This window comes from Phalangium opilio, unplaced genomic scaffold (assembly GCF_054372755.1).
Source record: "Phalangium opilio isolate 3A_F unplaced genomic scaffold, DU_Popi_V2 ptg000037l_1, whole genome shotgun sequence".
NCBI lineage: Eukaryota > Metazoa > Arthropoda > Arachnida > Opiliones > Phalangiidae > Phalangium > Phalangium opilio.
In genome coordinates, this window is record NW_028324160.1 from 4,423,124 (window position 1) to 4,495,212 (window position 72,089).

General features: G+C 37.4%; 2 protein-coding genes, 1 long non-coding RNA gene and 3 other non-coding genes across 7 annotated transcripts; 1 reads left to right on the plus strand and 5 right to left on the minus strand.

Moving 5' to 3' along the window:
• Positions 1 to 1,889: 1,889 nt before the first annotated feature.
• On the minus strand, positions 1,890 to 1,961 carry TRNAP-CGG (transfer RNA proline (anticodon CGG)). The gene has a single exon. It is a non-coding gene; the product is annotated as a tRNA-Pro (tRNA).
• An 89-nt stretch (positions 1,962 to 2,050) lies between these two features.
• On the minus strand, positions 2,051 to 2,122 carry TRNAP-CGG (transfer RNA proline (anticodon CGG)). Its single transcript has one exon. It is a non-coding gene; the product is annotated as a tRNA-Pro (tRNA).
• Positions 2,123 to 2,371: 249 nt separating this feature from the next.
• On the minus strand, positions 2,372 to 2,443 carry TRNAP-AGG (transfer RNA proline (anticodon AGG)). Its single transcript has one exon. It is a non-coding gene; the product is annotated as a tRNA-Pro (tRNA).
• A 5,590-nt stretch (positions 2,444 to 8,033) lies between these two features.
• On the minus strand, positions 8,034 to 9,045 carry LOC149683444 (uncharacterized). Its single transcript, XM_089871331.1, has 4 exons — positions 8,880 to 9,045; positions 8,532 to 8,700; positions 8,383 to 8,471; positions 8,034 to 8,248 (listed from the first exon to the last, which is right to left on the minus strand). Exons 1-4 carry the CDS (start codon positions 8,976 to 8,978, stop codon positions 8,045 to 8,047), a joined length of 561 nt encoding a protein of 186 aa, XP_089727457.1. The 5' UTR covers positions 8,979 to 9,045; the 3' UTR covers positions 8,034 to 8,044.
• A 14,792-nt stretch (positions 9,046 to 23,837) lies between these two features.
• LOC149683445 (uncharacterized) lies at positions 23,838 to 26,305 on the minus strand. Of its 2 annotated transcripts, none has more exons than XM_089871243.1 (4): positions 26,147 to 26,305; positions 25,725 to 26,078; positions 25,405 to 25,626; positions 23,838 to 24,491 (listed from the first exon to the last, which is right to left on the minus strand). In XM_089871243.1, exons 2-4 carry the CDS (start codon positions 25,878 to 25,880, stop codon positions 23,898 to 23,900), a joined length of 972 nt encoding a protein of 323 aa, XP_089727369.1. In that variant the 5' UTR covers positions 25,881 to 26,078; positions 26,147 to 26,305; the 3' UTR covers positions 23,838 to 23,897. The 2 variants fall into 2 exon arrangements, with proteins under 2 accessions (XP_089727369.1, XP_089727370.1); XM_089871244.1 differs by having other exon boundaries at positions 25,725 to 26,081.
• Positions 26,306 to 58,933: 32,628 nt separating this feature from the next.
• Positions 58,934 to 60,491, plus strand: LOC149683446 (uncharacterized). The gene is made up of 2 exons (XR_016384162.1): positions 58,934 to 59,945; positions 60,415 to 60,491. It is a non-coding gene; the product is annotated as an uncharacterized LOC149683446 (long non-coding RNA).
• The last annotated feature ends 11,598 nt before the right edge of the window (positions 60,492 to 72,089 follow it).

Consider the following 72,089-nt stretch of genomic DNA (forward strand, 5'->3'; position numbering starts at 1 on the left):
AAATTCGCAAGGCGCGGTAGCCGGCTCCCCGAAGGTATCCCATCCAGCGCCCCTAGAATCGCCTTCTGGATTGGGCCCACGTCTTCCTCCGTGATGACCGCCTTCGGATAGCCTTTTTTAACAATGGCCATCTTTTCTGCGCTGGCGGCGTCACTATAGGACTTAGCCTTTTTTGCCGCCGCCTGCGAGGTGCTGGGTGAAGGAGTCGAGTCCTCCGTTCTAGGCCTCTTCAATTGGGTGCCACGTGCCACCGAACCCCCAGCGGGGGTGGAGGCCGTTTCAGACCCCGATTTGGCCTTTTCCCGAGCAATCTGTCGTTTACGGCGACGACGCTCGGTACGTTTCGAAGCCTTACCAGTCGCACGCACCGATAAATCGGCACGAGTATCGTTGGATACAGGCCCTAGCGTAGTGGTATCAGTGTGGGTTCTGCTCTGAGCAGACCCCTGCACCGTAGGTTTTGTAGTTTTAGAGTTGTTTTTTGATGTGTTATCCATGAGAATCCCACGAGTAAGAGGGCAAGTAAACGGTCACCACCCGGTAGTCCCCCACCCGGGTGGAAGGCTAGATACAACGGGGTGTCGCCTGGTGCCCCGAGGGGATCGTTAGCGATACCGTAGTTTTACTTCCCCAGTACCATGCAGCCCTCGGCACGATGCCTCAACACCTTGGCTTGAGAAGGACGCGTATCCGCTTAGCCCACACAACGTATTGGTTACCAGCTCTCACCACCGAGGAGGTGTGATACTTCGCATTGATGAGGACCCAAGCTAGCGTGTGTAAAGTTAAGAACGCGAGCGGGAATATAGGCCAAACATTCAGCCTACAGTAGAAACTGAAACTGAAACAAATACCAATAATTGGATAACGAAACTATAACTTACTACGCTCAATTTTCACATAATTTAGTCGAAATTAAGCGCAGCTATGGCATTGGCTTTAAACTATAGTATCTTATTCAAGGATTACTACAAGTGAGCGACCTATCTCTCTGAGAGCGGCGTTCGAAAATTGTATCGCTCCGCATCGGCGTGATGCGCACGTGGGTATGAAGCTTTGCCGGGAAGAATGGCAACTGGCGCTTGAGGGTCGCGGAAGGTCAGAGACGGCGTCAAAGCTCATTCGTTTCCATCTTCGTTAAAGGACTTCTTACGCTTCTCTTAAGCCAGAGCCTCTTTTTTTATTTCCCCCTGATCCCCGTTGCTGCAGCCTCTCTCAATCTGCGCTATCTCCCTTACGTCCCCTAGAGATGTAGGGGCGCCTAAAAATGAGACGTCTATACTCGTTATCCGCCGTACGAGTTTGCTCACTCTTTAGATAGGCGCCAAAAACGGGGGGCGAATTGAAACGACCAAGTCGGTAATGATTAAAAAAAGCTACTATCTTGGGATTTTTGCTTTTACTTTTATCTCAAATATTTTATACTTTGCGGAAAAAATGGTAAAAACTTTGACAAACGTTCAAATGTTTTATTAATATTTTCATATGAAATTGTGTTATGATAGAACAGAGTCGGTAAACTACCGTTGTAAATTACTGTTTCCAAATAAAACAGTTTTGGGCAGAACTGTACTAGACTGCTAGAGACTTGAAAAACTGGCCTATTTTACTTCGTAGTTCTCTTTTTCCTCAATTTCTAATTAGTTTACGCAGAAGTAGGATAAGGGACTAGAAGTATTGAGGTAACCAAATTCTTCACTTGGCGAAAGTGAATATTCTTGATAACACACCAACGGTAGCGATTTCTGAGTTTTCCCTCCAAAACTAGATTCAAGCACCCGCGTCCGTGCTCCGCGGACCATGTATGTAACTGAAACATGGTCAACTCATAGTCCAACCCTGTAATCAGTTGCATTTAAATAGTCACTAGATTATTTCTGCAAAAAGTTGGGTCCGTCCGGGATTTGAACCCGGGACCACTCGCACCCGAAGCGAGTACCATACCCCTAGACCAGCGGACCATGTATGCAACTGAAACATGGTCAACTCATAGTCCAACCCTGTAATCAGTTGAATTTAAATAGTCACTAAAATATTTCTGCAAAAATTTGGGTCCGTCCGGGATTTGAACCCGGGACCACTCGCACCCGAAGCGAGTATCATACCCCTAGACCAACGGACTATGTATGCAACTGAAACATGGTCAACTCATAGTTCAACCCTGTAATCAGTTGAATTTAAATAGTCACTAGATTATTTCTGCAAAACGTTGGGTCCGTCCTGGATTTAACCCGGGACCAGTCGCACCCGAAGCGAGTATCATACCCCTAGACCAACGGACCATGTATGTAACTGAAACATGGTCAACTCATAGTCCAACCCTGTAATCAGTTGCATTTAAATAATAACTAGATTATTTCTGCAAAAATTTGGGTCCGTCCGGGATTTGAACCCGGGACCACTCGCACCCTAAGCGAGAATCATACCACTAGACCAACGGACCATGTATGTAACTGAAACATGGTCAACTCATAGTCCAACCCTGTAATCAGTTGCGTTTAAATAGTCACTAGATTATTTCTGCAAAAATATATCAATTTCATTATTTTATTAATGATGTTAATAGGAAATGTTAAATAAAAAAACAAGAACGCATAATTTACATCTAATATAATTTCCAAAATTTACAGCTATTTAATTTCATTTGTGTATTCAAGTAACTTAAACCAATTTAACGTAAGTGATTCTAACTTGTCTGTGACTTATAATTGAATGCATTTTTTCCTTATTTATGTGTTAAGGCTAGTTTCTAGTGTGACCACGCTAATTTTATAGTTAATAATAACGTTTTACTTAAATGGGAACTAGCATTGAATGGTTTAAAAATTAAGGGCATGACAAGAGTTAAAACATTAATTTGCAATGTGCTACTCTGATCATCTTAGTATTAAATTCCAGTTTTTTTGGTGTATTGTTACTAGTCAACGATTAATTTAAATTCTATTATTATATATGCCTTTCATACGAAATAAATAAACATTCGAATTTAAAATTTAAAGAATTGTAAATTAAAAATATAGACCATAATGGGTTTACAATAAGAACTTTTAGGGTTTATAATAAAACCCCATAAAATACATGATATATTATATAATATTCCAGGATTTTAGTTTTTGTCAAAAATGACCTACTCAGTAAGTGTTTCGTGTCAAACCATTATTTTATACAGTGTAATGCTGCAAAGGGGCGGAAAAGATTTGTAATCGGGGTGCAATTGGGCAGGAGAGAACAGTAAGTGGGATGCTGTGGGGCAGGAAAGACCTGTAAGCGCGGTACAAAAGAGCTGGAGCGAACTACAACTGGAGTGCAATGGGGCTGCACTGTAAAATTTAGGGGTCTACAAATGGTCTCTACATGGTTTAAACTACAACATCATACGAGTAATTTAAACCATATCTCGTTAATTTTCCTTCTTTAAACCATATTCTGTTAATGTTCTAATAATAGAGTTTAAATGTTCTGGAATTAGAATGAAATACTTTACTATTCTGATATCAGAAGTAAAGTTTAAATGTTCTAGTATTAGAGCTTAATATTTTACTGTTCTGATATTAGAAGTTAAAACTCCACTGTTCTGATATTAGAAGTTAAAACTCCACTGTTCTGATATTAGAAGTTAAAACTCCACGGTTCTGATGTTAGAAGTTGAATGAAAACAATTTCATTTTAGACACAAACCCTATGATGTTGTAATTTTAGTCCACTTAGCCTCAATGTTCTGATTTTAGATCAAATCCATTGTGTGCTGCTGTTACAAGTAACACCTAATATTTTGTCATATGAACATGAAAACGATTTTTTTTTGGTTTTAGATCATGAAAGTAAATCTTCTGAATTTAGCTCAGCTCTTTTATTGGTATTACTTTAATCCGAATATTTTAAGAATACAAACACCGGCGTTGTGGTTTTAAAACCCAGAGTCATAATAGACCAATTTATTATTGCCATAAGAGAAGCAAAAACCACAGCCGGCATTGGAGGTGTTTTCCCTCGCACCAAGAAACTCTGTTAGAGGCAGTGTGAGTTGGCTAGCCTCCCGCGTGTAGTGAACGCGGTCTCCGTGTATAGTGTTGCCTCTTACCAGTATTAATGAACTAAGTCAGTATATATTCAAAACCAAGGAAATTAATACAAAAATATTCATCAAAATTCAAACTAAATATAGATGGCGCAACAAACAAGGTTAATTTAACGTTAAGTGCACACGACGCCCACACTCTTCCCAAAAGGTCCAAAGTGATAGGTTCCGGTTGAATTAAAGATTTAGAAAGCCCAAATAATAAAATTTATTCTGAACTAAAATTGCTCGATTCTGCTGATGTAAATTTGAAATGCAAACGAAACTTTCATTAATATCTCAAAAATTTACTGTAAAATATTTACCCTTATTTAAATATAAGTTTATCTTTTTAAGCATCATTTTACAATAATATCAAAGGATATGTTTTTGGTTATGGGTTATTTCACCTTTCTTTTATATTTAAATAAGCCTTCAAATAGTTTAAAATAAATCTTCTTGCTATTTCGTATCGGAGAAAAATTAGCAACAAACACTTCCACCAAGTGCCATCTTTTAACGCTATTTGCTGCTTTTGGAAAGCCGACCTTGGTGCGGGAGTCGAATGGGAATTCGGTCCAAAAACATGACCATTTGAAGATACATTTTCAACATTGGCAACTTTCTACCGTTTCATGACCAGAAACTTAATCTTTTAACTTAAAAATAATACATTACTATCAATAACGCAATAATAGTTTGTATTTAATATTTATAATAATAATCAGGAAGCTTGAGACCATTATGTTACTTTTAACAGCGAAGAACTGGTTTTCAAGGAAAACGATAATAGTTTAAATTTGTGATTATACGAAAAGGGTTTACGTTCGTACTATTGCGATTCTTAAACAGTACTGTAATTGTTTAAGCTAGAAAAACTAATGGTTTAAACTTAAACTATTGAAATTCAAACCAAAATTATCTAAAATGTAAATGTTCAACAGTTAATCCATTAGATTTCAAAATTAATGCTTTCAATTTAAACCTTCCAGGATTTGAATTTCAGACAAAAAGTAAATTCACATTTATGGTTTAAATTGAAACCTGTATTTTTTACAGTGAATGATGCAAATCAAGACTTTCAAGGTCAAATCATTTTAGAAAAGCCACAAACGAAGAACAAGCCGTGGCAAGATATTTCCATTGCGAGTCTAGAGAGAAAATCTACAGTTTGAAAGAGAAATCTTAAAAAGGCTCCACAATCGACAGTTGAGTTTAAGATGATGAAGACACGAAGGAAATGTACATTGAAAGTTCCTGAAAAGCCTCAGTCGAAAAATGGCTCTGAAATAGTCAAGCCAAGTAAGAAGGGAGGTTTGAAGATTTTTGAAAAGTCCACGTTGAAGGATGATAATTCTAAGGTTCCCAAAAGACCGCCATCTAAATATAGCGCCAAAGTTCCAAAAAAAAAACATTAAATGCAAAACCGGATAAAAAATGAGTAAGTGGCCATGGTATCTCAAAAAATCAGAGCGAAAAATGACTTCAAATAAGCTTTAAAAAACTAAAAGAAAATTAATATGTTAATTTAAAAACCGTTTATAGCAATTAAGTCAATCCTTAACCTTGCAACTTTTATTATCGGTTCAGATGTGTTTTGTTGAAAAATTGGGGAGATAATACCTCTGTTTCCTGTACATAGATTACAGATTAAGCGTAATTGATTTCCTTAAAGCGTGTACATCGAGTGACTAGACCCTCGATAAAAATAAATAGCAAGAAATGATAAGACAACTGAAAATACTATGGCGCCAGGACGATCGAACGCACCTTCCCCTTTCAATGAAAATAACCTGCTGGTTTTACAACACATAAAGGAGAAGCTCTAATCCCTGCTTGGGGCGGTAGTTTTCCATGCGCTTTTGCATGATATTGATAAACAATAGTATATCAATAAATTGGATATACTTTACGAGTTGTGGTATCCCAGGGCCGGGCAATTTATATCGCTAAACAACTAAATATGCTCATAAAAATATAGTATGTTCATAAATCGTTAAGGGGGAGGAGTACCGACCTAAAACTCGAATAGTTTTTGTTGTGTTTGCACGTCATTAGATGAAGCAATCTCTTTTAATTATATAAACGTTTTTAATGGGACTCTTATTACAATCTCTTACAGTAGGAAGCTAGGCGCGAACTCCCTCTCTCCGGGCCACACCCCTCGAGCCAAGCTGCCCATCCAAGTATTGATACGGTAGCGTCTTTTCCTCCAAGAATATATTTGTTGTGATGGTTGACCAAAGGGTTATTTCGTAGGACTGCTATTAGGGTTCTTGGTTGGCGGGATATTTGATTATTTGGTAGGATTGTTTTATAACATTATTATAGATAACATAACATGATTATACATAACATAATACCCTCACGAAAACAAAAAAGTATATTAGGGAATCGAAATTAGATCTGGGTGATCCAACGAATAGGTGGGCGATGAGTACGTTCGGAGCGCCGTGTTTATGCAGGTGCTGAAGGGATCACGATGCGAGCTGGTGCTATAGGCATGAGTGGTGGCGTCTGCACCAGAGGAACAGTTACTGGGGGAGAAACGGGTAACAGCCACGGGTAAATGGTAATTTTCAAAAACAGTGCTTAAACCTATAAAATCATGTGAATTACGTACTACAGTGCCTTAATGAAAAAGACAATATTCTCTACTCTTCAACTTAGACGTCTTGAAGATTTTAACGAACCAATCGGTAACTTTTAGTAAATGGCATTTATTTCACGAAACCTGGTAAAGTCTGTTACCATTTTTGCAGCAAAAAGAACAAAGTTTAAAACGCAAACACGTTTTATACACTAAGAACACTCAAAATACACGTAATTTACATGGTGAAATGCTACACTCTCAAAAATTGAAGTGTATTTTAACACTTTTTTTCAATTTTTACGTGGTGCCAAATACGACACCCCTGGATGTGTCATTCCACACCTTCACAACACACAATCTAAATATTTGAGACTTTCATCTAACGTAAATGGTGTAGTATGACATATTTTTAAAGTGTGAATTTACACCTTTCTTATTCGTGTTAGACACGTAAAGGTGTTCATTATGGTTTTTTCAACACGTTTTTCTTCGAAGTGTTCAATACATGAAGGTGCTCTTAGTGGATCTTTATACACCTTTTTCTGCAAAGTGTTATTACACCTTTTCTAGTAGAGTGTAGTGCATAAAGGTGTTCATAGTTTGTCTTTTGACCCATATTTGTGTAACGTTTCAGTGTGATATCACACCATTTCCAGTGGAGTATAGTGTATAAAGGTGTTCGTAGTAGATCTTGGTAATCCTTTTTTTCAAGGTTTAAGTGTGATTTCACACCTTTCTTTAATAGTGTTTGCTACAAATAGGTGTTTATGATGGATCTTTTGACATATTTTCTGCAACATTTCAGTGTGATATAACACATTTTTAATATAGCATAGTTCATAGAGGTGTTCGTAGTGGATCTTTCAACCTCTTTTTCTTCGAGGGTTGAGCGTGATTTCACATCTTTTTTATTGTGTAGGATATAGGAAGATGGTGAAAGTGAACCTTTTATACCTTTTTCTGCAGCAATTCACTCTGATATCACACATTTTCCAATAGAGTATAGTTCATAAAGGTGTTGGTTAGGGGATCTTTAAGAAGTGGGTTTGTGTGTAATTTCACTACTTTTAGATCAATATTTCACACTCTTAAATATGTATTTAATAGCTCACACGCGCATGATTTGACACTATGTCAGGCATAAAAATGTTCTAAAATAAGTACATGTTTTATCAATGAAATCAGATTATTTTTATTTCCTCGACTAACTCGAATTGCATTTCAAAGAACTTTAAATGGTATACAAAATTAAAAAAAGGTTCAGTTATTAACGATTGAAAAATTATTAGAATAATTGAAAATCAAATTCCAGCCGAAATCCAAAACTATCTTCAATTCACTCTACTTAAAATTATTAACAACTTTGAGCATTATTTTTCTATAAATGTAAGGGTTTAGGAAACAATTGGAGTGTAAGAATAATGAAAAACCCAGAAACTTGCAAAATAACATCCTATAGCGCATAGAATGTCAAAACATTCCACTATAAGTACTTGATCTACATAAAGTTCAAACGCTTCGCTGTCCATCACAGTCTCTCCTTGGTAGACAATAATTGGTCCTACTTCCTTTGTGGTGCTGAATAGCATATGCTTGTCCTGTCAAATATTATATTTTAAATGAAACAATGATCAATTTTATAATAAATAATAGTGTAAGAAAATATGAGGTAGTTGTTTTCAAGAAGTTCATTTTTTGAGGTGGGAGATATTATATTGGAATTTGAAATTACCTGTTTAGAACAAAACGTTCTCATGGAATTTTCATTGACCAGAGTTGAAATCAAAAGGATAGATAGTGATCTTTTCACCCCGATGTGATCTAAGCAATTCAATTATTAGAAATCAAATGCATTTAAAAAAATTCAAACAGTTGTGCTACCTTTCTTGGTTTCTTTGGCCTTTTGTGCTCTTTGAATGATTGCGCTCTTTAAGTCATTACACTTTTTTATTGGTGCCAAATCCCAAATCTTATCACTAAATTTCTTAACACCACCAAGAATTGTTTTATCTAGTGGCAACTTCGTTATTCTGATGAATTCCTGATCCAACTGAAATTATCGGTAATTAGTTTATTTTGCGAATTCTACCACTTGACAAAGGACAGTCACCAGAAAAGCTTACAGCAATGCCTGACGCCACAATTGCCAATTTTACTCTACAATGTGACCTTTCACACATCTGATGTGTGTCCCATATTGAAAAAAAAACATAGAAAACGTGAACCTGCCTGTCTAGTATCTTTTAACGCAGGATATTCGTCCACAATATCTAGAATATTAGCTCCATTTTGAATTAACGTAGCTCTTGCACTGAATGTTCGCGTCATTTTTCAATTAATGGCTTCAAAATCTATCGATCGCTTAGATAGTTCATCTTTCATGAATTTAACGTGACTTTTAAGGCTCATCTCATCTTCAAAATCGTAAGGAATCTAATCGGGATATTGAAAACTTTTTATTTTAATATTATACCACAAAGCGCTTATCCACTTTTTTCTTCGTGCTCTTCGTTTTAATTGAGAGATTTCGTTCTGTTTCACGATGAACATTCCTCACCTTAATTTCATCCGAATTTGCTCGCTTATCAGTATTGCCACGTTTTCTGGGACGTGAAGTGATATCATCTGATTTTACATCATCAGTTGGAGACAAATGTCCCTGACCAGAACTATTGGCATCTTGACTAGGTCCCTCGACAACCTGCTCTCGACTAGGTCTCTCGACTAGGTCCCTCGACTAGGTCCCTCGACTAGGTCCCTCGACAACCTGCTCTCGACTAGGTCTCTCGACTAGGTCCCTCAACTAGGTCCCTCGACAACCTGCTCTCGACTAGGTCCCTCGACAACCTGCTCTCGACTAGGTCCCTCGACAACCTGCTCTCGACTAGGTCCCTCGACAAGCTGCTCTCGACTAGGTCCCTCGACAAGCTGCTCTCGACTAGGTCCCTCGACAAGCTGCTCTCGACTAGGTCCCTCGACAACCTGCTCTCGACTAGGTCCCTCGACAAGCTGCTCTCGACTAGGTCCCTCGACAACCTGCTCTCGACTAGGTCCCTCGACAACCTGCTCTCGACTAGGTCCCTCGACAACCTGCTCTCGACTAGGTCCCTCGACAACCTGCTCTCGACTAGGTCCCTCGACAACCTGCTCTCGACTAGGTCCCTCGACAACCTGCTCTCGACTAGGTCCCTCGACAACCTGCTCTCGACTAGGTCCTTCGACAACCTGCTCTCGACTAGGTCCCTCGACAACCTGCTCTCGACTAGGTCCCTCGACAACCTGCTCTCGACTAGGTCCCTCGACAACCTGCTCTCGACTAGGTCCCTCGACAACCTGCTCTCGACTAGGTCCCTCGACAACCTGCTCTCGACTAGGTCCCTCGACAACCTGCTCTCGACTAGGTCCCTCGACAACCTGCTCGCGACTAGGTCCCTCGACAACTTGCACTCGACTAGGTCCCTCGACAACTTGCACTCGACTAGGTCCCTCGACAACTTGCACTCGACTAGGTCCCTCGACAACTTGCACTCGACTAGGTCCCTCGACAGCTTGCTCTCGACTAGGTCCCTCGACAGCTTGCTCTCGACTAGGTCCCTCGACAGCTTGCTCTCGACTAGGTCCTTTGACAATATGTGCTCGACTAGGTCCTTCGACATCTTGCGGTCGTTCATAATTAACCATATCATTGATTTCCATCGTTCGTGATTCATGCTGGTGAGCAGGTATTTCCTGGTAAAAATTACCACCTTGTACGGGCGATTGCTGCTAAAGATTGCTACATTCTGGGAACACTTCTTGTCTCGATTACCACTTTTTGCTCGAGTTTGCTGCTCGAGACTACCATCTTCTGCAGGTGTTTCCTGTTCGAGAATTACAACTTGTGCCAACGATTCATTGTCAAGATGTCGTTTTCGTGCGTATTGAAATTTCTATTCTTTCACTTTTTCATCATTTTTCAGCGGCCTTCTGAAGTTTTTATACTTGTTGCACAGGCGAGAGGCCCATATTTTCTTATGAAAGAAAAAATATGTATCTGATATGGTAAAATATGCCTAGCTAATCATGGAAAGGAACAAATAACGCTAATTTCCTTCTTCCTACTAATTTGTCTTAGCACGCTAGAACTCTTCAGCGTGCTCAACCCAACATACCAATATGATTTAACTTACAAAGTCACATCCTTGATTTTCTTTTAAATGAGGATATTTTCTTACTTATAACTTCGCAATGACCACATGTGACGGGGGATATCTTAAAAAATGTTTGAACTTTAACATTGGCATATGATGAAAGTGGAAACATAAATACTGACAAAGAGCTATATTTCTCGTAGAAATCATTAAAAATTAGTGAGACCACTTCTTTATCTGCTTGGTATTTTCTCTTTCGGTAGCGATTTATACGTTGCAGAATTTGTGATGTAAACAGGTAAAGCTGCTAATTCGTACTCAAGCGCAAAATTGGCTCTTGAACCAGATGTTTTGGGTACTTCTTTTTGACACAATTGTACAGACCTTCATTAAAGGAAACCTTACTTTGAATATATCATTCTTGAAATCTATTGAGGTGTCTGACACTAGCCTCTTCTCATTCAAGATTTTAAGAGGTGTCGCGAAACTCGTTAATTTTTATTTTTTAAAATTACCAAGGTTGTGTTGTGTCGCTGTTTTCTAAAGGTGTGGTAGTACTAAAGTTATCTAAATTTTCAGGCAGACCAGCAGTTTGCACTTGGGTTTCCAGGCGCCCAGTAGTTAAATTTTCTTCATCGTTGACTAATAACGTCTAAATATATTTGGAATTATTCCCATAAATAAGACCTACATGATTGCTAGACCTATATTTGGCGACCAACCTTTTTTACAACTCTTATTTTCATGTGATGTTGGAAGACAGAAAATTTATCAAGATCAACAAGTTCCTTGTAAGTCTCGTCAAAGGTCTATTAAAGCAAAAAATGAGCAATTTGTAATTGTAAAATACCTTATCATAATCGGAACAACGAAAAGTGACAGGCCGTTTGTTGTCAAAATAAAGTTACGATGAGAATAATTATTTATAGCGTGCTAATGTTTAATATTTTAAGGGCGAATGAACTCTTAAAAGTATAGACTTTGAACCCCCAATATGACCATTAAACACAGATGGACTAGAATGATAAGCTAAAACCCCTATCTTCAAACTTCAGCGCGTATCGTCGCCCCTAGCGGGAGACTCCCGAAACTTTTCAAGGCATCTTGTGACCTTTATTGTGTCGTCTGCTCTGTTGAATTTTTATGATTGTAAGGTCTAGGCACGGTTAGGTTTTTCCTCTCCGCTTTTTCGGCATTTATGTTCGTTTTCATATATGAGTAATTTAAAGGATTAGTGGGGGTATTTAAGATGCCAAGCAAAAGGTGCGTTTTCGGAGTTTGTAAAAATGATCAACGTTATTCTGATAAATCCCATATGAAAGGCATTACTTTCTACAAAATACCGAACCCCAAATATCAACTTTCTAAAAGTGAACTATAGGTTAAGGCTAGTATAGTAATTCTTATACCTTTTTAAATCTGAAATATAATTGAAAGTAACTTACATTCAATTAAACACTTTCTCTAACTTAGGTTACGTTCTAACCTAACATAGACTTTGAAGCTTTAACGGGCCTGATGTCGTCTGCTATTTCACGCGCCTGTTTGTTTGATTGGAAATAGTTTCAATATTGCTCGCGGCGTAGCGCTAGAGAGGTGCTAGAGAGACGCTTCCCACTAGGAACCACCCGCCCTATCTCCATTCCAGTCCATCTGTGTTTAATGGTCTTAGACTCTACACACTTTTCTAAAAATAGCAAAACCTATTGAAAATGAAAGGTCATACCTTTACCATTAATTTCCTCATCATCCGGATACATTAAATATGGTTAATTATTATCATACTAAAGGAGGAGCCCATGACCAACCCCGTGTTTTTTGTTTTTTCGTTTGAATTCTGCGCCTTTCCAAATAGTTTTTATATATATATGGCTTTACTACCACAATAGTTTACCTTGCCCTTCTCTCTTTGGGGAAAAAAATGGAAAGCTGGTCCATGGAAATTCCCAAAAATCTTTTGTTAATTTAAATAGAAATTTAAATTACGAAAATAGAGCCTTTTCCCGAATTTTTCAGTTGGCATGCACATGAAAAAAATTAGGCTCAAATAAGGAGAAAAACCTCTCAATCCGCTTTCCCCTCCCGTACCTTCCAATACCTCTTCAGTGTAATTTCAATATAAAAGTTCAGTAAAGAAGAACTTGTTCAAGCCTTAAGATGTGAGGTAAGCGGAAGATTATATTGAACCAGGAGGGTCTGGTGTATATACTTAGTTTTCAGACTAGGAGGATTCATACCTTTTACACATGGAGGCCAGGCTTCAGCAGTTACACGAGGAGGCCTGAATACCTGGTGGAGTCAAAAGCCAGGTCTGCTCGTGTAAATGGTATGAATCCTCCTAGTCTGAAAAGTATAAAAAGAATTTATATATTCCTTTACTGGAATGGTGAGAAGCGTATGAAAAAATTATAGTTTGGGTCACTATCTATATTATTAGTGGTTACTTCTATGGAATATTATACTTTTGCTAATACTTAAGGGAAATTTAAACTCATTTTGAAAACATTTTGGCTCTCAGTCACTCACATAGTCAACGCTTAATATGATAAAAGTTTACCTGATATATTATGTTGTCTCCTACATCGTCTTGAAATTGCTCGCGTTCTTTAGTTAAAGTTAAAATTAAGCATGACAAATCTGTCCCATTAATTTTAACTTTCCTTCGACTTTCACCATTACACAGAAAAAAATGTGTTTAGAAACTAAACACTTGCCTAAACACGAAAATGCAACAGATATTTTATCATGTTTAAAAACACTCATGTTTAAAAAAGAATGGTGTTTAGGTTTGCAACACCTTACGTTTAGGTTCAAAATGTGTTGATCGCTTGTCATATCTAGTATTTAAACATGTTTAAGGTGGTATATGTCATGTTATTGTGCTATAATGCTTAGTAACAAAACGTGTTTACACGATTACATGCCTAGTTGTATAACATGTTTTCAGGATTATATGGTTAGGTTTTAAACATGACTAAAGGATTAGCTTAGCTTCCTATCATGTTTAAGGGTTTATAAGCTTAGTTTTAAAGATATTTGCAGGTTTATCTTGAAATATTTGAATGGTGTTATGACGTGCGTCGCTTTAAATACATAGGTTGAAATAATTGCTGCGAAAAAAGATAAATTGTTTTCAGATAAACCGGTGCCGCTCCTCGTGGGAAAACACAATTTCCGTTGCACTTCAACTTAGCTTAATTTAAACACTTTAGTAACATTGTGCCGAGTCCCATTCAACCGAACCAACCCCATTCGACTGAAAAACTCTCACTTCGGAGGATTTAAGATGCTGTAAAATGGGACAATCCGATTGCACCGAAAAACCCTCACTTCGGGTTTTCCCGATGGAATTTAAATTAAATTAACTTAAAACAATTTACGGCCTACGTAAAATGAACACTAGATCCAAACATTTTCTAAATTATTATTTAGAACTAAGGATTATAAGAACGAAATAGTAATAAATCAGCAATATACGAAATAATAAAATCAGTTGCTAATATTGCTTTATTTTTTTATGTTATATTCATTATGAAAATATTTTAAGCCAGCCGTTTCACTGTACTTGAAGTGTATAACCAACCCAAAGAGGAAGAGACGTCCTAACCAAACCAAACCTAACCGAACAGTAACTTTTGAAAAAGGCATATTATTTGAGAAGTTAATGAAGATAAACATCAATATTTTGGAAAAGGCTTAACAATGTTAAATGATTTATAAAATATTACGAATCTAACCTAGTTTTGAACAAGAACGTTTTATTGTACGAAAGTACTTTTGTGTAATGCTTAACCCAAGTCCAATTTTCACTTTTTCTGTATACTATTGCATTATATTTAGAACACACGGTGTTGTAAACTTCCCGAGGTCGTTTTTATTATCATCTTGTTGCATAGTCGTCCAATATTGGCGTTTCCAAGGCAGCACGAATGTATTGAAAGCGCGAGCACTTTTTAGGTCGCTTAATTCGACAAATAGCGTCGTTTGAATTGTAAATACCAACACCCGCGGTTGGGCTAAATTCATTAGAAACTTTGGCGGGATTCGGTCTAAATGGAATTCTGCGCAATGGGAATATACCTATTTAAACAAATCTAGCCGACCTGTTGGAAATGTTGTTCTATTATTAAAGCCAAGAAAGCTTATTTATTCTTCATGTCGAACCATCACTTTAAACATATATTTTGCTCAAAATTTGAGTAAAGGAAGTCCTTTTCTCAATATAAAATGAAAGTCATTGTGGCTTACGTTATTAATATAGCCACAAGGTGTTAGATTATTCACCTTGTGGTAAAATATACCTCCACTTTTTAGTTGTTTTTCTAAAATATTATAATTCTTCTTAAAATAAAGATTTAAAAAACTTTAAGCTATATACCAACGTACTAAAAACATGTTACGTTAAATAACACCTGGTAAGTGTTGATGTTTAGCTTAGTGTTAAGATTATTCTGTGTTTACCTCTTAAACGTGATAAAAAAGAAGTGTTTCTATTTGCAACACATTTTAAGGATCCTTATAGAAAAACAGAGATGTAATTAGACATCAACATTGAAGCAATAAACATTACCTCACACCAATGTTTAACTTTATAACATGTTCAGATGTTGCAAACCTGAACACTTTTTTCTGTGCACTTCTCTATAATTCTCTTGTGGGGGTCATCACACGCTAATGATAATTTTGATAACACATTCTGCGATCTTTTAAGATATGCTGTTTTCGCGTCTTCTGAAGCTGATGCATCTGGTTCTTTTTCTTTTCCATCCAGGAATCCCCATAAACCATAGTCTAATAATGCCATTCGCATATCGCGCTTCCAGGTCTCATAATTGCAATAATTTAATTTTCGAAATGATAGAGCATTGCCCTCGTTGTTAGTCTCTACGTAATCGGCCATTGTAATTATAAATATTCTCTACTTTACTTAATTTTCCAGCTTATCATGTCATATAATACTCTAATAATAGTCTTTAAATGCTTATTTACTCCCTTCTTGTTTAACTTCCTTGTACTCCTTAACTTCTCAAATGGTTTTATGATTGGCTTATTTCTGTTTACAAGCTATGATTCTTACTTAATGGTCTTACTATTATTATTAAATTATGGTTAAAATGTTCCATTAAATGTTCATCAGTTCATACTGAGATCACCATTACTATTATACTTAAATTATAATTATTATCGCGTACTGTCCAGTCTTAGGTTTCTTCTTATTATGTGTAACTCACCGCCGTTGTTTGTACTGTTCTTGTCCTCTGTTCTATGGCTTCTTGTTTCTTAACTTTCTCTACCTTGGTTGCTTGTTGTGAGCATGTTTTAACTTGTCCAAGACCGTTCCATTCCTCGATTAGCTGACACACTTGGTCTGGGTTTTCAAACCCTAACTTCCGCGTTGTACCGGATTGGCGCACTGATTTTGACTGCCCCGTTCGTCGCTAAGCCTCGGCTATATACGTTGACTCCGTCCGCGTAAACTGTTTATTACCGCGTCATTACCATAAATCACGTTAAATACTTGTTGAATACCGTTAAATACCGCGAACCACGCTCTGCTACCATGTTAAATTAACATTCAAGTAATGACGCCGGATTATATAAAAGCACATTAGTTTATTATTATTCAGTTTAAATTAAGTTAGTTATAGTTTCTTCATTTCGGTAAAGCACTCTTACTGTTATTACATACTGGTTATAATTACAAATAGTTGAATACGTCCTACTACAATACTAGGTCTACCTAGCGTTACACACGAGAGGCACATAATAATAAGGGAGAGTCACTGGTAGAGAACCGATAGAGGAGTAAGTACATTCAGTCTAAGTAATTCAGTCTAATCCTAAACTCGGGTTAGGTGAAAAGGTTCTTTATCTATATCATGTGATTATAGCGAAGATAACTGTTCAGTTCAGTTCAGTTCCAACAATTAGTTTAGCAGAGCGTGGTTTCGATCCACGGACGTCTGGTTATGGGCACAGCGCGCTTCCACTGCGCCACTCTGCTTACATCACCGTTGTATGAAAAATCTAACTGATATCAAAATAGCAAGTTCTTTTAAGCATTAGTTTAGCAGAGCGTGGTTTTGATCCTCGGACCTCTGGGTTATGGGCCCATCACTATTCCACTGCGCTACTCTGCTTACATCACTGCTGTATGAAAAAACTACACATTCGGATCACATCATATCTGCGATAAAAACGAGATTTTAGACATTTGAATCAGAACTTATCGTGCGAGAGGTTGTCTATGATTTATCAAAACACAGTAACTAGCCTCGACCAGGGATCCGTGTAATTTTATTAGCAGGAATGGAAAATGGTTAGTCTAAACATGATCCTTCAATCTAGAAAGGCCAGAAACTGGGGGGTGTTTCTGCTTACAACGTCTGTGCGCAGTTGCCCGCCAATTTCGCAGGGTACACGCACCGCGGTGACACGTAAACAAACGTAACGCTTTTGGGAAGAGTACAAAACTTATGTTTTAACATTTTAATTTCTTTGCATCACTCTCACAATTGCCAAACGCACAAATCTTTAATTTTCCTATTTTTAATTATTTTATTAAACTCTACTTTTAAATTGATGGAAAAAAAATTACATTTGTCCAAAGTCTTAGCGAAGTGAGACCAAGCGGCAATTTTACTAGTTTACATTGTACCGTCTTTCTCCAAGACCTTGTCGTCTGCTAGCTTTTTTTTCTTTATTATTTTGGGACACTTTAGCTAGAACACTTTAACATGGGATCCGCCATTAAGATTTTGGTCCATTATATAGAAGGTTCATGGTGTAAATTTCAGCCCAGTATAAATCCAATCCCTTCAACTCGTATTGAAAATTTTAAATTATCTAATTGGCTCACTTAAACTACGTTTTAATGACGTTGCTGACGGAGACGGCCAAAAATAGAGCGTTGCTTTTTATCTCTGTCTTAATGACCAGCCTCTTCTTTCATACCCCCCCCCCGGCCCCGACTCGAGGAAAGGTGTTTGACGTGCGCAAAAAGTCCCCTGTACTCTATTCCTGCTTGTAAAATTACATGAATCTCTGTATCTCAGTCTTGGCTAAATAATTGAGGGTTTTAATGTGTACTGGAATGGTTGTACATGTAATCAGTGTATAAAGTTAAACACGGATATCTGTAAAATTAAAAAGATATCCGAACAGATATAAGATTAGAAATCGTTCAGATAGCGCTAGGTCGGATGAAAATTATCACCTTATCGGATCAGATTTAATAAAGGAAAGTAAATACGACGTTCAATGAACTGTTGACGATTTCGCGGGAAAGATATCGCAATCAGATGTCATAAAAGAAGAAACAGTTCATAATTTTAAGCACTAGGCTTATGTAATGCCCCTGCCGTGTTTCCAGCGCATGATGAACGCTGTCTTGGGACCACTAAGACTTACGATTGCTTTAGCCTACATGGATGATGTGTTGGTACCTTCCGCCACGATCGAAGAAGGATTTGACCACCTAAGGCAAATTTTGGAAGTTTTCCGGAAGGCGAATTTGACACTCAATCTTAAGAAATGGTTCTTCTTCCATGGCGAGATTGATTACTTGGGCTATGAAATCAGCGAACGAGGAATCAGGCCGGGCCAAAGGAAGATATCTTGCGTGAAAAATTACCCGAACCCCGGTGACATCCATGAGCTACGACGGTTTCTGGGTCTTTGCAGTTACTTCCGTAGGTTCATAAAGGATTTTGCTGTCAAAGCGTCACCACTGTCATATCTCCTACGTAAGGGAGCGACATGGGCATGGACTGAAAGTCAAGAACACTCATTTAACACGTTGAAGGACGAGCTCACGAGGAGACCCGTGTTGGGTCTTTTCAGTCATGAAGCCCGAACAGAGGTCCATACGGATGCCAGCAAGATCGGAATAGGAGGGATCTTGCTACAGGAGGGGACTGACGGGATTTACCACCCTATTTATTATGCCAGCCGGGCAACTACCAAAGACGAGCAACATTACCACTCCTATGAACTAGAAACACTGGCGATTGTATGGACGCTGGAAAGATTCCGAACCTTTTTGATAGGGAGGGAATTCTAAGTCATCACGGACTGTAACTCCGTCAGATGTACAAGGGCGAAGAAGGACCTGGTCCCAAGAATCGGAAGGTGGTGGCTAAAATTTCAAGATTATACATTTTAAGCACTCCATCGGCCAGGAAGTAAGATGAACCACGTCGACGCTTTTAGTTTCCCAAAAAGACCGGGTCTCAAATGTGAGATATTCCCAGTTTCCCACAAAGACCGGGTTTCAATCTTTCATATTCCCAGTCTCCCAAAAAGACCGGGTTTCAAATCTTTCATATTCGTAGTCTCCCAAAAAGACCTGGTTTCAAATCTTTCATATTCCATGTCTCCAAAAAAGCCCGGTTTCAAATCTTTCATATTCCCAGTCTCCCTAAAAGACCACAAATCTTTCATATTCCCAATCTCCCAAAAAGACCGGGTTTCAAATCTTTCATAAATCCAGTCTCACAAAAAGACCAGGTTTCAAATCTTTCATATTCCCAGTCTCCCAAAAAGATCCGGTTTCAAATCTTTCATATTCTCAGCCTCCCAAAAAGACCCGGTTTCAAATCTTTCAAATTCCCAGTCTCCCAAAAAGACCGGTTTTCAAATCCTTCATATTCCCAATCTCCCAAAAAGACCGGGTTTCAAATCTTTCATATTACCAGTCTCCCGAAAAGACCAGGTTTCAAATCTTTCATATTCCCAGTCTCCCAAAAAGACCGGGTTTCAAATCTTTCATATTCCATGTCTCCCAAAAAGGCCCGGTTTCAAATCTTTCATATTCCATGTCTCCCAAAAAGACGCGGTTTCAAATCTTTCATATTCCATGTCTCCCAAAAAGACGCGGTTTCAAATCTTTCATATTCCTAGTCTCCCAAAAAGACCGGGTTGCAAATCTTACATATTCCATGTCTCCCAAAAAGACCGGGTTGCAAATCTTACATATTCCATGTCTCCCAAAAATACCGGGTTTCTAATCTTTCATATTCCATGTCCCCCAAAATGACCGGGTTTCAAATCTTTCATATTCCCAGTCTCCCAAAAAGACCGGGTTTCAAATCTTTCATATTCCCAATCTCCCAAAAGACCGGGTTTCAAATCTTTCATATTCCCAGTCTCCCAAAAAGACCGGGTTTCATTTCCCAGTCTCCCAAAAAGACCGGGTTTCAATTCTTTCATATTCCCAGTCTCACAAAAAGACCCGGTTTCAAATCTTTCATATTCCCAGTCTCCCAAAAAGACCCGGTTTCAAATCTTTCATATTCCATATATCCCAAAATTACCGGGTTTCAAATCCTGATATCTCACATCGCAGCTAGACGCGCATTGTTGGAACAAAGCACTTCACAAAGTGAATTAGCCGCGCATTTTAGCCAGTTGCGCCTCACTGACCCTATTGTTTCGAGCATCTCACCAACAACAATGTCCACTACGCCCGTTTCTGTAACTCAAACTGGTTATCCGTTTTCTAATATTAATTCTAGAGCCCCGCAAATTAGGTTTAACCCCTATTCTCTTGCGCCTTCACAACCAAGGCTTACCACTAATACGCATGCCAATGTTAGTGTGCCTAGCTCTTATGTGAACGTTAGTACTACGCCTATAACCAGTACTACTTAAGTGGTAGGACAACAACCTGTGGTTACCACAAGTATTTATCCTTCCACAATTCGATTTGGTAAAATATCACCAATTTGGAACATTTCCTCAGTGTAAGGCCACCAACAACTTCTGGTCCTTCACATTTTCTTCCTCAAGGAACTTTACCAGTAATAAGTCGGGGTTCTGTAGCTTTGTTAAACGCTAAGGTTACTGAATTAACAGAGCTAGTGTCTACTAATGTAGCTTCCAGTATCACGAACAAATTGAATGCTACTATTGCTTTAAACATGTCACAAGGTGCTAAGGTATTAAATCCGGATTTTCGATTTAGTGGTAATTTTGCAGAAGCGGCCAATTTCCTGTATCAATTAGACGGGTTTCAATTGCTACATTCCTTCCAGAAGTGATAATTCTCGAAGTATGACCGCAACTACTCAGGATACCCAAGCCACGTCTAGTTCTAGTAGCTCTACTAAGCTAGTTTGCCATCCTGTAAGTGTTTCATTTATTTGGTACGGACATTCCCTAGTGACGCTTCCCATAATTTATTTCACTCTACATATGTAAATAGTCATTATCATAAATTATTATTACTAACACCAAAATTATTATTTTGTATAAAAACCACTACCCTAACAAACCTGGATAATAAAGAGATCACTATATGCATATGGAACCTAAATTTTGGTCTCCATTATTTCTTGACTTTGTAACCACAGCTTTTTAAGCCAATCAGTTATAGGGGATAAATAATTGGCAAGCTTGCCAGGAACCGAATATTTCGAGTGTTAGGTTAGATTAAATTAATTTAATATATTGCATAGCCTAGGCTTAGAGCCGAGGTCTTTAGGATCGGACTTTTAGGCTTATCGGTTAGTGCTGACTTTTTCCCCTCCGATAAACCAGTTTGAACCAGTTTTACATAGTGGCGCAATCGAAACAATGCACCCCTTGAGACGGACAGCGACTCGGACGCTTCCCCCGTGTTGGCTGCGGGAGCTTGTCGCTCAAATAGATTATCCAATTAGAGAGCTGCTAGCGCTGGATCACGTTCAAACGGTAAATCTTTGCAGCCTGCGTCCGCGAGTCGCGTGATCCAGGGGGCTATCCTTCCGGCGAAAAGGAATAAGGTGGATTCGAAATTTTTGAGAGAGGGGACTCGCTCTGTAGACTGTCTCTTTAAACTCTAAGCCTTGGCTAATTTGGCGGGTGCCGCGGGTCTTAAGTTAAAAATAATCACTTACTGGGTCAACTTGAACTTCAACCTTCAAATTTGAAAATATATTTTAGTTGTGCCTTCTCAGTAAGTTGGGGAGATTATAAATATTTACAATATACATTGATTGAATTATTCTTTGCTAAATTGTAGACATCCATGGAGCAAAAATATGCCAATGAATTTGACCGTCCGAGGAAGCCAAGAGATCAGGCAATTGCTGAATTCTTTTGCGGCGGGGGCTCGGGCTTCATAAACATTGCCGTAACTTTCCCTATCTACAAAATAATGTTGAGGAAAATGTTACACGGCATAGACTTGAAATACGCTTTTAACCAGATACGTAAAGAAGGTATACAAAACCTTTACAGAGGGTGTCTACCACCCTTAGTCCAAAAAATTGTTTCAATGTCTGTCATGTTTGGGACTTATTACAAATATGGGCGGTTTCTAAAACACTATTTTCCCAATATACCACCTCCGGTTTCATTAACTGCGGCAGCTTTATTAGCAGGATCAACAGAAGCCATCTTAAGTCCTTCAGAACGAGTTCAAGCCCTTTTACAAGACCAAAAATATCACAGTCGATTCAAGAACACGTTTCACGCATTCCAGGAACCTAGAGTTTATGGTTTTAAAGAATACTATCGATGGTTGACTCCAATTTTATTGCGAAATGGGCCGAGCAACGTCATGTTCCTCGGTTTAAAATCGTCAATAAAAGATGTCTTTCCTGAAAGAGAAACGTGGCTAGCTAACTTAGTTGAACATTTTATTAGTGGGGCGCTAATTGGGGCCTTCATTAGCACAATGTTTTACCCTATCAACGTTATTAAAATCAAAATTGAAGTGTCCTGCGGAACGGAATTCATTTCATTCCGACAAGCGTGCAAATTGACTTACATAGAGAGGGATAGGAGTATTACCAAAAGTGAATAGACTACGTCAGAAAGTCAAGAATTCCAGCGCTCGTATTAAACGTGTTAGTTCCCTCGCTCTCTTAAACGGGCCCGCCTAAGCGCAACGCCACCGTAATGCGACGGCGAATCACTTGTACCAGCTTGTAGAGTTGTATCCCTACCTCTCGAAAACTTAGTTCCACGGGAACGCTTGCATAGGCTAGCAGACGATTTATTTGTTCTGATGGTGTTTGTTGTTCAAAGCATGAAAACATTGAACTAAATCGGAGTAAAGGCCCGTTCACACGATAGCGATTTGCCTTAACGGTACAGATTGTGCAGAAACACGGAACACACCTCCAACGTCCAAACGATAGTAATAAAGCTTGTGCAAACGGCATAAAAACATGTGCAAATCGACGGAGCACACGGCTTGGCCCCCGTCTACAGACACCAGCTTTGTTGTACACAAAGAGATTGCACGTGCTAACCCTTCGGAAGTGCGTTGCTTACGCATGCGCGAGTGCTAGTTTGCACGCTCTACTCTCGTCTTGGTCACACGCTCATTTTTAACCGCAAACGTCCTTGAACAAACCTAGTTGTGTCGGGAAACCCGAGCGTGTGGACGGAATGACGTTGGCTTGTGCAAATCGATTAGCGCGATTTGCGTAAACATTGCACTGCTGAAGAATTTGTTCGTGCAAACTCGGTTTGCACCGCGGCCAAACGACAGCGACCCTGACATATGTATAATTTGCGCAATACAACTGAAACACCCTTCTTGCGTCCACACGATGCTAATGTTTGTGCAAACGTCATTATTGGCTTTTCTGTTGCAGAGGTGCCATAACGTCCATGATCGCAAAATGTGCCCTAGTGATATGTTCTTATTATATGGTTTTCTCTATTCTTTATTATTGAAACGCAAGAGCCAGAAACGCCCACGAAGTAAATGGTGTAAAACATGGCTGCTACGTCGAAAAAGACATTCACATATACATTTAATGAACGATTTAAGAGAAGATCCTGATGACTGGCGTAGTTATCTCAGAATGGATGTCAACGCATATACTAAATTACTTCGTTTGGTGACACCTAAAATACAACGCCAAGATACTGTGATGCGCGAAGCCATATCTCCGCATGAAAGATTGAGCAGTACTTTACGCTTTCTAGCTACTGGAAGATCATACCGAGATCTACGATTTTCTACCGCGATTTCCCATCAGTCGTTATCTGCTATTATCCCGGACACATGTCGAGCCATCTTTATGGTTTTGCGAAAGCAATACATGAAGGTAAAACAACGTTTTAAGTTTGTTAAATCTTTATTTATTACATAGGCCTTGTGTGCAACATAGTAATCCAATTATTGTTCTGGGTGGTAATTAGTCACATAATCACCAATAGTTGCATGAGCAGCAACATAAGTTTCAATGCTATTCATAGTAGTCGCGGTTGTGGTATGGGTGTCTTGGGAGGGTGTTGCATGGATATCCATGTTCGACGGTATAGCGTTCACGAAGATTGGCTGAGTAGGGATTTGTAATGGCGTAGTATTGGTAGTTGGAATGTGAATGCAACAATTCCGCGACAGGGTTCCTAGGTCTCCTTCGAACAAAGCGTCGTTAATTAACTTTTCAGCAAATATACGTTGTTCCTTGGGCATGTTTCGAAGCTTATGTGCCACATTGCGTCCAAACACGTCATGCTGGTCCTCGGTTCTTGCTTCTGACAGCTTTTTACCAACCGTAGCTATAACATTGTCAATCTCTCGACCCCTTTTGTTATTATTTACGCGTCTGGGTGGTGCTGATGCACATTCGCTACTTGGAGTAGGGGGTAACAAGTCCAGGTCTTGCGGTGACGGATCCGTTGTGCAACTGCTGTTATTAGAGGATTGTGATGGCGGCCGATATTCCTGGTCTTGAGGCGATACCACTGACTCAATGGAGTTCTCATCCTGAAACATTTTAATTTCATTTTAGGTACCAACATCACAGGAAGAATGGAAGCAAATAGCGCACGACTTTGAAAGAAAGTGGAATTTTCCCCATTGCCTGGGTGCCGTAGATGGCAAACACGTTAAAATTATACCACCACCGCAAAGCGGTTCATACTTTTATAACTATAAAGGGTTCCATAGTATGGTGTTGATGGCAGTGGTTAATGCAAACTACGAGTTCATCATAGCAGAATTTGGTGTAAATGGCAGAATCTCGGATGGAGGTGTAATTGAGCAGACAATATTCCACAGAAAATTGAAAGCGAACTCGTTACACATTCCGGACCCAGAACAGCTAAATAACTCGAATAAAATACTCAATTATGTGTTCATAGGCGACGAAGCATTTGCTTTAACCCCTAACTTTTTGAAACCCTATAATCAAAGAGAGATTACAAATGAACGTACAATATATAACTATCGCCTATCAAGAGCAAGGCGTGTCGTCGAAAATGCTTTTGGTATATTAGCTGCTCGATTTCGTCTGTTTCATACTAGCATTAAATTACAACTTGAAAATATAGACGTTGCTGTTATGGCATGTTGTGTGCTTCATAACTTTCTAATAAGACATAATTCAACAAGCTACATGCCGGCTGGGAGCACAGATAAGGAAGACACTATTCGAGGGTCACTATCATTAGGTTTACGGACCACTGATGACAATCTTACTGACCTTCAGAGAGGACACTATAGAGCGATTGCTAATGATGCCAAGCAGAACAGAGAACAGTTCTTATTGTATGTTAACAATGAAGGAAGTGTTCCCTGGCAAAATTCGATTTGTAACATAACCAATTAAACAATGTAACAATGACATTACGAAAATAAATACTGGGTGCAAACAACACAACCCTGTTCCTTCTCTTACATGTGAAAGGGATTCTTCAAAGTTTGACACTGAAGGTCGAGCTATTTCTTGGTCGTCCAAAAAGTTGAATAACGAGTAATACCACAGCGTGGGTACATGTACTTCATCCGCGCCAGCTCCTGACTTTTGCGACTCCAAAACCTTCTTCTTTTCTTTGCGGTAAGAACTACGCAGTGAATTTATTTTCCTGATTACTGCGTCCCTGTCAGCGTCAGCCTCCACCTTTCATAAGTGCATTCAATCATAGTCACCGTTTTGAACAACATAATGCCATAATCATTATTTGAAACCACAATTCCCATTACTTATGTATTACGTACCTCCTTTAATTTGTTGACCATTGTAAGGTATGCTGCATGTTTCTTATTGCGGTCCGAATATTCTTTTGATTTTATTTTCCAAAGACATGGCAATGATTGGTATAATTCTATAAAGTCTGCTATAAATTGTTTTGATAAATTGCGTATATCAGACATATTTGAGCATTTGCGCAATAGTCCTCCACTTCGGCAAAAGGAAAAACCGACGATAATATTGCTACAACACTGCTACGGTGATACAAATCTGCCACCATGGAGCAATATTAACGAAAGCTATTTTCACTCCCACTCCAGTAATATTATTCGATGCGAAAATTAATGGCAATTGATCACTGTGTTTGCTTATTTCCGTTCCTGCTGAACATACAACTTGTACAGTGTAACAAAGTACAGTTGATACTGTCCATATGCACACTCTTTACCGTGCAAGCCCATGTGCAAGCCGAGTTTGCACGTACTAATTCTTTGGTTACTCAAGCCGAGCTTGGCGGTTTGCACGACTATCCGTCGTCCCGTCTACACGCTTGGGCCTCCCGATACAAACCGGTTTGCACGACGAAGCGCGCGTTGAAGTGTGAGTGTGTGACCAGGCCTTTAGGTTTCAACTTTTCGTAATTTAAAATAATGCCCACAAAATTTATTAATGACACAAATCATGTCTTAGCGAACGTATCAATATGAAGGTGAAAAATGCCAAAAATACCAAGAGAAATGAAAGTAAAAACGTTGCCAAAGCTTAGCTCCCCTGCCCGGGGAAGACGATTTCAATGTGAATGCTCTGCTAGATAACTACAATGAGGAATTTTTTGTCATAGATTCAACTGGGGAAAGAAAGGGTATTTTAGCGTATCAAGGGAAATTGGAAATGTTATTTAATGAAATGAAAGAGACTTATAAAAACTTGGTAAAAAACTGAAAGATTTTCATGGAGCTTACTCGATCTTTCTGTACGAATGGGCCGAATATGTTCGTCAAAGCATTATGAGGCTTTTAGAATATAAGTGCTTGAATGCATTTACTGAAAACGAGGTTTTTATTACCCTCCAGTGGATGGGAATGAGATTTGAAGACGTTGTTTCTACTATTCGACGAGGAAACTTACCACACCCTAAAGAAAATAACTCGCCTGGAGTAATTAAAAAGAGTAAACATAAGCCTGTAAGGCATGAAAAGTCAGACAGGCTATATACATTAAATAGGTTAGGGGGTGGCTGTTTGGGAGAGATTTGGAAGTTAAGCAAATCCCGAATGCAGGTTAGGTATAGAATTTTGAAAGGATTAAAGCCTCTCACAAAAAGACAAAGGGAAGCAGCCCACACACTGGACAAAATAAGCCTCTCCCTACGAAATATGGACCAGTATCCTGACATAACGCTGCCTGAAATCACGATGATTAATAAAGGAGGGTTGCTTTTCCCTGATGTTACTCTAATCCCATACATATCTAAAGTTAGTGATCTCGTCGTGCAGGAATACACAAAATGGTCCAGAAGTAAACTCGCAGGACACTCTCTCTGTATGTACTAAAGTATTATCTCAATCCAAAGGGTTAATTAATATTTAATTATATCATTACCTAGAACAAGCAATGAATCACCTAGTCCAAGGTAAAGAATGCAAATTTCTTTTTCACAAAACTGTACCTGATATTCCTAACATTAAGGCCCAGGGTTTCACCAAAGAGGAACTAGAAGTTTTCCGCAAGGAATACCAAAGGAAGCTTGGCTGCAGATCTTGTAAGAAGTGCCGTTTTGCAACGAAATGAAAGGAAGGGAAAAAGATCAAAAGGAGGGCAAAATCTCAGATGCAGTCTCTGGTTTAAGCAAGAGATCAAAGAAAATCGGAAAAATATCGAATCATAAAAATAAACAGAATAAGTTGGCTGAAAGTGTAAATAAAGATGTTCACAACAAAAAAAATGGTGAAGATGCCCACAACAAAAAGAATGATGGTGAAGATGCCCAAAAGACCAAAGCTATCCGAAAGAAGAAAGATTGCCCAAAAAAACTAAACCCAAAAACTAAGCTACCTAAAACGTCCACACCAAAGAAACGTTGGTCTCGTGAAAAGGATAACGACCCTAGTCAACCATGTACTTCCAAAGATTTTAACAGTCCAACGAGGCGATCGAGATGTGGTAGGGTGATCAAGAAAAGAATTATTTAAAATTTTAAATCCTAGACTTAGTGATATTTTTATGGCAAAATTAACAATCCAAAAATGTGATATTTGAAACTCAATAAAATATGTGATAATATTTTAGGTCGGTAGTAAATGCTTTACGTTACAAAAAAGAGCAAGGTATAGTTCATGATAAATCACATGTCACAATCTAAAATATCAAGGCCAACCTTCCTATAAGAAGCCTCAGCATTTTGAGATGTTCTAGTACAGTTTTTAATTACTAAGGCTCTCATGCCACTTTGGTAGTTTAAGCTAGTTAGTTTTCCTCCGGTAATGTATTTCATTTGACTAAAAACTGTTTCAACAGCGGAACCATTGACTTTGACAGGATAAATATATTGGGTTGGATGTCTTTAAAGGAAGTCTTCAATGAAACCAATAAATCCATAAACGGTGATTCGTAACAATTTCCACGTTTGCCATGCAAGAAACCGTCCATCAGTGAGAGTATTCCCATTTTCAAGCCTTTCCGTTGCCCAATTCTCAAAATAGTTGAGCCCTTCTAACATAGACTTTATTGGTTCAGAATCCAAAGAAGAAGCCTTCTTGTGCGAAAGTAATCCTTCTTCAAATAATTTGTGACAGGCAAACAAATAGTCGTACGCAGCCATGACTTCCTTCTCATCTTTAGGTTTTTTTCGTAAAGAGGGTTAGCGTAGTTATACTACTCTCCCAATACAGGCATTCTTTGCATAATCAGAGCTGGAGATACATTTAATTTGGTCCAAGGGTCCCTGTCGATATGTGCTTGGGTTAGTCCTTTCACTTGTGTTAACTCATGGTTCTCCATACGATCGTCTTCTCGCTTCTTCATGTCTTCAATTTGTTTCCATCCAAATTCAACCCCTTTAACAGTGAAATTTTTGGAGTCAGACTTTGAATGGTGGATGGCATTTATCATATTTTTTAACTGGTGCGTTGGGCAAGTGACCCAGTGAATCCAGCGATCACGTAAACATGGGTTTCGGAATTTCGGCCTTATTGAAAAGTCATAGGTGCCGTCTGGATTGACAACATGTGTTGGCGCTTTTTTAAAGCCTAAACTGTGTCTGAAGGAAGCGATGCTGTTACTCCCTCCGTCGTAAATTAAGGCATTTGTTTCAAGGCCAACACTCTGAAATGCCCAAATCACTCTTGTTATAACATTCGTTATAAATGAATGACACGCTGGCCTTGCAAGCATAAAATATGGACCAAAGATGTCAAAGTTGGTTGGGACCGACCGCCAAAGGAATTGAATAATATATTCAGCTTCTAGAGTTTCTTTCATCGTGTTTTCTTTGAATAAATCTTCCATTGAAGGAAAATCCTCTGGTGTAAGAGCGCGACCAACGAATTCGATATTTTTGGAATTCCACATTAATTTCCCGATAGTTTTGACTTCATCGAATATCATTAAACTTTCTTTAGGTGGCTAGTTTTTAGTGATTAGTTTTTCCACATGGTCGTCAAATATTTTAGACCAACTTTTCAAATAGTTTAGATCTATTCCTTGCTGGCATGGAATTTTTCTAGCTTTATCTTGAACGCTGTAGACACTAGGGAGGTTTAAAATGTCAAAAGAGGCTAATGCTTCATAGGCAGCTTTCGAACGGCTATATACCGCTAGAGCCACTCTATATGTAAGGGGAATCCACCGGTTGCCAGTTGAACCTTTTTTGTTGCGCTCTTGATCCATAGTGAAGTCATTTTCTTCGGACTTGGTTCTCCAAGCCTTTCGAAGAGCTAATCCCAACATTTTATTCTTAGAACTTGCAATTTTAAATATTTCTTCAAGATCTCCTTTTCCATTACTATTAACTTCAGTAACAACCTGCCTCATTTCATTATCTTGTTTTTCACTTAACGATATCATGTTTTCCAAAACTTTTCCATCTAATTGTTTAATCTTCTTATTTAACGAAAACCGCAAGCTCCTATTGTTGTATATCCTCTTGGATCGGGATCGAGACTATAAAAAACCTATACGGCATGTGGACCGTACCGACCGTTTGCGCTGGCGTTTGCGGGGTGGTACTTCCTCGCACTTTCTTTTCCTACGCATAATATACCTTTGAAGATAGCGGCATTTCCCACACTGGTAGCTTTTATCTTTCAGACTGTCTTTAGAAGCATTAGACGGCGGTTCAAACCACACCAAACAGCCAAGAGCCTGAAATCTTGTTGATGGATAGCTTATCTTTTCCAAATTTTTGGTGGGCATATTTTGGCAAAGCTTCTATTTAATAACAATAAAATAAACTTATTAGTTAAAATATAAACCATGATTAGAATTCAATACCATACATACCGCTAAAATTCCTGGGCAAAAAAGAAGATCGTCATTTAGCTTATTTGGAGCATCTATCACAACATTTTCATCTATTTTGTTTAGCTGTTGTGATTAAAGTTAAAGTATCAGTAAAATATATTATATGATCTATAATAATACGATTTCGAAGTTCATACAAAAGTAACAAGACTTATGAAACCAATTATTCTGAAGATTTAGAATTTCAAAATTCCCAGAATTGTATGAATTGTTAATTAGGGAGCAATCCGCTCAAACATAATTACCGATGTTAGATAGGTGAATTTTTCTGATGCTTTAAATATCTTAGAATTAAAACTTGGCCTTTAGATGAAAATAGCAGTCTAATTGGAACTTCATAATGATCATCTGATATAGGTATTAAACCATTGGCTTTAGTAACTTCCATTTGCTCCACCGTCTCATATTGGGTTTTGTAATTGTTATGGGTTATAATGATATTATCTTAACGAAAAAAAGTCAATAGTTATAATAATATCTATCTGTATTCTGTTATATAATATCCCCGGTATCGTTATGTCTTACTTTTATTTAGGTTATTAGTAAAATCAAAAAGCATTGAAAGTGCCGTGTTAAACGTTAATTTTACGCGTTTAGCCATTGGTTCAGGCTCATCATGGATATTATCCTGCTCATTGCGCCTTAACTTTCGTTTCAAAACACCAAGATCCAAAGGAGGCTGCGTGGAAGCTTCATTGTCATTATCACTTGAAATTTGAAGTATTTCCCCAGGCACACTTAGATTTAATATGTTTTTGTCAGAACACGATAAATCGGTCTGGCTCTCTGCATCTTTTAAAGCCACAATAGCCACTGTTTCTTTAAGAATATCACTATTTCTTCTTGTATCTTCAAGGGCAAGGTGTGGGTTTATTTGTGAAGTTTGCGTTTGAAGCACAAATGTACAAGGCTTAGCTGTTAACAGACCCAAATCTTCACTTTTAACTTGAGTGGATTTGAAAGAAGTCTCTTTTAACGTAAAATCACATTACGTGAACTGATTTTTCGCGCCTACTAATTTTTTCGGTGGCATTTATAATTAAAATTGTTTTTTTCGCGCCTACTAATTTTTTCCGTGGCATTTCTTATTAAAATTGTTTAACTATTCCGATTTCTAGTTAAGGGAAAAGTACGGCGGTGGGTCGGCGGCCATGTTACAAACACTCGATAGGGGAGAAGAAAACTACTTTCAGTGATGTAGTTTTATTTATGTTTCATTGGCTGCACGGAAAGAGGGAAATCTAAATACAACCAATAACGGTTTACTTTCTCATATAAGCATCGTCTGCTTCAGAATTTTCTTTAAAACCACGGGTAAAGGCAACAAAAACTTCTATTTCTTGATTTCTGACGTACTCTATTCACATTTGGTATTACGAACGCCTCTTATGAACTATTTAAGAAAGCCTTACTCGATGCACCTAGCCAAAATTATTAGTTTTAAATAATCTTAATGTGGTACTTTAAATTTATAATAGACCATTTTAAAACAAATAGTTTATAAAATATTATTAATTTCTGAAAAGTTCAGTAGTAAACTTTGAGAACAATGTACTTTCGTCTTATCAAGTTTAAATTTGACATATCAAGCTATTTTATAGTTGATTGTGAAAGTTTCAAAAATGTGTAAGTGGACTCCATTTTAGGATTGTGATCTTATGCCCAGGAGTCGTAGAATTTCCTAAGTTAGTATAAAAACTACTTAGGGGCACCCTAAAATTTCCATTGCGACATTCAATCATTAGACATTTCAACTAAAAGGGTTTTAGAAAGGCTTTGTTCATGTTCTTAGGTGGAGTTATTAAAGGTATAGTGAAATGGCCAGACAACAATATTTTAATGAATTATGATAAAAATAGATTAAAATAATGAAATTAACTTGCCAAAAACTTTCCGTTAATTTTATACATAGTTAACAGACTAGGAGGATTCATACCATTCACACAGGGAGGCCAGGCTTCATGTGTTACACAATGAGGCCTGACTCACTGGGGGAGTCAAAAGCCAGGCCTTCTTTTGTAAATAGTATGAATCTTCTTATTCTGTAAACTATGTATATATATAATTTTCTAAGCATCAAAATTGACGGAATGTATTTGGTGAACTTGTTAACGGGTTAAGTGTTATTTTATCAATCTAAAACCATCGAAAAATGGTTGTCAAACCAATTCATTCTCTCTTTAATAATAAGTTTACTTACTATTAATAACATTCAAATATAGTTATAGAGTAAAATCAATTGTTCTCATTGTTTACTATCAATTTAAGTCTTCAAAATCTGTTTTGCTCAACTTTTGCTTCAATTCTGTGAAACGAAATTTAGGCTCGGAATGCCATTAAAATATATAAAAAGTCATAAATTTCTTGAGAGAGAGAAAAAGAGAGTAAATGATTGAATAATTAAGAAGATTGAGAATATTTAAAATGGTCTACTCTTCTAAATTACTCGGAAATAAAATAATTCAAAATATGAAATTGAAACTGTAACAATATTAAAGCTATAGATTGGTAGTTTATATTTGTGTCATATAGTTATCCTCCATTCATACTACTAAGAGAAAACGTATATGATTAATTTAACCTGACCCTATTTGATTAGTTAATTACCGTAATGACTTGTCGTCAAACTGCAAACTTTCGCGAATGTGGGAAAAATTTTAAACGTCATTAAATTTATATAAATTCAACTTTAAAAAGTTTAGTGTGTATGACCAAAAGTTTATTTTGGTACGACTATTTACTGTGAAATTGTTGAAAATTGTGATATCTGTAGTCTTAATACTTAAGCCAAAAAGAAAAAGTTTATAAAGTGAAACTGGCAGTGTTCTAAGCTAAAATGTATATATTGAATGGTAATAACGATAATATTTAAATACAATTTGTGAGATATGTATTTTAGTTGAATTTTTATTATTTTATTACTGTCGATGTACATCTTTCTTCTGGGCGCGACGGAGAATACCAAAATGGTGGTCCCATCTTTGTGTTGGTTTCATTGTATGTAAATTCCGAAATTGTCTCCTCAGAAGATGGTTTGGTTCCGTTTGATTGTTAAAGAGTGTTGTAATATAGTTTTATTCTTGTTTAAATATCGCGCCTAGCGCCACAGCCTACTTTATATTCTAATATCATTTTATTGGCACCGCTATAAAAAATAACGATAAGATAAGATAAGGTCACGTTATGTTAACCATAGTAATAAATACTGGAAGCAGGAGTAAGAGAGGGGAGTTCTTGTGTGATTAACAGCGCGGAGTAGTACCTAAAGTTGTGAACCTATTTTTAAAAAATTATACCAGTTTGTTTTAACCCACGTCTCGGTTATTTCATTCAACCCAACGGGCACGAATTATAAGTCGGGTAGCGTTAATACTTCAGAAGTGGGATAAGCCAACAAAGTTACTACGAAACTCACAACGATCACGTGTTTCTGCCGCCAACGCAACAATTGGAATTACATGGACGGCCGCGCTTAACTTCAACGTACACTATCCGAAGTCATCGAATTCAACGAAAGACCAACGTATCATCTAGCACACTCAACGGAAAGCGGGTAGCTATGAGGAGGGTTACAAGTTGAAAACGTTAATTTAATGAAACCGGAATCAAATATCCAATGAAGGAGCGATATGATTTCAAAGCTGCACGAAGCAGGCATCTGTCCAAAGTATTACGAAACTAGAGTCAGAACTGGTTCTCAAGGCAGACGCACCACGAAGACCAATCTTTCACCCTCACGAGCAATGGATGGGAAAACGGATCCAGTGAACGATGACCTTAGAGAAGATGCGAGTAAATACCTTTTCTCGCAGGACGAGTCACGTAGAAAGGAATTAGCTCACAGTAACTACCTGTTGGGGTTTGCAAATAACCCTATATATCGACCTGGAGACAGGGAGGTCATCGACCAGGGGGACAGCGATAGGGACGATGAACGTGGCCGGGAAGGATCGGTGTCCATATCTGACTTCGAGCGTTTAACGAAATCGGCTATCTCGGCGGCAGTGCAGCAAGCTGTCGCAGTAACAAGGGATATGACGGTCAACGCACAACCGGCCCAAACTGGACCTACACAGTCTGTTCCAAGCGACCAACGCCATTGGGGAGAGGACAGCAAGTTAATACCTGCCTTTGATCCAGAGAACTCGACACATCAGACCATCAAAACATGGATCCAGAAGGTTGATGACGTAGCAGCTGCCTATGGATGGTCGGATAGGGTAATCGTGTTCCATGCCTTACCGAAGTTAGAAGGGTCAGCCAAAGTCTGGTACGAGGGTCAGTTGACAATCAATTACAACTGGCAAGAGTGGAAGGATCTCCTGAGACAATGGTTTCCGGCTCCTAAGGGCTCTAAGCGACTGTACCGCGAGATGGAGCAACGGAAAAGGAAGGCTGGCGAATCCATAGAAAGCTACTATCACGACATGGTCTCGAAAGCTCGGAGGTGTGGATTGACCGAGGACGCAATGGTGGAATATCTCATCACGGGACTAAATGACAAGCCCCTAATAATAGCCTTGAGCACGAGGGAGTACAGTAACCCCCAGGAGCTGTTGAAATATCTCACATAATTGGAGGAGAGGCTAAAGATGACGAATAAAACGCAAAGGAACCATACAGTACGGGACCCGGGGAGGGATGAGAGACAACAACGGAGGGTTTTGCCGCATCAAGTGGATCGGGGCAAGCAATTTCATGATACCAGTTCGAAGAAGAAACACCGCAAGCCATGGTTTAATGTTAAGGGTGAGATATTATGTTTTAACTGCTCCAAGTACGGGCACGTAGGAAAGAGCTGTCCGGAGCCGCAGAGAAAACCACGTTGTGGTAATTGTCAACGGCCAGGTTAAGAAGCCCAAGATTGCCGAGCAAGATCAAGCACAAACAAGGAAAACCTTCATCTGGATGATACCAGCGTTACCCGTTCAATGCAGCCCACGAACGAAAAATATATCAAGAATGCCACGATCAATGACGAGAAAATAAGAGCGTATGTGGATCAGGGTAGCAAATGCGTCGCAATCCGGAGAAGCGAAGCTGAAAAGCTGAAATTTAAGTACGAAGATCCGCCACCTGGAAGTCTTATCAGAGGCTATGGAGCGGGTTCAACTGTACCTGTTGGGGTATTTAAGGCTCAGCTAAAAGTTGACGAGGCCGACGCTACGGTTCAAATTCAGGTTCAAAGTTGGGCAAGAACACTGCATCCCGAGAAGTGTGGTGTCCGTTACCAAAGGCTGCACAACTCGGATACCAATTGCAAACGTGTCGATGAAGAAGCTGGTCATTGAAGCTGATAAGAGAGTTGGGAAAGCCGAAGTATGTTACGAAGAACAAGAAAGCGAGTAGACAAACACGGATATCTTCACGGTGGAGCCACTCTATAGCCCAATAGATCCTAGTCGAGTTAACGTAGGACCAGAAGTAACGCAGCAAAAGAAGAGCCAACTGGTCAACCTGCATAACGAGTTTCGAGACTGCTTTGCGGAAGGTTTGAAGGAACTGGGACGGACATCCGCAGCATCCATGAAGATTGAATTGGAGTCAACAAAACCGATCACCTACTGGGCGTACAGGCTGTCGCATGCCGAACGAGCTAGGGTGCGAGAGAAGATTTCTGAGCTTAAAGCATCGGGGATTATAGTCGACTCTATTTCACCATACGCAAGTCCAATCCTCATTGTCAAAAAGAAGAATGGAGAGGAGCGTATCTGCATCGACTACAGAGGGCTGACTAGGATCAACAAGAAGGAAGTATTTCCTATGCCTCTAATTGATGACCAGTTAGAACGATTGAGAGGAAACAAGTTCTTCACGAGCCTTGATATCGCGTCAGGATACTACCAAGTTCCAATGGATGTCTCTTCACAAGAAAAGACGACCTTCATAACGCCAAATGGCCACTATCAATTTACCACGATGCCATTCGGCTTATGTAACGCCCCTGCCGTGTTCCAGCGCATCATGAACGCTGTCTTGGGACCGCTAAGATTTACGATTACATTAGCCTACATGGATGATGTGTTGGTACCTTCCGCCACCATCGAAAACGGATTTGACCACCTAAGGCAAATTTTGGAAGTTTTCCGGAAGGTGAATTTGACACTCAATCTTAAAGGAATGGTTGACCCATAAACTTTTTTGGTCTCTTAGCGTCAATAGTACTTTTAAAAGATAGTGGTACTACTGAAATTAAATTATTAGCGATAGTTTTCATTTTATAATTAAAATAAAATTTTATATGGACAAAACCCTTAACCCCTATCTCTAAACTTCACTGTCGTGTTTTTCCAGACCTGCCAGATGACTGGGTGGTTTAAATAGCGTTTAGCCAATGAGATTTTAGCACTCCAAGCAGAAGAATTTCGGTCGGGTTTTTTTTTGTGTCTGACAATTTCGTCTTCAAGTATGTTTAGCTCTCGTCGTTAGTCGTTTCGTTGATCAATTTGAATCAAAATTAATTGCCAAAATGCCAAGTTGTATTATAAAAGACTGTCAGTGTTAACTCTAGGTGTGCGATTAGTTTTTATACTGTTCCCGATCACTGTAAGTACCCTACGATATGCCACGATTCACTAGGCCTTGGTTACGGCGATCTACGGGCTTGACTACGGCTCTAACATAGTATCTCTACTGGCGCTGCCAACGTACCTTGTCGCCGGTCTAGCGCTCAACCGCGTAATAGTAGAGTTTACTTTTTAGTAGAACCTTGTCCTATAGATACCTCGGCCGGGTGGTTTGATATGCTCATGGTTTCACAAGAAATATAACGTTCATTATTTAGACACTAACAACTTCATTTAGCCGAGGCTCGAGGCTTAATGTTTAGGCTAAAACACGGAGCGAAATTAATGCGACTGGTCTTCGCATTAGATATTAGAAATAAAGGGGTAGTGATAGTCATCTCCACTCGGAGAGGTAATATTTAGGTTTTCCCAACTTGTTTACTCCACAATCCTTCTCTAATTCGAATGCTATAGTCTTAGACGATAGCCAGCGGCTGCTTGAAAGCCAAGATTATGTCGTCATATCACCCTGATGTTACCTATCATGGATTATTAATGATTGCTCGTGAAGGATGCAAATTGTGAATGTAAAGCGTCGGCTATGGGCCGCTGTAATCATATTGCGGCAATGTTATTCGCCCTTGAGGACTATACAACCGTTTTTGGCTACGAGCCTACTACCTGCACTAGTAAACTATGTGATTGGAACTGGGGAAGACGATCTAAAAGAATCCCAACAGAAGCAAGCCAATCAGACTACAAAAAAGAAGTAGGAGTAAGGGAAACAGTTTGAACCAGGCTTGGAAACAAGGTTTATTTCTGAACTAGTCCTCCGGACCAGTGACCCCTGATGTCTTAAATATGAAACTGGTCCCGGGACCAGTAACCCTTCCCCTATTTATTTTTCTACTGGTCCCAGGACTTGTGGTCGTTCTCTTTTCTAAAAAAATCTCTCTCGGTTTAGGGTTGTATACACAACTGGACTCATGGAGTCGAAATTTATGTTAAAATGAAAATAATTAAAGAGGTCCCCATATCAATTTTTAATAAAAGTGGGAATTAGTAAACTAGTCATTGGGACCAGTGACCCTCACGTTTTGAAAAAAAAAAGTGGTCCAAGCTATTAATAAACTGGTTTTTGACCTGTAAACCTGTCTTATTTCCTAGCCGGGTTTGAACCACGTCCTGAAGAATTAATTTCGGTCGCTGCAGATTGTAGCGGACAACTACATTTGGGCCTTCACAACAAGATCATAACACTTATAGACTTACCTGTTCAGGCTCCAAATCATATAAACTTAACCTTAGGCCTATATCCATTCTAATAAAATGGAGCCTCTATCTAGAGGGTGCCATAGCGCACTACTTTAGCGCCCCCTTGTTTAGATAGGCGGAACTAGAGATAAGGTAACAGTATATATATATAGCCTGACCAGCCTAAGGACAAGCACAGTCCGTCAATCATGCAGTTCGAGTAATTTTAAGTAAGAAGCTAGTCAGTAGCCCGAGTGGCTAACACCTGTCATCGGAGAGATCGAAGGTCGACATTCTGATCCTCTAACGGTTTCAGTTTTAATAGTGAATTCCCGCGCTTATTATAGTACTCAAGTCGCGTACCGTTGTAGTTAGGGCACAAAACACACTTGTTCACATGGCTCTCAACATCTCAGTAAGTGTTTATTATTATTAGTACGGACATCCCTACTGGCGCTTCCCATATTTAGTTCCATTCTCATGTAAATAGGCCATAATCATCAATTTTCTACACTTTAACCAACCCCTTAAGATTATTTATTACTTCATATGCAAATCTAACCTAACAGAACCTGAATTTACAAATAAAGAGATTAAATTTATAACAACTAATTTGGTCTGAATTATTTCTTGACCTGCTAACCACGGCTTATTAAGCAAATCGGTTACAAGTTTTACTTCGATCGGTTCCCAATATGCATGGCAGTTATATTGTAAGAGATCAGTGGACAAGGTTAAACGCAAAACCGAGCAAAATATGCAACAAGAGGCAGTACTTGAGCCTCTACGCTTTCGGTAACAGCAAAGAAACTGACCTGCCACAGCGTCGAGGAGGAGCTAGGGAATGCTACAAATATTTAAGTGCGTGCAATAAAATATTTGAAATGGGAATACTGTCCCATGAAAAAATACAAACTATAAAAATAAAGCCATTGAGTCAATTAAGAAAGGATATGCTTATTTTGTTGAATGGCCTCGAGAAGTTAAAAATAATGACCCAGAAATAAACCTAAAAGTCCACTATCAAACTTCATTCCTTTCCTGGCAAACATGGGATATTTTAAGGATTTTCATTTTTGGGTTTCACATATTTAGTGAAGACTTCTTATCCCGCTATCCTGAACATTTTATTGCACCAATTCGATATCAATGGTAGTGCAATCGAGTCGTTATTCTCCCAGCTAAAGTACACCACAGGGAGTAAATTAAGTGGATTGAATTACACTCCAGCCATGGAGGAAGAATACGAGCTATGGGCTCTATAGAAAAGGCCAACTAAAAGGCGCGCCAAAAAGGGATACGGTCGCGCCGCCAGACGGAGAGTAAAGTAACTAAAGTTCAAAAAATATTATTGCGCAATAACGTGCAATAAACCGGGCTTTTTTATTTTCGTAAGTTTTTTTTATTGTAAATAACTCTGGATAAACGAACGAATAAAATTATTACAACATTACTGATGTTAAACTTTAGCTTACTTTCGGCTTTTTCATGTCTCAGATTTCAAAAACTCAGTCTCTTCATTGTAAACAACAATAGTGCGGTTAATTATGAACCGGGTAAACAAATCTTCCATGGCTTATTGCGTTTTTGGACAAATTGCTGGTAGAGAGATTTGCTGGCTTGTCTTTGAAGTAGCCACATAATCTTCGCTTTCTAATTCCTTTCGTGTAAGATATTAGAATGAATCTGTTGAAACATAATATTAATCCGAACTATGGCTTCGGCAAATTGATCGGTTGGACATTTTATTCCTCCGCACTCAGATTCTGAGTTGGTGAAGTATGATTTCATTATAATGAGAATTTAATCATTGACTGTCACCTTTTTATCTGGTTTAACCAATGCAGTTTCACAAACACTGCAATGTGATTCTCCAGAAGACGTTTTGCAACATTTCCAGGCACGTAGGTTTGAATTTTTTCAGTTTCATCAAAATGAACTCGGTCAAGATGTATTACATCAGGAATTGAATTGCAAAGTGAAACATCCTCTTCTTCTGGTGTTTTATTCGTCATTTGAACCATGGTTTGAGTAAGGAGTTTTAGTAAATGGCTGGCATTAAAAGATGCACCACTACAGTTATCTCTTTGGGATAAAGCAAAGAGTGATGATGCCTGTAGTTTACTCGAAACTGTTGGTATGTGGGATTATCGTTGTTGGCGCTCAGGGAACAAATTTTGGAAAAGGTGTTTTCAAGAACATCTTGATTTAGGTTTGCTGTCAACAGAAACTTGATGTTATAGTTTATAAATAGATCGTTTGACAGTTGGCGTAACCATTAGATGGCAATGTTCCATCCTTTAATACAAGGTGGTTGTCTTTTACAATCAACCTTGATTTACTTTATCCAGTCCTGCATTTCTTTTAGTTTACTCAAAGCTTCACAGTCTTTCTTCAGAGGTTTCCCTACTCCACTTTGTGTCAGTTAAGTTATTTGAATTACAGATGTCAAAGAGTGTGTCCATTCTCCGGATGAAATTTGCAGTTCCTACATATTCCTCCTTTGAGTTTTCCTTGAAGCATGTGAAAATACATTCCCATACTAACAGGTTGGCTAAAAACTTGGGAAGCATATTTTGCTTTCATTTTCTGAAAACTTGTAGAATTGATATGTTTTGGGGTTAATTTTGGGGCAGTTTGTCACGCTTAAAACATGGAATGTTAAGATTTTAATATTAAGTCAATTCTTTATATACGTTATTACTATGAAAAAATTAAATCTCTTCTTGTTATAATTAATAATAAATTTATGAATTATGTTTGTTCAATTTAGCAACGTTTAATATTTCCAAATTCTCTCCATGAAAGTGTATTATAATTTTTTGTTCAAATTTAGCAATGTTTAATATTTCTCAATTCTCTCCATCAAAGTGTATTATCATTTTCCTAAGTAGCGATGAAGAAACCACTTGACGACGCCAATAAATAAAAGGCAGAGACAGTGACGAAAAAGAGACACGCCGTTTGGAAGCGGAACAAACCGCGGCCCAGTACGAGCGAATAACACCTAGGATCCGTAAACTCTGGGTGCCAGCAGAAGTCAAACTCCTGGACCAAAGTCGCGAAGTTTATATTTTTTGGTATTGCTTAAATAAAAGGAGTCATTTAACATTTGAACCCTTGCGTCCTTCAATCAAACCAACCTACCCTAGACTGATTCTTTATGCTCACCGTCTAGAGGGAATCAAAAGAATGGAGTGTAGAAAAACGGTTACAAGTTCTCCATGCTGACTTAGAATCGGTGAAGTGAAAAATTTTGGCATGTTGCCATGAAACAGAATCTGTTCCAGGGTTGGCAACTACCTATCCAGTCCGGTTTAAACCACCTGGTTTAATCCGGATTAATCCACTTAAAAAAATCCACCTAAAATATCCGGCTTAATTATGAATGGGGAAAAATCAATTTTGTGCCATAAAAATAATTAAAATACAACCAGAAACAAGGCAAAAATATATGAAGCGACAACTAAAGATTATTTATTATGAATGATAAAACTAATAGTTATGTTACCGGTTACTGTCCAGTTACAGCTTACAATATTTTTCCAGTATTACTCGAACTTAAAGCATAGCGTTGGTTCCAGTGGACAAGTTGACTTTCCTTACGAACTCCAGTTTTGGCTTGGGAAAGCTAGAGACATTTGTGGGCGGAATTTATACGTGCATGTATAAATCCCGCCCACTAGCCTTTGCCAAGCCAAACCCGGAGTTTATAAGGAAAGTCCCCTTATAAGGGATCCACTGGAGCCGCGCTAGCGTTAGGCTCGTGCACTCAGGAAAGAAATTGATTTCATGAAAACATTTTATCAGTTAAACTAGCAGACTATTTTATATTGGAATCGGGGCTAGGGGTCGGGGAGTGCCCCAAAACTAAAATAAGAGCTCAACAGAAGTACTTTGCCTTCAAAAAAAACCTAAAATAACTCGTGTTTTTAAAAAATCCGGATAAATCCAATAAAATCCGGTTTAATCCAATAAAAACCACTGGTCTGGATTTTATTCAAATTATCCGGATTTTTGCCAACCCTGATCTGTTCCTACTTTAAAATCATTCTCTTTCAATCTATTTCGTATGGATTTCAGTAAATGAGGTATGTCGTGTATAAACAATATTTTCTTTTCTTGAATTATGATGCAGGGAGTTTCCTCGGTTATATTTAACCTCTTGCATACTGATACATTGCTTGTTCCTTGGTCGCTGACAACTAATTTCATTTGAAAACGAATGCTCAGAACTGTTTCTATAACCTCCAATAGCTTATCTTGAAGGAAATATTTTTTCATGTTGTCTTTAACGAAACAATAGGCAAACGGCTGTTTCCAAGCCCGCAAGCATAAAGACTGAAGCATGGTTGGCCTGATGAACAGTGCGCTTATAACCCAAATCAACAATTCCATCAATGACATCTTTATTGGCGTCATACTGTAATCCCTCCTTTAATGCTATTTCATCGAATCTTAAGACGCAGTCTTTTTCTTCTGACATAACTTGCGATTTAGCTTTTAGCAGATGCAAAAGTCCGGGTTGGATACCAGGTTAAGCCGGAACACTTTCAAGCAATCTCCTTATGGTTCTGGGAGCAGGCAAAAAAAACATTTTACGTAGAACATTGTATGCTCTTGGTCCCTGGTAATATAACGCTGTATGGGTAGGATTGCACTTTATCTAACAAACTCAACTAACAGCGGTTACTGACTAATTAGACCACGGGGAGTTCGGGAAAAATAGTGAAAAAATTCTAAACCCGCCGCAAGTTGGTCCAACAATTTTTGGAAAATTTTAAAATTGCATGTACTTACCGTTAAGGTGGGTTTCCATACGCGCTTGAAAGTCAAAAAGATTGAGCTCAAGCTTGAAAATTTCAAGTTTACGCTTAAGCTCCAGGTCGGTACCATTTCCATACTCGCTTTTAAAGTAGCTTGCGATTGAAAAGTAGCCCGCTTGCGCTTGAAAATAGCGTCAAGCTTGTATCTGTCGTGAGTAGATATTTGCTTGAGCTTAGGCAGTTCAAGCTTGACGTCATAGACGTTTCGGCCAATGAGAATCAAATTCCATATGGCCAAGGCCCAAGTTTTTATAAGTTCGGACTCGGATTGAGAAATGAAGATGCCTACACAACGCGAATTGAAAGAATTAATTAAAAAGCAAGCAGGGAAATAAAGAAACGGTGGTGATGAAAGAAATATTTATTTATCTTCTTTTAAATAAGCCAGCAATTTGGGATATACGAAGAAAATAGATACCGTGGAATATCACTGCAAATTTATTGCAACTGAAATGAAATTATCAAGTAGGTTCAATATAGGTTTTATCTCGGTATTTTGCTATTCAAATAGCCTTTGAAAGTTTGAGGACACGTGTAAATCTATGTGTTTATTTTTGTTTGGCTTGAACTTTGAAATTCATTGATAATACAACTGAATTAGCAACAAATTCCGTTTAATAAGCAAACGTCGTTTCCGCTGATTGATATTCACCATTTTGATTTCAGAATTTTTTGAACTGCAACGCGAGCTAAGCACCTATTTTTATATTCTTTGGAAACAGGTAACGCTTGTGCTCATACTTATGCTACGCCGCAAGATGGCAATAGTTATTGGAACGCTTGAGACGCACGGATTTTGAAACGCTCAAGCTCAATCTTTTTGACTTTCAAGCGCGTATGGAAACCCACCTTAACCCCCGAGGCCCGAGAAGTCGAGAAAAACCTAACTCACTACCTCCTATATAAGAATCAAGAACCGAGTATGGGAATTTTTTTTTCTTCGAAATGCGGCATTTTAATTCGCGGGATTTAGGCGCAGCGCGGCGCTCGTTTCCTGACTTTGACGTCACAGCTATCACGTGTTTGTGACGTCTGTAGCAGACGAGAGGCTCTCATGGTTGTCTCTGCGGATTGGGAGGGACTGCTCGAGACCTTTATGTTCGTCACATTTGTGAATTATGCGTTAAGGCAGAAATAATATAAGAAACCTCCCTAACTTTTTCTTTCAAAATACTAAAGAAGTACTAAATATTTGATTATCGATTTGCTTGTATTAAATATTGACTTAAAAATAATTTTTAAAATTTGAAGGTTGCATTTAACCCTTGGTCTATTTTCATAATAGGATATGTAGAAATAAATTTTCAATTCTTTCTTAACAGTATTTTTAATTTAGGTTCAAAATGGTTCCCTGAATATTATTATTTAAACGAGATGAGTTGATGTTTAAGTTCACTCATTTAAATGAGATTTAAAAGTAAAAATTTGATAAGATAATTTTGAATTTTAATAGATATTGTTTTTATTAAAAGTTTAAAATTAAAACTGATGCACTGAGTTTTAATAAAATTATTTTTCAACTTTAATAACACCTGTTTTTTAAGCTTGCCTATAATTATAAATTAAAAGTATGAAACTGGTATTGAATTAAGTCTATTAATATTTAACATAAAATAGTTCTAATTAACCAATGTTGGCCAAATAGTCAAAGTCATTGTGCTAATGCGAACGGGCGTGATTTGAAATAAGAAATCCTGAAACGAACTCCACCTCACGGGGAAACCGCACAATTATATACAAGTTCAAATCCCCATCTGACGAGGGAGCATACTCGGGCCTTGATTCTTATATAGGAGGTAGTGCCTAACTCCGTCGTCTGCAGCCGAGCACGATCTTACCAAATGGACTCGCGACGAAAATAGTGTTATAGCGTATTCTAGATCTTACTAAGAAGAGCAAAATCTACAAAAATTATGAGATTTATGCTAATAATTATTGAAAAGGTGGATTTTAATTGAGAAAAAAATTAGGAATAGGTCTAATTCTATTTGAGTTGTAAATGAAGTAAGCAAATTTTGGAACAGGCTTCAAATGATTCGGGAAGCAAATGAACGTAAAGGCAAAATTATGGAAAATTACGCGAACTATTTGGAAATAAATGGTAATGTTTCGAAAAGGAGTCATATTGCACAGCAATATTTTGGAAAAGGAGTCATATTTCACAGCAATATTTTGGAAAAGGAGTCATATTTCACAGCAATATTTTGGAAAAGGAGTCATATTTCACAGAAATATTTTGGAAAAGGAGTCATATTTCACAGCAATATTTTGGAAAAGGAGTCATATTTCACAGCAATATTTTGGAAAAGGAGTCATATTTCACAGCAATATTTTGGAAAAGGCGTCATATTTCACATCAATAATATTTTGGAAAAGGCGTAATATTTTACATCAATAATATTTTGGAAAAGGCGTCATATTTTACAGCAAAATTTTGCAAAAGGCGTCATATTTTACAGCAATATTTTGGAAAAGGCGTCAAATTTTACAGCAATATTTTGGAAAAGGAGTTCTACTTTACAGCAATATTTTGGAAAAGGAGTTCTACTTTACAGCAAAATTTTGGAAAAGGAGTCATATTTTACAGCAATATTTTGGAAAAGGCGCCATATTTTACAGCAAAATTTTGCAAAAATGCGTCTTATTCTTTTTGAAATATCTAACACAAACAGCGATATTTTTGTAAAGGGTTTTAAATTACCAGAGAAGAACTAAATACAATTAGAAATTCCAAATATATTTATGACTATGCCGTAATGTATTACCCGAGAAACACCACTTGGAGGAGGCCACACTTCGTTTCTCATGGAGAGTTTTTTTATGATATTGCTGTAAAATTTGACGCCTTTTTCAAAATTTTGCTGTAAAATTTGACGTCTTTTCCAAAATATTGCTGTATAATTTGACACCTTTTCCAAATATTGCTGTAAAATTTTACGCCTTTTCCAAAATATTGCTGTAAAATATGACGCCTTTTCCAAAATATTGCTGTAAAATATGATGCCTTTTCCAAAATATTGCTGTAAAATATGATGCCTTTTCCAAAATATTGCTGTAAAATATGACGTCTTTTCCAAAATATTGCTGTAAAATATGACCTCTTTTCCAAAATATTGCTGTATAATTTGACACCTTTTCCAAAATATTGCTGTAAAATTTGACGCCTTTTCCAAAATATTGTTGTAAAATATAACGCCTTTTCCAAAATATTGCTGTAAAATATGATGCCTTTTCCAAAATATTGCTGTAAAATATGATGCCTTTTTCCAAAATATTCCTGTAAAATTTGACGCCTTTTCCAAAATATTGCTGTAAAATATGACGTCTTTTCCAAAATATTGCTGTAAAATATAACGCCTTTTCCAAAATATTGCTGTAAAATATGATGCCTTTCCAAAATATTGCTGTAAAATTTGACGCCTTTTCCAAAATATTGCTGTGAAATATGAGGCCTTTTCCAAAATATTGCTGTAAAATATGATGCCTTTTCCAAAATATTGCTGTAAAATATGATGCCTTTTCCAAAATATTGCTGTAAAATATGATGCCTTTTTCCAAAATATTCCTGTAAAATTTGACGCCTTTTCCAAAATATTGCTGTAAAATATGACGTCTTTTCCAAAATATTGCTGTAAAATATAACGCCTTTTCCAAAATATTGCTGTAAAATATGATGCCTTTCCAAAATATTGCTGTAAAATTTGACGCCTTTTCCAAAATATTGCTGTGAAATATGAGGCCTTTTCCAAAATATTGCTGTAAAATATGATGCCTTTCCAAAATATTGCTGTAAAATTTGACGCCTTTTCCAAAATATTGCTGTAAAATATGACGCATTTTACAAATATTAACATTTATTTTCCAAAAATTCGCGTAATTTTCCATAATTTTGCCTTTGCGTTCATTTGCTTCCCAAATTATTTGAAGCCTGTTCCAAAAACTTGATGATTACTTCATTTACAACCCAAATAGAATGCAACCTTTTCAGAAATACTTATCAACTAAAATCCGCCTTTTCCAAAGTTTTGATGATTACTTCATTTACTACTCAAATATAATGCGCCCTATTCCTAATTTTTTTCTCAATTAAAATCCCGGTTTTCAAATATTATTAGGTAGGGTTCGGTTTGGTTACTTATCAGCTAATTTACCAACTTTTCCAAAATTTCTGTTTGCGATTAGGCCTAGTTACTTAAAAACCAATTGGTGCCATTTTTTCCCTAAAATATTGATTTACTTTTAAATACTTCCCAAAAGTTTAAAACTTGTTTTAGAAACTAAAATATCGCTAATGTAATTTTCGCCATTTCTCGCCTATATTCTCCTTTTCCTTATTTTTGGCATTTCCAAATTTTTCTTTACGCAATATTTTGGAAATTTTTCGATCCCTTTACCAAAAATGAATGTTTTTGGTAAATTCAATAGGTCTTAAAAATTCCATAGCTATACTTCCGTCCCGAGTCCTTGAAGTTCTTATAGAGTAATGGCAGCCCTCTGCCTTCGACTGTATTAATCTCTATGGGGAAATAATATGTGGTGCCATTAGTCTATAGTTGCCCTCCCCCCCCCGGCATATTATGAAAGATTGAGTGCATAATGCGTTTAGTCTATAGCGGTAAGTACATGCAATTTTAGAATTTTCAAAAAAATTTTTGACCAACTTGCGGCGGGTTTAGAATTTTTTCACTATTTTTTCCGAACTCCCCGTGGTCTAGTTAGTCAGTAACCGCTGTTAGTTGAGTTAGATAAAGTGCAATCCTACCGCTGTCTGCCTTTCGGTGCTGTTTTAAGCTTTTCCTCTAGTGATTTTTTCTTATTCAATCTTAGTTGCATTTTAAGAAACATTTTACCAATTTCGGGCAAATTAAGAAAATGTCTTTCAATTAGATCTTCATTGAGCCTCATCGTGAGCTTTTTGTTGTTATTCGTAGCTTTGCTATTTTTATTCATTAGTTGTTTTACTTTTTTCTGTAACTTCTTCAACTTGTTGGCATGCTTAAAACAGTTTACTTCTAGAAACCTTTTTACATTGAAGATATCATCTTCAGAATTAGAATCTTTGACTAAGTTCATGTTTGAGTTACGCGAAATACCTCATTCTTGGAGGTTTTGACTGTAAGCTTTAGGGTTTCGGAAGCTGGACCTGGTTGAGAATCTTGCAGTTGAGGATCCATGTGTTCTCCACATAGCCTCTTTTTGATATAGTTCAATAGAAACTTTTAATCGAAGCTCTTAAAAACCACTTTTATTTACCCAAAGCAAGCACCTCTAAAGTAAATATGATAGGCTTAGCAAAAATGTTCATTCAGGTTATAATTTTAATAAATACTAGAGGTGTGCGAATACCATTTTTTGGGTATCGAACCGGTTACCGAATACCAAAATATTTTCCTTGTCAAATACCGAATCGAATAGTTAATTCCAAATCGAATACCGAATAGTTGGGCCTTGGTAAATATTTTACTTCCCGACTAATCGCGAATAGTTAGGCATAGTTTTCGCGAATAGTTAGGCTTAGTTTTCGCGAATATATAATATTGAGCTCTATTTCCAAGTGTAACAGTAACCATATCATGGTGCATTTTTTATTGTTAAGTGTTTAGCCAGTTTAGTTTAATTGCTTAAATTTTTAACTTCAGTAGTCACAGTCAAATTTGCATGAAAGAAAACCAACTGTTCTAAATGTTCCGGAGACAGTCGTTCTCGCTTAGAAGACAAAATTTTACCAGCAATCGTTCACTACTTGTTGATGCAGCTGGTGGAGCCAAATACCTTTTGGCAAGTTCAGCCAAAATCGGTAATCTTCCTTCGTTTGTTTTCCACCTTATATATACGTTTTCATTTTTCTTTACAACCGGCTCTGCCATATATATTTTAATTTCATAGTTACGGAGCTGTCTTCCTTGTTGTGGCTGTTGAATTTTTTTCTTTTAGATCATCCCATAAGCGGCTTTCAACATTTTGACTGCTTTGTGAGCAGCTAGAAGTTTACTCATTTTCGTCCAAAGTCCCAGCAGTTTCAACTATTTGGCGCTTAAAATCATCATACTCGGCTGTTAGTTAAACGCTTGCGATGATTTTTTCATCTTGGTCCATCAAAATAGCTTTGAATCTTGGATCCACGAGCATTGCTTTCCGTAAATTCATTGACTTCGATCCATTTCTATAGTCTTTGAATCTACTATTCAATTTCGTTAGGAATATCTTAGTTGTGGCTGTTGATGCCATTTTTTGTAGACTTTTATTTAAGCAGTGTAATACTGGGAAGACCATCGAAAGGGTGGGGTAAAGATCTTCAGAGAGCTCCCTTGTAGCTTCTTCAAACGGTTTAAGGAGTAACACCGATTGTTGAACAGATTTCCACTCGGAGTTTGTAAGATTCTCAATTTCAGTTTTTGATGAAAACAATGATACAGGTTCTCTAATTTCTATCAAGTTCATTAGCATGAAACAACTGCTGTTCCAACAAACAATGACGTCTTGCACTAGCTTGTTTTTGGCAGATTTGATTCTTCTTGGTGTTTGTTGAGTAATTTAACAGCTGTTTCACTATGATTAAAGTGTCCAACAATGGCTCTACATTTTCGTAGAAGGACATCAGTATCGCTTATGTTGTTTTTCTTCAATTGACACATAGAATCTTCTACGGCCAGTTGAAGTGTGTGAGAAAAACCAGGAATGCTTGTCCATGGCGTATTAGCAACCGCGGATATCATATTGGGCGCATTATCCGTCACAGCAAATATTGTTTGATTTCCAAAACCTCGTACGATGAATTTCTAATATTAATGCCAGTATGAGCCTCTTCATAAGGAATACACCCAATAGTGTACTTTTTGGGCTTGAAGTCTTGAGCCACATAATGAAGAGTAATGACTAGATAACTTTTCATTGCTTTTGATTTCCAGAAATCTGTGGTTATTGCGAAGGATTCGACACCTTGGGATATGTCAAATTCGATTTCATTCTTCAAATCCATTTCTACGGTATTGTAGAGGTCAGGAATAACTTTTCGTGAAAATTGGGTTCGGCTGGGGATTGTATATCGTGGCTCACATATTTTCATTAGCCTTTTGAAACCTGTATCTTCAACCATAGAGTATGGTTGTAAATCCAGTGTTTTTATTTCTCCAATAGCTTTGCTTTGGGATGATTCTTATCCAACATCTTTTTCCGTAAACTTACTTCTTCGAAAGTTAATTGTCGTCCCGTTTGGTTGAGTGGACGCTTCTTTTTGGCTCTCGACTTGTGCAAACTCTATTGGGTGTTTATGACGAAGATGGTTTTGCATCCTGAAGTTGATCCACACTTTCGCTTGAGCAAATTGAACACATTCCTTCAAAACCCTTGGGTTCAAAGTAAGTCCATACAGGATTGTTTTAATTCTTTTGGTTGCTGGAAATTTGACTGTGCTGTCAGATTCAGAAAAATCTTCAGCGTCTTTGTCTTCCACATCTGAATCAGAAGTCTCGGTTGTTTCAGATTCATCATTTAGATTAGAAGACATAATTTATTGTAAAATAGGGCTTCAGTAGCTCTTCAGTGGCTCAGATGTTTTAAAAACAGGTTTTACCAACGTTAACAGTAATTTATTTAACTTAATTACAATTTTTAAGTGGTACTTACATAAAACTGTAAATTAAAACGGCTTCCAGTAAGCGATATGTTAAAGGAATCAAAGAACACCTTCAGTGCCGTTTTACTTTTTAAAAAATTTATATTAAAATCTCCGACTACAACTGTTGGAACAGAGGCATCATATCTAATATCGAATTAAAAATTAAAATCCTCAAAAACTTATCTCAAACTCGCTCCGGGCAATTAGTACAACAAAAGAACAGTCATCGCTTCATTTTCAATGGAAACATCCAACCAGCAACGTTCCACATGCGAATTTGTGAAATGTCTATCAGTTCGCAAAACCCTATTATCCAAATCGTTAACTACATTTTCTGGTGTGTCTTTTAAATAAATGGAAGAACAAACGCAATTCTACGTGCCGTTCTTGGCAGATAAATACCGCCCACTTCCTCAAAGGATGGCAAATTAAAATCATCGGTATCTTTCTTCCACGTTTCAACAAAGCATAATAACTGGGCATTTTTTATTACCGTGTCTGCTAAAATATCTTCCAAATGCGCGTTTAAGGACTGCACATTATGAACATACATGTAAACCCGTTCGTTCAAAAGCGGTAATACAATACTCTTCGTATCTCGTAATCTTTGAAGTTCCAATTCTACTTGATTGTTTTTAGGCGCATTTGGAACTTGAAATTTACCCTCAATATACAAACCGGAGGCGTTTCTAGCCCTACTACAAGCAACGTATAAATGAGTTCTCTCTAATTTCTATCTGGGATTAAAATGCACAACTACGGACGAGTATGTATCGCCTTGACTCTTGTGTATCGTAATAGCCTCAGAAATGACCAAAGGAAACTGTCTCCTAGAGACTAAAACATTATTTTGCCTCCATTTTCTACTTTCATAGTTTCCAACTTAACAAAAGTGTAAAACAATTTAGACGGAATTTTAGCACAAGGCCTATCAACATTACGAAGTTCCCACTTGGCAATGTCCCCAAAACTATCTTTAACTTTTTCTCTCTTTTGACCCACATAAATACTGGGGAATGACAATTCCTCCGCGTCCTCGTCATAGAGTAAAAACATTGGCGTTTGACCTTCACCAGGAGCAAATTTAACATGCATGGTATTAGTTGGTAAAAAATCAGACAGTGACACTAACAACGTGTCTTGATTCCCAAGAGGGACTGAATTAACTTCGTTAGGCTCATTCCACAGATTATCGCTATCATTATCATTCTCTAAATTCACTGGTTCTACTGGGTCTTCCCTTAATGTGTTTCCACCAAAACCTTAAGAGTTTTGTGCATTTTTTTCGGCCTAACAGTTTCATACAAATAAGGTGTGTTATATTGCATTCTCCTCATAAACTCAATTTGAATAGTATCTGTTTCACGAGGTAACCGTGGTAACACTGACACTGTAGACTCTACATTTATAGGAACGTCTACCACGTTTCCCTTAATCCCTCTTTGTTGATCACAACCTAACCTTCTTATTTGCATAAAAGGTATTCTTGGTGAAATCGTTCTTTCCTCCAAATTAGACAAATTATCTAGTTCTGCCGGAATTTCAGGGAATTCAAATCCATTTTCTCTGGAAAACTTGGGGATTTCTTTCTTTTTCACAGCTTAATTACAAGTACTACATAAAAATACTTTGTCACCTAATTCACGACCGTGAATCCCAGGAACAGCCAAAAGCACTGTAGACTTAACAAAGCTACCCGATGCTTTAAAAAAAGACCTGAGCACCCTTCACATGGCCACGTTGGACCTTCTTTAATAGTTTCAAAATAAGTCTGCTCTATAAACAAAGGATTTGTCCTCCTTTCAGCCATAGACAATCTATTTCTAGAACGCTCTGGGTTTCTAACATCTACATTTTCACGCCTGGCAGCCTTAGTCAACTGATTTTTAACACGCTCAGTTTCAACGTACTCCAAATCTTGGCGTTTACTAGCCTTACTCAACTGATTTTTAACACGTTCAGATTCAACGTACTCTAAATCTTGGCGTTTACTAGCCTTACTCAACTGATTTCTAACACGTTCAGTTTCAACGTACTCTAAATCTTGGCGTTTACTAGCCTTACTCAACTGATTTCTAACCCGTTTAGTTTCAACGTACTAGGGATGCAACGATTCGTAATTTTTCGGAATCGGCCGATTCGATGCATCGGTCTCTAAAAAATCGGCTTCGGCCGATTAATCGGCCGAAGCCCCAAGCTAATAAATATGCTTCAGAGGCATTGCGCCGAATCCTAATCAACCGACCCCAATCCCATTGCACCGAAAAACCCGCACTTCGGGGTGTTCCCGATGGAATTAAAATAAACAAAGTCCCGGGAACACAAAGGAAAAATTAAATTAACTTAAAACAATTTAAGGCCTATGTAAAATGAACACAAGATCCAAACATTTTCTAAATTATTATTTTAAAACTAGAGATTATAAGAACAAAATAGTAATTAATCAGCAAAATATGACAATATTTAATAAATAAAACAAATTCCTAATATTATTTTATTTTTTTACGTTATATTCATCATGAAAATACTTTTAGCCAGCAATTTTACTGTACTTTAAGCGTATAACTGCTCCAAAGAGGAAGAGACGTCCTCCTAACCAAACCAAACCTAACTTAACCTTATCTGGTTTTGAACGAGACCGTTTTATTGGATGAAAGCGTTTTGGTTTAATGCTTAACCCATGCCGAAAAAGTCAAGTCCAATTTTTCCTTTTTTGTGTATACTATTATATTATTTATTTAGAACACACGGTGTTTAAAACTTCATCTTGTTGCATAGTCGACAAGTAGTGGCGTTTCCATGGCAGTAAAATGTATTTAAAACGCTTTCATTAATGAACGACATTAGTAGAAATAAAACTACATAGCATTTTCGGGGTCGCTTAATTCGACAAATAGCGTCGTTTGAATTGTAAATACCCAACCCGCGGTTGGGCTAAATTCATTAAACACATTGGCGGGATTCGGTCAAATGGAATTCTGCGCAATGGGAATATAGCAATAAATTTTAGGTATTAGTCTATGCGTGGTACTTGTCAAAAACGTCGAAGGACAATAATCTATCTGGTCCTATTTCCGAGATAATAGGTCATTAAGTTCAACACACATTTTGTCCATTCTTTCTGCTACAAGTTGTTTTTGATTAGTTCTTTCTTTGCTGACACAAAATGCTGAGAAACTGGCCTTCATTCACCACAACCTTCCACTTCTCAAATATGTACTAAATAGTTCACCAACTCAATTTCAAAGACGTTAAATAATGTGCCCGTCCCGTTTACGTTATTTGTTAAATTGAAAACTTGATAGTTCCTTTATACTAGCTCAAAAGATCAGATCTAACAAAAAGAGTCGGCCGAAAAAATCGGCCGATTACCTTAGAAAAATCGGCCGATACGATTATTCGGCCAAGTGGCCGATTCTGGCCGAAGCCGATTCTTGGCCGATGCATCGTTGCATCCCTACAACGTACCCTAAATCTTGGTGTTTATTAGCCATAGCCAACTGATTTCTAACACGTTCAGTTTCAACGTACCCTAAATCTTGGCGTTTATTAGCCATAGCCAACTGATTTCTAACACGTTCAGTTTCAACGTACTCTAAATCTTGCCGTTTATTAGCCATACTTAATTGGTTCTAAACTCTTTCGCTTGCTCTATACCATTCATCCAACCTTTTAACTCTCTTGGTCGGTATACCAACTTGGTGTTCCCTTTCGCGATATGACTCATTCTCCCGCTTTTTGGCCATTGATCGCGCCTCTTTCACTCTATACTCTTCATTCTGTCTCAAAATTATCATTCTCTCTAACGGATACACACATTACCATGAGACTTACAAGGTAATTGTTCATCGTTCGCTGGCATTGTCGAACTATTTGCATTATTACTAACTAAATTCATAGGTTCATCGTCAGTAACCAGCTCTGGGTTTTCAAAAGAGCGATCTGAACCAGAACTACCTTGGCCGACTGGAGACGCCATAGAACTATCAAACATATTAGGACAGGACGTTCCAGCACCGCTATCTTCACCCTTAGCTTTTTTTCCGAGCTGTTAAAACTCGTCTCCTTTCATTCTCTCTCTTTTTAAACTCTGGATCCGACCTTTGATTGAAAAATATCATTTTTGATTTTTTTTCGGACTGTTATCTAAAGCTGGATGGTTTTGAGTCAAACAAACAAGGAGTGTAAACACAATATTGGAAGCTTTAGTCTTATTCAAAACATAAATATCAATTTTAATCTCTACAATTCGCTTAAAAATGTATTTTTTAACCCTGCCTAACAGTTTGGATTTTTCTAAAGCAATCTTAGAATCAAAGCTCATAAAATGTTTTTTAACAAAGAATAAATGTTTAATATTCTTATTAATAATAAATCAAGAGGATTAAAAAATGTCAGTTTAATTTAAGCTTTTATATTGATTACACTCTACAGCTACACTACTCTTACACAAACAAGGAGTATAAACACATTAGTGGAAACAGTATTTTTATTCAAATATGAAACAATCCCGCTTATGTTTATTATCTCTGGACATTGGTATAAATTCACTCCATTACTCCTAGGTATGCACAGGATTTTAGTCCTTTATAACTCAAATTCATCTGATTATGTTTTAAAAAAATGTTTCCTTATCATTGTGGTGTTTTGCGACGGTAAAAAATATTTAAATACGCCGCTAATAAAATATATAGTTTCAACTTCTTAATTCTTTAAGAAAAGAAATAGAAAACACCCAAGGAGTATGAACAGAGGTGTGGAAGTTTCAAAGATGACCGCGGATTGAAAACATCTTCCTAATTGTGTACCAACAACGCGGATGCGCACTTACCAACCGTTACCTTTCTAACTGAGACAGTGACACAGCAAACTGCATTTGTTATTTATCCTAATTCAACTCCTCTACTCCGTCTCTATTAACATCAATACTCGACCTTTTTTAACTTTCTAGAGTTTCCTTGATTAGTAATACAGTGGGCTAAATTCTTAAATACTCGCTCTATATTAACTATGAAATGTGTACAGTGTATCGACTTTATACGCAATCTTCATTACTCGTCCTATATAAACTTTGACTATATGGTTTTAGTTAATTTATAAATATTTATTATTTTAATCTTCAATTATGTATAACTATTCTAGTTAAATCGTTTATAGAAACGTTATTTCTATTATCATTTAAAACTTTGCTAATATAGACATTTTAAGTGCAGCATGCACCCTTTGTTTCGCCTTACACAATTAGGTAATATATAAGGGTAAATACAGTTAAAAGCAAGAACAACCGCACTTGCTAAAACTTTTGGTGGACAACCCACCAAAGGGAGGCTAGACGTTTCTCGTAACCCTAGCTTATCGCCGCGAATATCTTAAACCCAACGATGACGATTGAGTTAGAAGCCCATGAGACAGATTGGTGTCTATGTGGAATAGACGGAAGACCAGTAGATGGTGGTGTTTAGAAGCCAGTTTGTACAGACTGGTATCCATGTGGAATGGACGAAGACCAAAAGATGGTGGTGATTAGAAGCCAGTAAGTACAGACTGGTGTCCGTGTGGGATAGACAAAGACCTGAAGATGGTGGTGTGATAACTCAAGTAGAGGATCCATTTCCGTGACATACTCGGAGAGGTAGAAAACTATCTTCAAGACACACGAATCACTAGCCGCTATTTTGGGGTACAAAGACCATCTCATTATACAAGGGTTGAGCGATAGACAAGCCAGGTTAAACTACCAAGTACCACCTCAATTATATATTTATTGCGACCTGGTCAAAGGGCAAATTGTCCGTAACATCCACGCCCCCCTCTTACCTATTATACCTATCGAAGACAAGAAACACGGGGATACCGTGTGCCTTACGTTTGTGTCACCCCATTACGTCCCTTTGTCAAAACATTATATTAGCGAGGTTGGCATTCATATAAAGGACCACATGGGTGAACCGGCTTTATTTCAGTTTGGACTGTTGCACTGTAAAGCTCATTTAAGATGCGCAAGTCAAACGCGTTAGATAACAAAAGTGGTGTCTACACGGATTATTATACCCAACAAGAGCAGTCGGGGTCAGGGGTCAGACTTTTTACGTCGGGATACAACGACAACACGGCCACGGCAAAAATGGACATGGAACTGGTTCTTTCCTGAAATCTTTCGGAAGATACGTATCACCTTTCTTAATTAAAGGGGCAAAGTTCGTGGTAAACAGCTTCTGGGCACGTTTTCAGAGATTATAAACGACTAGCTGTTATCCGCGGCGTCGCTCGTGTGTATAACTTCCACCAAAATGATCAGGGTTGGCAAAAATCCGGATAATTTGAATAAAATCCAGACCAGTGGTTTTTATTGGATTAAACCGGATTTTATTGGATTTATCCGGATTTTTTAAAAACACGAGTTATTTTAGGTTTTTTTTGAAGGCAAAGTACTACTGTTGAGCTCTTATTTTAGTTTTGGGGCACTCCCCGACCCCTAGCCCCGATTCCAATATAAAATAGTCTGCTAGTTTAACTGATAAAATGTTTTCATGAAATCAATTTCTTTCCTGAGTGCACGAGCCTAACGCTAGCGCGGCTCCAGTGGATCCCTTATAAGGGGACTTTCCTTATAAACTCCGGGTTTGGCTTGGCAAAGGCTAGTGGGCGGGATTTATACATGCACGTATAAATTCCGCCCACAAATGTCTCTAGCTTTCCCAAGCCAAAACTGGAGTTCGTAAGGAAAGTCAACTTGTCCACTGGAACCAACGCTATGCTTTAAGTTCGAGTAATACTGGAAAAATATTGTAAGCTGTAACTGGACAGTAACCGGTAACATAACTATTAGTTTTATCATTCATAATAAATAATCTTTAGTTGTCGCTTCATATATTTTTGCCTTGTTTCTGGTTGTATTTTAATTATTTTTATGGCACAAAATTGATTTTTCCCCATTCATAATTAAGCCGGATATTTTAGGTGGATTTTTTTAAGTGGATTAATCCGGATTAAACCAGGTGGTTTAAACCGGACTGGATAGGTAGTTGCCAACCCTGAAAATGATATAAAGAAAGCGTAGATTTTACTGACAACAAATATTTTTCTAGCACCCTAGGAGTGAAGGCACTAGGCGTTGCTCGTCGGGACATTTTTTAATACTTTTTACGCTGAAATTATTCCATAAAGAAGGGTTTTAAATTTTTGGCCGCCATTTAAAAAGATGGCAACAAATCGAACCCAAAATACCATTCAGCCCGTCTATAGGTTAAAGGAATCCATTGTACTAAATATTTGCGAAATTGGTTGAAACGCGCGGACTTTCTTGCATAGAGAAGATTTTTTTTACGTTTCTGGGCGCCATTTATTAAGATGGCGGCGGAATGGAAAAATCTTTTTTAGTAGGCGCCTACTACATATGAGTAACGTTCCTGCAAATATTCAGGCTTCTAGGGCAAGCGGATTGTGCTAGGCGTTAATTATCAGTCAGTCTGTCTGTCAGTCAGTCAGTCAATCAGTCAGTCAGTCAGGACTTCGAATTATATAGATATAGATGACGCCTCTGGAAAGGATCTGAAAACTTTGGCTAAAAGAAGGTTCACAGAAACGCTGGATGACGTGCAACAACAATACGGTAGAGGGAGTGCCAAACAAAAGAAAAGACTAGCTAAATAGAAAAAATACCAAAGAGAAAGAAATCTATAAAACAAAACAACAAAACAAAACAAATTTAAATCAGATAAACGTAAATTTTCATTCAAAACGGTTCGTGATATTTTCTCTTCCTAAACATGACTGAAGCTTGCGGAACTGTTTTCGATATTTTCGCGACTCCTCCCATTCAAACAGCCATCGAAAATTCCAAATGGGTTCCTATCAACCTTTGACCTCCTTGAAAGGCGACCAACCTATTGAATTTGAAGTAACGTCTAGCGGTAGCGAATACGTGGATACAGTCTCAACCCCTTTAACAGCCACTGACGAGGTTGGACCCGTAAATAATTTCCAACACAGTCAATTTGAACGTGTCGATTTGGAGCTGGGCGATTGCGCAACAACACCCGCTGCTAGTAACTACGCGTACACGGCTTTGCTTTCGAATCTGACGTCATACTGTCCGGTGGCTAAAGAATGTCATCTGGGGGCTTCTTTGTTTTACAGTTGTGCAACCACCTTATTTTTACTAAAATTCCCAATTAAGAACCCGTATTGCCAAACCAAGACGCTCAAAGGTTATATTCTTTCAAACTCTATGGTAGGGAAATGCTTTTCTGCTATTGTTAATTTCGTTAATGGTTGGAACTGCAATAACGTTTCTTAATTGGTAATGGGAATAGTTAGTATTTGAAAACCACGGATCGGTTGGTGAAAAATATGGGTGGATTTGGTAAACAAAAATATGAACAAAATTGGTAACGTTTGAAACTGAAATGCAGCTCTCTACAAGAAACTAAACCAAGTACGCTTGGATAAAGACACATGTATTGGATCGTGAATCGGCGGGAAATTAGCCACAGGCATTGTCTAGGTAAAACCATAGAGATAGGAACATATATACCTCTAGAGTCACAACATGGAAGCGTCCCCATAGACTTTAACCTTATCATTAGTGAATATACAACGTTAAAAACAGTATACTTTATCAAATACACCCAGCGCCATCTGTGCAAAAACGGAAGAACTATTTTGATATATTTTCAACGGCGTAGTCTGCTACTGTGTCTATGCGTGTATTGTATTCTAGCAAATTCGAGGGAAGTGATAATGAATTAATTAAACAAATTGATGATGATTTGACAAGTTAATTAAACAAACATTATTTTTTTTGGAGTGAATGAACGAATCATGAATGCTGAATGTAAAATGTACGTATCAACTAATAAATAAATTCAAATTATAAATAGACTACTATTGTCCTTGGAATAAAATCAGTTTGGTCAGTCGTTTTCTAATATTCTCTTTTCATTTTCTCGTTCATATTCTTTGCTATTTTCCTCAGCCTGATATCTGTGTAGATGTTTATTGCCTTTTTAACAATGTGATTTAAATCGTGGTTCCATCCGAACTCTTGGTCATATATGTGCTCCGTTAGAGTGGGAAATATGTTTTCATGAATTAAGCATCGTCAACAAGAGTTTCTATTTTGAGTGGAATGTTTTTAATGCAACCACGACATTTTTCAAGATTTAAGACTTCTAAGGCATTTTTCAGTAAGATCAATGATTTTGACAATATCCTTAGATGGATATTGTCTGTGGAAATACGTTAATGTTTGACAAAGCCCCTAAAATTACAATGATATAGCCTGTAGCTCTGTACATACAACAAACAGAGGGCTATCGTGTTCTTCAATGTCCATTGGGATGTCATACATTTCTGTGCGTTGGGAAAATGTTCCAACTTCTACAGTTAATGCGCGATATCCTCTATTGCATTTTCGTCTAGATTATGCTAAGCGGGTTCATTGACCTCAATGTAACTTGCCAAAGGTATAGGCTAGTTTGGAGTGTGATATTGACCGCCGCTTGAATAGTTGGCAATAAGGTAGGCCTATTTTCAACCGTTTCATTTACCGACGCGTGAGTGGTTTGGGGAAAGGTTTCATTTGGGATTGTTCTAGCGTATGTTTTCTGTAAATTGTATTAACAAGTTAAATAAGCACCAAAAGTTATTTTGCAAAACAGTACAATGCCAGCTCTAAAATTAGAATTTAGGAGATCCTCATTTGATTCCGGTAAAAATAAAGAAGGAATCGCAGTTCTTGTCAGCCTGGACTAAGTAAAGCTAAGTTTCTATTGTTAGTCCAAGTTGTCAGTACTTTAATAATGGAAGCATTTTCCCGAAAGGCATTTGCCTCAAAATTATCTCCGCAAATCGCGTCATTTGCAGTTGGAACCCAGTCCGTTTTTCCTATGGCTTATTGTGATAACAACTTAGTTTAATAAATTAATAATGTGAACGTTTAATTTATTGGGTTTTCACCTATGCCATTAAACCTTTTTGTTTCTTCCAGTATTTTTACAAGAGGAAACAGCGCATTTTCTACCCATTTTGTTAAATTTTGAACAGAAATAAAATAAAACACTTAAATATACTTTGGAAACATTTATTTAGATAGTTAAGAACAAATAAAATAATATAAGGTCCGTCAACTGAAAAAAGTTTGAAAAAGTTACAGATTTACCGCGAAAAGTTCATTTTTCCCGCCAAAAAGTCATTTTTAGCGCGAAAACCTTTTTTAGCAACGCCATCTATTTGTAGCTCGAATAATATTTTAGTTAAGAATATCGCCGATAGTGGCGCTGGTGTCGAATGATAAAGTTTACATGGTTTTAAAAAGTGCGGCCTGTCTCGGGATATACGTTGTGACTCTAGAGGTATATATGTTCCTATCTCTATGGGTAAAACTCGCGACACAAGTCTTCCTGGTGACACAAAAGGGAAACTTTATTCAAATCCCGCAAGGGATGCTACCGGAAGCTTGGGAATAAATACAAGGATTAATATATATCTTAAACTTACCTATTATAAGCTCTACCTCTATTAATACTTGTAATCATAACAAACATTGTCGTCTGCTAGTGGGGGCTAAAACGTGGATTTTGAAGTTCGCGTAATAAAGGCATGCGGCAACCGACACTCTTATCTTTTGTACTTATCCTATTCAAAAGAAACCAGTTGTACTGTGTACACTTATCACTAAGAGTTTTTCCCATTTTCTTTAAAAATTCGAGATAATTTGCTGTTCCTAATCTTAAACAAACAACCTAAGTCTTAAAAGCCCGTACTAAACCGATTACCGCTGCCATTTATTGCAGAAGCAGACGACTGCTTAGATTTGCGGGTTATAAGGTGGTAGGGAATTGGGAAGGAGAGAATTGCTTCGTTTTCCGTCTAGGTGGCGTAGAACCTCAAATTTCTCTCTGGCGCCCTTGTACAATGGTGATTACCCGTGGTCGTATTGTGAATTCACGCTTACGGGTGGTTTGATATGCTTATGGTTTAATCTATTTAAAGTTTAGAATAGACCGGTGATTGGACAAAAATTTGACTTCAGCTAAAGGAGTTAAGCAAACCAAAAGCAAAAGTTAAAATTATTGTTACTACGCGTCATTTTCGTCGTGAGATTTATACTTTGTGAGAAAAATTTATCCATATTAGAAATTAATTTATTGTAATTCTTGTATTATTAATTATGTAAAATTAAACTTAGTAAATTAAATTAAAGTTAGTATTAATAGAATTAATTTAATAGGACTCGAGTGGGACTTGATATAATTTATCAGGACTCGACACTGGACTTGAAACCTCGTTCTTAAGCTGACTTAAAGACTCGAGGACTCGATACCAATTAAAAGACTCGACTCGAGATTCTATATGAGCTTTTTAAGGACTCAAGACTCGACTTGAACCCCAAAAAACTGGACTCGCACAGGCCTAATTTTGGTATGGGTTGACTAGGCATATTCTCATCAGGATTAGGCGTATTAACATCAGAATCGTCTTCCAAAGTGGCAAACTGTCCTTTAACAGCTCACAGAGCGATCAAATTTTCCACATACCTTTTCGCAGTATCAGAATTTATTAATTTTAGGTACAAATCAAGTCTCGAAAGCGCGAAAGGCCGCTTAACATTCGCAAGGTATGCTAAAATATCTTTCGGCAAATTTCCTTCCATTTAAAAATGAATTCAGTTCATCTACAGCCACAAACTAAATCGAAAACTGCCTAAAAAGCTAAACCTAGGAATATCAGACGCCAAATTTTTGTAATCCCGATCTCCAAAGGTCGCTCTCAGATGGCGCGTCAGATAGTGTCCCATCAACCGTTGCACGACTTTTCTTAGTAGAAAATGGAGAACAAATGCATCAATGTTTGAACCCCCCCGGTCAACGTGGTCAATGTATTTGGTTAATTATCCATACATTGATAACTTCGGTTCATGTAGGTCATACTCATATAAAAACCTCCTATCGAAATATTCAAAATATCTTATAGGCACTCATTTCAAGCAATTTGTTTTTCCTTAATTGGGTTTTTACTTAATGTTGAGCTTGAATTTTTAACGTTTCCTTTGGTTTCACAGATTTGGATTGCCATTATTCTCTCATTGGCAATTACTCCATTTGTACTTGTTGCAATGCTTAGTCTAGTTGACCGATCTTCATCTTTTGCAACGAATTACGTAAAATATTTGAAATATATGCTTGTAATTCCAATAAGTCAAGGAAGTAAGTTTAATTAGAGTGTTTAAAAATGAAATACGATTACGTTTACAACTGTGAAATACATTTAACAGATCCTAGTGGAGCATTTCGAGTGAAACCACTTCGCATATTTTGGGCATTCTGGATGCTAGGAGCTATAAACATAACTTTATCGTTTTCCGGAGTGCTCTTATCAAAAATCACAATACCGACAAAAATTTCTTACATGGAGCAATTTTAAGACATGGTCAAAGCACCCAAATTACAAATATACGCTGTTGGGTTCGACGTTGTGAAAGAGAAAATAAAGGTTGGTATAATATCGTTGTAAGAGCCATAAGCGCATGTAACCTGTTAAGTACCTAAGTTTGGATGGGAGTTGTCTGTCCACTTGTATACTTCAGTTTAAAACCGATTCACCTTAACCTTATATATTTGACTAGCTGTTTCTCGCGGCGTCACTCGCGTGTAATAAGAACTTCCATCAAAATGATATAAAGAATGGGTAGATTTTACTGATGACTAATATTTTTGTAGCACCCTAGGAGCGAAGGCACTCGGCATTGCCCGTCAGCTATCGGGACATTTTTTATTACTTTCCACGCGGACATTATTCCATAAAGAAGGGATTTTAAGTTTTGGCCGCTATTTAAAAAGATAGCAACAAATCGAACCCAAAAGACCTTTCAGCCCGTCTATTGGTTAAAGGAAACCAGTCTACTAAATATTTGCGAAATAGGTTGAAACGCGCAGACTTTGTTGCATAGAGAAGATTTTTTACATTTCTGGTTGCCATCTTTTAAGATGGCGGCGGATTGGAAAAATATTTTTTAGTACGCGCCTACTACTTACGAGTAACGTTCCTGACAATTTTCAGCCTTCTAGAGCAAGCGGTTTGGGCTGAGCGTTGATTATTAGTCAGTCAGTCAGACAGGACTTCGATTTATATAGATATAGATTCCATGCGACACTACTTCCGGGAAATGGTTCTCTTTTGTAGACTCTTAGTTTAAGCATGGACGAATAACTCTCAGTAAGTATCCATCTTTTATTTTACTAGTGACGACGATAAACAGCGAGTATATATGAGGTCAGACTGCCTAAACCATGGACAGGCAAAACTATGTTAAACCCACCTTAACAAATGGCAGTGCGTAGCACGCGCCCTCATGAGTCTACCGACCCCAATTTATCGCCAAATGACCCGTAAAGAAAAATTCGTCTGGTTCGGGATTATTTTTTAGCCAAGGCTTATTGTTAAACAGACATTATAAACAATACCGGAGTAATATTTACAAATCGTTTATTAATCTTTAATGAGAGAGGCTATAATAAATAAATAATGAAAGTCAACTCACTTTTGTAATTTAGTCAGATTTTCTCACCGTATCGGTGACAGAAAACCTCTACTCCACAAAAAAATGGCGCCAATTTTACTAGGGTTTGGTGAGAAACTTCCAGCATTCACTGCCACAGCGCTAGTGTCAGGCGTTGCTCTATGCAAATCGAGCTTCCTGTTCAGTTGCCTGTCCATGGGTTTCTCTTGGGTGGAATTTTCCGTTTATGTGGTTTCTTTACATCGTGAGCTATTTCCCCCGTAAGCTTCAACCGGAATTTTTACCCAGACCACCGTTTACTTTTCCAACCCTTAAACTATTGTTTTTTTTTTCGTTTCGAAAGAGAAACAGTGCAAAACACGAACAAATTTGCATTGTTTTAAAAGCGAGAATAAAGTTGTACACCAGAGGGAAGGGTTCTACAGGACTCGGGTTTAATATAATTTATTACCTTGGAAGAAGAAACATTATACTAGAATAGAAAATAGGATTCCTCTAACGCGTGTGGTAAGTTCTCAACTGCGGGACTAAGTTTGGTTGAACTCGCTACAAGGTATTACCAGGTTGGGGTGAAACGGATTTTAAGCTACCGGAGTACAGGGGGACTATAGTCTGTCAAACGAAAGAAGAGCCGTGAGAAATTTGTCCAAATTGATGTAGCCACCATCGACCCCATAGTACCTTATCAACTTGTTTTGTTTTGTCAATAGTCGTTTGTAATATAGTCTGCTATAAACAGATAGGTAGGGATGCAACGATGCATCGGCCAAGAATCGGCTTCGGCCAGAATCGGCCACTTGGCCGAATAATCGTATCGGCCGATTTTTCTAAGGTAATCGGCCGATTTTTTCGGCCGACTCTTTTTGTTAGATCTGATCTTTTGAGCTAGTATAAAGGAACTATCAAGTTTTCAATTTAACAAATAACGTAAACGGGACGGGCACATTATTTAACGTCTTTGAAATTGAGTTGGTGAACTATTTAGTACATATTTGAGAAGTGGAAGGTTGTGGTGAATGAAGGCCAGTTTCTCAGCATTTTGTGTCAGCAAAGAAAGAACTAATCAAAAACAACTTGTAGCAGAAAGAATGGACAAAATGTGTGTTGAACTTAATGACCTATTATCTCGGAAATAGGACCAGATAGATTATTGTCCTTCGACGTTTTTGACAAGTACCACGCATAGACTAATACCTAAAATTTATTGCTATATTCCCATTGCGCAGAATTCCATTTGACCGAATCCCGCCAATGTGTTTAATGAATTTAGCCCAACCGCGGGTTGGGTATTTACAATTCAAACGACGCTATTTGTCGAATTAAGCGACCCCGAAAATGCTATGTAGTTTTATTTCTACTAATGTCGTTCATTAATGAAAGCGTTTTAAATACATTTTACTGCCTTGGAAACGCCACTACTTGTCGACTATGCAACAAGATGAAGTTTTAAACACCGTGTGTTCTAAATAAATAATATAATAGTATACACAAAAAAGGGAAAATTGGACTTGACTATTTCGGCATGGGTTAAGCATTAAACCAAAACGCTTTCATCCAATAAAACGGTCTCGTTCAAAACCAGATAAGGTTAAGTTAGGTTTGGTTTGGTTAGGAGGACGTCTCTTCCTCTTTGGAGCAGTTATACGCTTAAAGTACAGTAAAATTGCTGGCTAAAAGTATTTTCATGATGAATATAACGTAAAAAAATAAAACAATATTAGGAATTTGTTTTATTTATTAAATATTGTCATATTTTGCTGATTAATTACTATTTTGTTCTTATAATCTCTAGTTTTAAAATAATAATTTAGAAAATGTTTGGATCTTGTGTTCATTTTACATAGGCCTTAAATTGTTTTAAGTTAATTTAATTTTTCCTTTGTGTTCCCGGGACTTTGTTTATTTTAATTCCATCGGGAACACCCCGAAGTGCGGGTTTTTCGGTGCAATGGGATTGGGGTCGGTTGATTAGGATTCGGCGCAATGCCTCTGAAGCATATTTATTAGCTTGGGGCTTCGGCCGATTAATCGGCCGAAGCCGATTTTTTAGAGACCGATGCATCGAATCGGCCGATTCCGAAAAATTACGAATCGTTGCATCCCTACAGATAGGCTTAATCGCAATAGAACCAATGCATTTTGCAATATATATTTAATATGTTTATGTTTCATGGTTTTTTACCATCATCGAGTATTAAAGAATATAAAACAAAATTAACGACAAGACACCAGTGCAGTTTTATCTTTGTTGAACTAGCATTGCAATATATTTTAATGCCATAAATTAATAGGTGGCATTAGAAACGTTTTACAAATTTCAATGGAAGAAAATGCTGTTTACTTGGCTTAAATGGAGAGTTTCATACTTATAGGGAGCTATATATTATTTTCTTATGAAACTACGCATTATGGATTCTCATCTCCCACCTTCTACAAGGAATTTGACATGTGCACCCCCAACCTTATGAGTGAGATGGAAATTCTTTTTTTTTTCTCTCTGAGCATGGGCAAAATTTCCAATTCACCAGTCAGGATTCTCCGGAAAGGTTTACTTCCGTTGCCTAACTACCTTTATAGAGACACGTCTCATCCTCTACAAGCGAACATTTGGTGGTGAGCTTTTTGGCCACTCTGAGAATCCATAATACGTAGTATTTATACATATCCATGGGCTAACTCCAATTTTTAATGACTCAAGAAATGAATTTTAAGACGCTACCCAGAAGGAAGGTGGTAACAATGTTCTACAAAACTATGAGATCAATGATTAATGTTAAGATTTGACTCTCTTATGGTATCCTGAATCCGTTCTTGGTTCAGATTATATAGACCAAATATATAGTTAACTATTAATGATTCCAGATACAACACCCTTTTAAGCGCGGACCTCTTTACTCCAGTGTTCAAAAGATTTCGCTTCGAAACGGCTCGCTGTTTCTTCAATCCATTGGAGAAAAACAATGAAGATCCTGAAGCAATGAAGATTACGATGTTCATCGTACCCTTTATAATATTGGGAATCGGTTGTGTCATAGCACTTTTACAGTCTTTTATATATTCTCATCTCGAAATGTTGAAGCTAAATCCGACCAGGATCAGACCACGCCATTATATTCTATAATCATTATCATCTTTGTAAATTTGCACGACTTTTATTCGAATCTAATCTGGCATTTTTTTCAAAGGTTTTCCTATTTTCCAATGTTTCGACTTAAATAAAAAGATTGTGAAGCAATTGAATACTTTATTTCTAAGTTCCTTGTCTATTGCCTTAAAATTAGTATGGCAATTATAACGTAACCCCAAGTTAAATTGTGAACTCTGGTCAATATCACCATTAACTAGGTTTATTCTAGCTATAATCTGTTAACCTAATCTAAACTTCACTAACTTTCGAAAATGTAATTTGTATGTTATAAAACTGAAAAAAATGCTTCGTAGGCCTTAGCTAAAACCGTCACCGTTGCTTTAAATAAAATAGTTGAAACCAGGATAGTATTGTATTTTTCCGCGTGTATAGGGGAGAAGTTTGTCACTGAATATAGATTTTATATAAAGAAAGGCTGGTTGTGGTACACAGTTTTCAGACTAGGAGGATTGATACCATTTACACTAGGAGGTATAGTCTATGTATATCGGCCAAAGTCCAGTACTGAATAGCTTCTCCTCGTAGTGTAAAAGATATCAATACTCCTAGTCTGAAAACTAACAGGTGGTTTTGTTTCAATAAAAATTTATTTAATGCAACGTACAGACTGAATCGAGCAGCTACAAACGGATGGAAGTGTTGGAAAACAGACATAAAAGGGATACTTGTACATGAGAAAATTTTGACCAACGTGAAAATGGAACATTTTATGAAAACGGAAAATTGCTTCTTAAAGGTTGCCACGCGCGAAGCTCTAACTAGGGTGAAGCCATAACTGTGTCTTTTTATCTCTCCGAGTGACGATGACGTCACGGAGAGGTATTATACAGGTCGTGTCTGTCACAGCGTTCACAGTTGGCAAATCAGAGCAAACGCTTTCGAAGAGAGCAATTTTTGACTTCTACTCCCATCGTTAGGATTAAGAAGTGCGTGGCGATCGGCTAGGGTTACGACAAACGTCTAGCCTCCCAATGGCAGGACTTCCACCAAAGGTTCACGCAATTGCGAGTTTTATTAACATTCACTGTTAATAAACCCTAGATTTCCAAAAATTGTTAAAGAGTCATACGCTTGAATTCAAAAGTCAACAAAAGCTATGTTTAAAATGATTTTAGAAATAAAGTTCATTAAAACGATTTAATTAGAATTAAAGTAAATTGAAAACGATTAAAATAATTAATATCAATAATATTTATTTAATTATTTGAGAAAAACCTCTTAATTGCGTCTCGAATCGGAGAAGTCAATCTTTGTTTCCCAACTTGTTTTTTTAAGATGTCGCTTCAGCATATGTATGACGCCCATATATCAAAGTTATTGTGTTTTATGTTTGATAAAAAAATTATCCAAAATTTAATGATTCATTTATACACTACTATCCCTTTAGTGTTTACTGCTAACTTTAATCACGTACGTTCGAATGAAATTACGTCCTTGTATTAATTTACAGTGGCAGGAATTCATGCCTTTACTCGGAATGCGCTATCACATGGATAACCTATGCAGCGATGTTTGGAAAAGGGGGTAAAGCTCTTATCTCGCTACACGAGGGGATCTATAGCTTTCAGACATCTGATTGGATTTTCATTTCATGCAGTAGCTTCCAAATATTCAGCGACTCATTTTGTTGCCATGACAACAACAACAGGTTTTCATAAGAAATTGGCTGCCTCCAACGAGTCCAAGGTGAAGTCGTAGAATGAATTTTTTTTCATTTTAAAACTGTAATTATTTAACAATTGCTCAAATTCGTAACTTAAAGGTTCTTTTTATTTATAAAGTAAAACTTAAAGGAAAGGACCACCAATTTTCTTTTTAATTGTAAATCAAAGACGATATGAGGGCCTAAAATTTGCTAGTAGTCACTGCCGCCTTAACTATGACAGCAACCACGCACTGTCTCTTCTGACGGGCGAAAAAAATTTTTTTCACTCTCCCTACTGAAGACAAGATAACTGAAGTTTTTAGTGCGTCATTTGACACGTTCCCCTTTTTACCTTAACATCCTTTGAGAAACTGAAGCTATTATGCATTCCAAGTAGGGATACGTAATCCAGACAGATTATTGGTTTTTTTCTACTGGCGAAACCACGAAAATAGTGTTCAGCCACAAATTTCACGAGTCTAGGCAAGCTTCGACCATTAACGTTATCGTTAAGTATAATCAGCAGCGACGTTACCCTAGGTTTCAGGTCCACTTATTTCAAGAATTCATTTATGTTACTAAGAATATGGAGGCATATCTTTAGCCACAGTCAAAATCGGTCGGTTCCTCGCATACTTTGTATTGAAAATTCGTCTGGCAATAGGGCTATCTCAGAAGCCTTAGTGTAAAGTCACCCATGTTATTGGCTCATAGAGCCAAACTGGTACCAAACATGGCCACCTACTGCCAACGCTAGGTCCGTGACGTTTTACCTAGGCATTGACCTCACAAGTGACATAGCTATATTTCTGCTCTTAAACCTGATAAACTGTAAAGAGTTCAAAGCATTTTATATTAGAATTTTATTCTTGAAACTGACTAGTTTATTCAAAACTAAAATACCTTCATTTTAAAGATATCATCAAAGATGACCAGCTTGTGGGTCGCAAAGTATGCTAGATTTTTTTTAAAATCTAACACTCTTTGTATTAAAGATAACAAAAATTATCTGCTTCTAAAGCTTGTTTAAGATGGATTTTCTATTTATCTCTTCGTCACAAGGTAGCGTTTAGCAGAACGTACTGAAAGACACTATATATTATTTCTTGTGATCGGATTTTCTCTCAGAACGTAACCAGCAACGTCAGTAAAATCCTATTTTAGTCATTCAAGTTAAGACATTTGGTATGCTGTTTAGTTGGTTTTGAATAACAGTAGTACAAATTTTAAATTGTGATCAAATGGCAGAAATGGTAAAGATACAAAGCTAAAACCATACCACAAAGTCTTTAGACCACTTCCGACTTACTATATAATTCTCCTTAGCTTCCAGAAACAATGTTGGTGGCTAGTTTTCGAAAATACGAAACCGTAAAAAGATGTAGCGTTTTCGGAATCACATATTCTTAGTAGCAAGAATGAGTTTCTGTTTATATTGATTACAAAAAAGCAGTTCAGTCTATTTTTTACTCTCATATAGTACTTTTTGTGGAAAAAGTTGATTCATTCTGAGACAGAGAAGGTCACTAAGCGTCAAACTGAAATATCTTTAGGTTTGCTTTTTCGATTAAAACGTTTAAAAACAATAAAAAAAATAATATAATATTAATACGAAGATGTACAATAACAGCATACGTATTTCAGTGTATGAGGTATGTAGTTTTTACGATAGTGTGAAAGAACAGGGTTTAATTAGAAAGATTCGTTAGCGTACATTTTTGAAATACTTTTAGCATCGTGTTATTAAATTGATATCGTAAGGGAATAATTATATTTAAGTATCCATCATTAGGTTTTTGGTGGAACGTCTCCTGCCTCTCTTCCTTTAGCGCCGGAGAGAGATTTTTATTTCCCCATTGGCGCTGCTAAGCAGAAGCAGTGTAAGAGATCATTGTATATGGGTTGACTTGATCAGGGTGGGAAATAAGGATTTTCTTTGAACTGGACATTAAACTAGCGACCCCCTAGTCTGGAATAAATAAACTGGTTCATAACCATTGACCAGGGCACGTCGTCTGCAAAGTAAAGAAGTAGAAAACTATAATATGTGAGTTATGTCTGGACTCTGGTTACACTTGAATTTTCTTTTAGTGGTCCGGGGGACTTGTGACCCCTCTCCGATTTAATTTTTAAACTAGTCATTGTCCTGTGCTAACGCCTTATTTCCCTGACTCTTTTGAGTTGCGTTTTTATCGTTAGGTTCTCCTCCCGCCAACTCCATCCTATCTTTTTTTACCAGTATCACGCGGTACTTTCCCACCCCTTACGCTACGGATTTTCTAACGTTTCAAAAATTAAAAATACAAAAAGAAAAAAATGGCAAAAGATGAACAACTTTTTACGATAGCTTTTAAACTATCATTCATTTGTGTAAACATTTTGGTGGAAAAAAATACTGAACGAAAAAATCACCGGCAATTGAGGAGAGGTGTTTAATGACCTGTGTCATACCTGATTTGTAACGATATTTACTTATATTGGTAAAAAGTCCCCTATTTTATTATTGATGAAAAGGAACCATAATGGTTTAAAGATAGTTGAATAGCTATTCAACACCCCCTTTACAATTTCAATAGCTGGATTTCCCTAAAGCTGGGTACCCTCGCGTAGATGCGACGCGTAACGAATTCTTAAGAAGATTTCAAAGGAGGATTGTTGGCCCCGTACAAAGGTTGCCAGGCCTAGAGTGGGATATAGACCGAGTGGGGAAAGTTGAAGCCCCGCCCATTGACATGCGCGGTAACCACTGGATGTTTTACTTCCAACAGCAACCCGTAGATGGCGGGAAAATCTACACTTTGGCGCGAAATTTAAAATGCTTCGTTTTACAACATTGGTGTTGATATAGATAATGTTAGTTCAAATCTTAATGAAAAGGTGAATATTTGTGTTAAAATATAGATTTTAAAATATATTTCTCACCATGTTTTAAACACAACATACACATTGTTTATTGCTAAACAATAAAGGATTTACATGTAATATTATTAATCCCGACGTTAAGAAAAATGGTTTAAATTATTTTTTGACCGAGCGGTGATGCCTAAATTGAAAAATACCTGCACTTGCTTCTTTGCAAGATCATGCCTTGTTTTTTCGATGAAAGACATAATAGTTTTCTAATAGCTATTTTGTTTCAATGATAATTTTTCTCTGAATTTTTGCAGTTAATTCCAGGATGAAGAGAGTAGTTTTGTAAAGTGCGGTGCTTAAAGTCAATTTAGTTACCAAAAACGTTAATAATGACGATAATGAAACAGACTGAATGTATGTTAAACTTGTTTTGTTATTGTCTTAACTTTGCATTAATATAGCCAAAGCAAAGCAAGTTTAACATACATTCATTCTATT

Excerpts from the sequence above, each read along its gene's own strand:
- LOC149683444 (XM_089871331.1), bottom strand. The coding sequence starts at position 8,978 with ATGACGCGAACATTCAGTGCAAGAGCTACGTTAATTCAAAATGGAGCT. Across the intron at positions 8,701-8,879 it reads CGTTAAAAGATACTAGACAG|TTGGATCAGGAATTCATCAG; the intron begins GCAGGTTCACGT and ends CGATAATTTCAG. Across the intron at positions 8,249-8,382 it reads GAACGTTTTGTTCTAAACAG|GACAAGCATATGCTATTCAG; the intron begins GTAATTTCAAAT and ends AATATTTGACAG.
- LOC149683445 (XM_089871243.1), bottom strand. The coding sequence starts at position 25,880 with ATGTCTGATATACGCAATTTATCAAAACAATTTATAGCAGACTTTATA. Across the intron at positions 25,627-25,724 it reads TGGTCAACAAATTAAAGGAG|GTGGAGGCTGACGCTGACAG; the intron begins GTACGTAATACA and ends CACTTATGAAAG. Across the intron at positions 24,492-25,404 it reads TTGAAGAATCCCTTTCACAT|GATGAGAACTCCATTGAGTC; the intron begins GTAAGAGAAGGA and ends AAAATGTTTCAG.